The sequence below is a fragment of the Equus asinus genome, chromosome 10, assembly GCF_041296235.1.
Source record: "Equus asinus isolate D_3611 breed Donkey chromosome 10, EquAss-T2T_v2, whole genome shotgun sequence".
NCBI classification, from domain to species: domain Eukaryota; kingdom Metazoa; phylum Chordata; class Mammalia; order Perissodactyla; family Equidae; genus Equus; species Equus asinus.
This window is the reverse complement of record NC_091799.1, coordinates 52573189-52644642: the sequence shown is the minus strand read 5'-3', so window position 1 is coordinate 52644642 and position 71454 is coordinate 52573189. Positions and strand designations below refer to the sequence as shown.

Sequence of the window (71454 nt, the reverse complement as noted above, 5' to 3'; positions counted from 1 at the left end):
GAAGAGTCTCTACAACCCGTTTTTTGAGTTGACTTTTAAGACTCCTCCTCTTCATATTCTCCTGTTGCTGCTTGTATTTCAGATCTGATGCCCTTTGCTGAAAATGAGAGATGAGAGAAGAGGCATTGGGGTTAGCCGACTCCCTGTAGCCAATAAAACCTTTCTAGCATCTCCTACCTGTGATGGACCATGGACGAGTCCTTCCTCCATCAGGCAGAGGAGATCCAGGCCCAGTGAAAATGTTCTGATTTCTTCTAAATTCAGAAGAAAAGAGATGACTCTATGCAACCTGGAGTATGTGTCATTATACCAGAAACAAGCTATGAAATATATTTTAAAAAATATATATGTACATATAGTTTATAGAAGAAAGAGCCATAGAGGCAAAAGTTCCTCTGGTCCATCCAAGTTACCCTGCAATTCTGCCTTTTCATCTCTTTGCTAGTTTGCTAATCAAATAATGAGTCCTTGAGACCCAGTTCTCAGAGTTTTGCTCTTTTATTGTCTATTCTGCCCTCACTCGCAACCACAGAGCACCAAGTGCATAGCAAGGGCTCCATAAGCATCTTCTGTACGAAGAAAATCTGAAAGAGAAATGCTTAGTGTGATGACATGTCTAAGGTGACAGCGTGATTGACTGGCCAAGCTGGGAGTCAAACCCACCCTGACTGATTCCTAATCATGTGTGTTCTCTATTCTGCCAAGTGAATGGAGGGTTGGCTCCTTCTGCTCTGGCTCTCCAGGCTAGTCTGATTTGATCTCTGAAAACTGCTTCAGAGCATCAGATATCTAATCTGCCCCTGGAAGGAGAGCCGAAGGTGTGTCTGGGCTGTGCCAGGGAGCAGGTCCTAAGTCCAATCTCTCAGCGATGGCCACAGCTCCAGGTCTTCCTAGCTCAGCAGCTGCTATGGAAGTTCAAGCATGGACTTTAAAGTAGATGACATCCCCTGAGGGTCTGGCACGCTCAGGCTTGTGCGGGGCTGACCGACTGAGATAAAAGTAATGGTCAGATGCCCACCTCAGAGCTGGGGGAGATTAAGAGGCAAACACAATCTGTCTTTTCCTCCAAATGCCTTCATAGACTCAAACTCCACAGGATCATGAAAATGAATATAAAATCACCAACTCCGGGGGCTCTTTCTTGCCTTCAGTATCTCCTCTCTAATCATGCCTAGACCCCAGAAAGCCCCACCAGCAGGGGGTTCCAGACTCTCACCCCTACTTGTTCGGGTCTGAGAGACTCCCTCGTGGCCTTTACACACACTTCCATTCTCCTCCTCCTGGGACGCCTTCTCAGTAAAACCTCCCTGGAATCCAGCATCTTTGCCTAATGAATCTTGCTTGGCCTTTGGGATGACTGACAAAACTGTGTGAGGATAGAGGCTCTGGGGGACGGGGTTGCATCAGAAAGTCCCTTTTTGTCAGAGGGGAAATTAACAGCCATGGGAGCTAGAGCCCCGGGGACTGGAGTTATCCCTGGAGGAGTGTAGGATCTTATTCCAGGAAGGTGGAAAGTGCTGTGACCGGTGACTGAACTTTCCAGAGATTCCAAATCCAAACTGTTGTGTCAGGCAATTCAAGTCTTTATTTGTCCTCCTTTGGGAGAAGGGGGTGTGAGAATCTTGTTTTTCTTAGCATCGACACATATGTACACACACAAAATAACCTTTCTGATCTTCAGAGAATCTCTTATGAATGAAATAATGAAGCTGTGATGTTGGAAGGACTGCCAGGAAGTAGCCCAGCTTTCTTATTCCGCCTATTCTAGAGTAATTCTCTTCTCAAATCCATATTCTCTGAGAGTATTCACAGAACTCACAGACACAAAGGAAATCAGTAAACACTGGAGGTCTCGGTTTCCATGGGGACCTTGGCAACGTTGCTGAAGAAATGGGAAAGGGCTTAGTGTGTATGCAGTGATACCTTGACCCAAACCAGGTGATGAAGCAGAGAGTACACAGGAGTAATGAACCAAGATACAAAACTAGCTGGGTCCAGAACTGTAAGCTCATAACATCATAAATGCAGCCAAGACCAACGGCTACACATGAATCATAGTCAAGGAGTCAGTTGCTCATCCCACTAAAACCATGGCAAAGGATATCCAGCTGAGGCAATCTGTAAGAGTGATTGCTTTGTACCCTTCTGGATGTTCTCTGGCATTTTGGGGACCCTTGTGGAGTTAAAATGTCAGCAAAGGAGAAGTTGGAGGAGGGCCTACCCCATGGCTGAGTGGTTAAGGTCAAACCCTCTGCTTCAGCAGCCCAGGGCTCATGGGTTCAGATTCTGGGCGTGGATGTACACACCACTCATCAGCCATGCTGTGGCGGCATCCCACATAGAACTAGAAGGACTCACAACTAGGATGTACAACTATGTCCTGGGGCTGTGGGGGGAAAACAATGGTTAGGATGGCAAACACAAAAAACAGAAGTTGTAGGGGCTGGCCCCATGGCCGAGTGGTTGGGTTCGCGCGCTCCGCTGCAGGCAGCCCAGTGTTTCGTTGGTTCGAATCCTGGGCGCGGACATGACACTGCTCGTCAGACCACGCTGAGGCAGCGTCCCACATGCCACAACTAGAAGGACCCACAACGAAGAATAAACAACTATGTACCGGGGGGCTTTGGGGAGAAAAAGGAAATAATAAAATCTTTAAAAAAAAAAAAAAACAGAAGTTGGAGAAGACCAAGCCCAAGGGAGCATGGAGGTGGGAGTCAGAGATGATAATAAGGGAGTACTCAACCACAAAGACCAAGTTCAGCCCAAAGAGAAGCTCCTGATCCTTTGGCTCTTCCGGGAACCCCAGGAGTAATTCCTTAGTAGTTATTTGTTTTTATGGTTCCGTGAACCTGCCCATGCCTCATGGGAGAGACCACCAGGTCAGGGAATGAGACAGAGAGAGTCATTTATCCAGCAAGGCCATTTTCCAAAATGAAAGTGAAATAAACACATTCCACAATTAAACCTGGGACAATTTTTTTAGCAGAGGCCTTTTACAAGAAACTCTAAGGGAAGTTCTTCAAGCTGAAAGCAACTGACCCCAGATGGTAACGTAGATCTGTTACCGAAACCAAAGCGGACTCCCTCCTGGTGAGTTAAATCAGACTCTCCACCAGAGGGAGCTGTCTCAAAAGGGAAGCACACAGGAAACAGCAAATGGGAGAGCAGGAAGAGTCGTGTCCAGAGTCACAGCATCCCCAAACAGAGGGAAGCAGGGACTTTCATTTTGGACGGGAAAGGAATATTCAAAAGGGAGAGGTGGGTGTTCGCTTGTGCAAGCTCAGTGACAAACACGCTGCCACATACATTACAGGTTACAGCAAGAAGGCCTAAGCTCCTCTTGGAGAAATCCCAGCATTAAAAATAAGGAAAAGGTCATAGGTGAAACTCTTGTGGTGAGGCTCGGCCTCGGTCTGTGGTTGGTGATTGCATCTTCTTAACATAACAAAAGGGAAAAAAACAATTTGGAAAAATAGTTAAATGCTTCCAAACCCACCCTTGAGTTCCATGGGGCAATTAGTTGGCAACAAATCCACTGTAAAAAAAAAAAAAAATGAAAAGAAGTAAATATACACAAGCTAATTGTATAACTATAAAAGAGTATACAGTCATGTGTCCCTTAAAGATGGGGTACATTTTGAGAAATGCATCATTACGTGATTTTGTCATTGTGCAAACATCACAGAGGGTGCTTTCACAAACCTACATGGTATAGCCTACTACACACCTAGGCTCCATGGGCTAGCCTGTTGCTCCCAGGCTACAGACCTGTACAGCATGTTACTGTCATGAATACTGCAGGCAATTGTAACTCAGTGGTAAGTATTTGTGCATCTAAACATAGAAAAGGTACAGTAAAAATATGGTATAAAAGATAAAAATGGTACACCTCTATAGGACACTTACTGTGAATGGAGCTTGCAGGACTGGAAGTTGCTCTGGGTGAGTCAGTGAGTGAGTGGTGAGTGAATGTGATGGCCTAGGACATCACTGGACACTGCTGTCGACTTTATAACACTGCATGCTTAGGGTACACTAAATTTACAAAAAACGCTTTTCTTTCTTCAATAATAAATTAACTTTAGCTTACTGTAACTTTTTTAAAATAAACTTTTAATTTTTTTAAACTTTTTGACTCTTTTCTAATAACACTTAGCTTAAAACACAAACACATTGTACAGCTGTCCAAAAATATTTTCTTTCTTTATATCCTTATTCTATAAGGTTTCTTCTATTTGTAACATTTTTACTTTATAAATTTTTGTTAAAAACTAAGACACAAACACACACATTAGCTTAGGCCTCCACAGGGTCAGGATCATCATTATCACTGTCTTCCACCTCCACGTCTTGTGCCACTGGGAGGTTCTTCAGGGGCAAAACATCCATGAAGCTGTCATCTCCTATGATAACAATGGCTTCTTCTAGAATATCTTCTAAAGAACTGAAGGTTTCTTTACATCAGCATCACCCCAAACACGTCAGTAATGCGTTGTACAGTGATGATAAGATGTCCACGACACTAGGTGAAGAGGATTTCTCAGCTCCATTGTGCTCTTATGGGATCATCTTGTGCATGTGGTCCATCATTGAATAAAATGTCGTGATGTGGCACATGACTGTGTTTTCAACGATGCCCTGTGGCGTAAGTGGCTCTGCAGAGGTACACAATCAAATTTGGTGTTCTTTGAAAGAATAGTTCCTGAGAAGAGCATTAGAGATTTCTTCTGACCCCAGTAGGGCTCCTCTCAGCTGTCTTTTTCCTGCTTCTCTCGTGAAAACTAGTGGGCCTACACTTTCGCCTATATCCTCCAAGAACCTACCAATCTCCTCCCAACTGCCCTTCAACGCAACCTCCACTATTTATGAGACTGAACTTAGGCTTGAACTTCTCTGTGCCATGTTGCACATGAAGGCAGTTCCTCTGGGAAGAGATTAGGAGCTTCCCCACTGAGGTAAAGTATCCCAGCCAGCCATGGACCTGGGGATGGGAACAAGGGCACACTTATGTCTGAGTGACACTTCCACTCTAGAATTGCATGCTCAGTGGAGGTGGGGGGAGTAGCTGCAGGTCTCCGTGGCTTGCTTCTTCTGATGCGGATCTGTTTCCAAACCAAAGAGGGTCTGCTTCTTAGTGAATTGAAATCAGAGGCTTCACCAGATGTAGTTGTTACACAGAGTAAAATTTATCTGCTGCAAATAAGGCGACCACATGGAATCCTTTCCAAAGTCGTGGTCCCCCAAGCACAGGACAGCAAGGGCATTTTATTTTGGATGCGGAATGAACATTGAAAAGGGAGAGGTGGTTATTCACTTGCTCAGGCTCAGGAGGAAAACATGCTTCTGAAATCTCACTCGAGTTCCTCAAGGCAATTAGTCGGTGACAAGATCCCTCCTCTAGTTTGATCCTGCTCCTTCATTTCTGTAATGGCTTCCTGCTGGGTGTGAGTGTTGTCACAGGGACCACTAGAGGAGCAGAACTTTCCCCAGCTAATCTATGACAGGTTTGTGGGTCACCAGGCATAACCCCCCGTTGTTTGTATCCTTGTGTAACAACCAGGTGTAATTTCACAGCCTCAATAAGCTACCAGACAATTGAATATGCGGGGTCCAAAGAGCAGGAGAAGAAGGACAGTTGTTCAGGGGCTCAGGAGCAGGTGGTCTGACTGGCTTCTTCCTGTCAGCCAAGTGGCCTTTTACAGTGACCTGGTTGTACTCTCTTCCATAGTGCCACTAGTATTAACATAGAGACAGCAAGACATATCAGCTAAGACTCCTCCCGGGTCTGCCATGATGTGGGAGAAGACCACCAACGACTGTATGGCTATCTGTAACCTTCCACAGTAAGCTAATCGTTCTAACTTTTATGGTTCTTATTAGGGGTAGGAGTGAGTCATCGTAATCTCTTTATGAAGAGCAGACTAAAAGTTTAGGAAAATTATTCTTTTAAGAGAAGGAAAGAACCAAATTCTAATTTTGTACTGACCTGCTTTTGACATTAAAACTCACTCCCTTAATTAAATTCATTTTAATCTTAGCCAACTTGGCCGTTCACAAAACTCTCTCCTCAGGGTTCCTCTTCCACAAACCTTTTCTAAGTTTCTTTTTCCGTTCAGAATTTGTCCCATGCCCTCTTCTTCTCTTCTAGTATTTTAGGACAAATTTATCTTTCTTAACAAAACAACATAAATGTTTCCATTCTTTATACCTTCTTTACTGAAAACATATAGCTTACTTTTCTTGAATACAAAGATGTGTTTCTTATTAGTTTTTACTAGGTTTTTTTTTAAAAGATTTTATTTTTCCTTTTTCTCCTCAAAGCCCCCTGGTACATAGTTGTGTATTTTTTTCTTTTGTGGGTCCTTCTAATTGTGGCATGTGGGATGCCGCCTCAGCATGGCTTGATGAGCCATGCCATGATGCGCCCAGGATTGGAACTGGTGAAACCCTGGGCCGCCAAAGCAGAGCACACGAACTTAAACAGTCGGTCACAGGGCTGGCCCCTAATTTTTAGTAGTTTTAATCACTAACATTAATTAGAATTCTTAACCTTTATAGACCTTAGTTTTCAGTGAAAACTAAGAAGTAAGCTATTATAAATTGTCTTTTACATTAGCATTCTGTGGCTTGACAAACTTATAAATACTTTTCATAATTTCTAGGAACATGCTACTTCACAGTACAATCTTCTAATAAAAGTACAAGACATGTTTACCAACAGAGCCAAACATCTTGTAGTTTCTCTGTAATGAGAAGCCAAAAGTAGACAAACTTATATTTACTAATTAATGTCTAATGTTTTATCTAGTTTAGAGATGATTCAATGAATTTCCCATCACTTAGTTTAACATAGCAAAATTTCAAAGTTTCAAATTACCAAAGAGATTTTGGAAGTTATTTTAAAGACACATGCCATAAAATATAATTATTGCTAAACGTTTATCTATAAACTTTTATCTCACTTACATCTAAATCATTTCTTCTCAGCAATGATGTTTAGATTACCCACAAAACTTTATGAGACATCAGACAAAATTAACTATCACTTTAAATGATTGTTATTGCTAACCAGTTTTGTGACAGAGATAACCTGAGCTTATTTGACTAGTAAACCCAGGCTGCATGTCTGAATTATAACCAATGTTGATAACTGTGAGGACATGCCTATTTAATCAAACCAACAAAGTTTAACAAGCTTTTGTTTACCAAAGATTATTTCACATCATGTTAACCTGAAAGACATTTGGGTTAGTTCCTATTATATTTAGAAATAATCTATATAAGTGCTTACTTTAAGCCAATTAAACGGAGTTTTAAAAGAATTATACCATCTGGAGGTAAAACATCACACATATGTAACATAGATGTAGACACGCATCCACAAAGACTCCACAGCTATCGTTTTAACACTTTAGGACAGTGTGCCCCTCCTTTAAAAGTCTCCACGAAGTGTTAAACAAAGGCTCTCTTTCCAAGAGGTGTCCTTCAGTCTTTAGTCGGCTAGGGACTTAGTGGATGTGATCAAACCTCTTACCTCAGGTTCCCGTGCCTGATGTGCAGCAAGCCAAGCACTGAGACGTTGGTGCTAGGAGATGGAGAAGGGTTTACTCAGACTTGCCAAAACGAGAAGGTGGGAGCCTGGGTTTGCTCAAATCTGCCTCCCCAAGAACTGAAAGCAGGGGGTTTTATGGAGCTAAGGGTCTTGGCAGGAGGAGCTTTGGAGAAACAAAGGGGTCGCTCCTGATAAGCCCCTGGGCAATCTGACTTCTGGGCATCGGCACCTGCTGAGGGCCCGACATCCTCCCCAAAGGCATTATCTTTCTTCTGCAAAGCAAGCTCACAAATCCTCGAGACCTGAGTCACCTCACAAGCTAAACAAGAAAACAGCCAATCGACAAGATTCATCTAGGTCTGCATTGGGAACAAGGTCAAGGGCAATCATATTCTCAAGGAATATCTACAGTAACCCTCAGGTACCCAGCTTCAATCCCCACTGTCTTTTTTCCATCCTCATTCTTGCAGGAAGCAGGGCATTGATCATTCTTGCTACTTCCTGCTGGAAAGGGGGCAAAGATGGCTAAACTGAGGAAGGAAATTTTTAAAATGCTCTCGGGTACCGGGTTATATTTTGCATTACCATTACTTGAGTGCCTTTCTCTACAGTCTTAGAACAGCAGCTTATTCCATATTTGATTAACCCGAAATTCCAGAACCTGAAATGCTAGAACCTGACTCATTTTACTTATATGACTGTTTGGTGTCAGCTGTCTTAACCCAGAACAGCAGCTTAAGGTCTTTCAGCAGCTCAAAAGACCAGTTTTTTTTCTTTTCAGCATCTGAGTTCTCTGGTCATGGGGTGGGGAGCCAGGACTCACTCGGGTGTGGTGAGTCTGCAGCTTGACTCTGGCCAGTTTGGCTGATGGGTGGGTGGTCAGGAGGACTTCATAATGCGTGGTCCACTTGGGGGTAGTTGATCCTCTGGAAGTCTCCTTCCAAGACTTAAGGAGAACCTGGTCACCTGCCTTGGTGTGGTGGAGTGCAACATCTGATGGGAACACGGACCCGTGAGAGGCAAACTCATGAACAGAAGTTAGAATTTCATTTAAATTTTTAAGTGCTGCCTGATCACAATTTCCTTCTGTTGTATATAATCTCCCCCTTGGGTGAAGCCAAGAATCTTCTCCCATACATCATTTCAAAGAGGCTCAATTGAAGCCTCCTTCAGGGGCTACAGGGATCCTCAACAGGACAGGGACAACACCTTGTCCCAGGTTAAGTGTTTCTTGGTTCATCTTTTCAGTCTTTCCTGTGGACTGGGGCCAGCGTGAGGCATGAAGTTTCCCAGTGATGTCCAAGGCTCTTGATACTTCCTGGGTTCTAGGAGAGATAAATGCAGCTCCGTTGTCACTCTGGATTGACAGTGGGAGCCTGTACCTGGGAATGATCTTCCAAGATGTCAAGTCATGTGGGGAAGGGATGTGGAACTCCCAGGCTCCCTCTGAGTGTGCCACTCTCCCCAAATTTTCCATGTGTTCACCAACCTGGGAGCTCTCTGAACTCCATATTGATCTCAATCTTCAGCCCTTCTCCCCACCTTGGAGATGTGGTGAAGGTGATGGGGCTGAGAGTTCCAACCCACCTACCAGCCCCCACCCTTAAGGTTCTCCAGAAGTCACCCCATTAACATAAATTCAGGTGTGGTTGAAAAGGGCTTGTTACGAATAACAAAAGATATCTGTTTCACCTTTATTGCTCTGGAGTTATTTCTGGAACTGAGGACAAAAGTAATTAATTGTAACAAAAGATGCCCCTATAGCTCTCGTATCAGAAATTTTAAAAGAGTTTTAGGAGCTCTGCTCCAGAAATGAAGTGAAGGTATTTCTTATTATAAATCACAATATCTCACCAACCTAACAGGATTCCTGCTGAAGGCAGGGCAGGGTGATCAGACATCACCTGGGGGGACGGAGTGGGGCATGAGGATTCAAACGCACCTTGACAGCCCTGAGCTCTTGAACAAATCTATATTTCCCTGTTTCCAGCCTTTTAACTGGTAAAATGGGAGTGTTTCATGGGAATCTCCGTGGCCTGATCAATCCTTGTTCTAAAAGCCTATTGATCACAGGTAAGATTCCTCTTATGGCTTCTGGCTTCAAGGGTAGTATTTCACGCAGGGCCAGTGATCTATCTGCTTCGATTTTATCTTTACTGGCATGGCACTGGTGATACTGGCTCAACACAAGGTTGACATAAGGGAAGTCATAGTGTAGAAAAGAGACCGTATTGTAACTTTGAATGACCTTTGACTAATGAACCCGGCCGGATATGCACCCTCCAGGAGAGCCAACTGCTCTGCAGATTTTATGACCCCTCCTTGTCTATTTACCTCCCAGCTGTGATAAGACAATAACTTTGTTCTTTTGAGTTCCTTAGAAACCTGATGACCTATGAACAGAGAGTCTAAGCTGACAGCCATCATCAATGACAACTGAAAGATCTGGTGTGGGGACTCCCAGTCTGTAACACCAGAGGGTCAACATTGTTAACCCCTTCCCCTGTATCCCACCGGCCTATATGACTGCTTCAAGATTCTGTGCCCCCTTAAGATGGTTCTTTTGGACATTAAGTTTGCATCTTCGCCTTTGCTAGCAAGCTATAATAAAATGTGCTTTCTCTGCCACCATCTTGCCTCTTGACAATTGGCTTTTGCCTGACAGCAAGCCGATTGTGCCCTTTGTGCAGTAACACTGGCTGCTCTTCCCACCTGTCCTTGTGCCCATACTTCCAACTTAATTAGGCTCAATACATTTAGGAGAATCTCTTCCTTCTCAGATGCTGGTGTATCTTGCAAGAGGGCCATGAGCTCAATTCTCCGACCTTTAGGAAATTGGATCTCTATTTTGTCTTGTTCACAGCTTATTGAGGCCACTAACTTAGATAGCATGCCCCTCCCTAGAAGGGGAACAGGGCATTCTGATACATATAGGGAAGAATGCTTCAGCGTTTTCATTCTGTTTCACAGGTCAAGGGCTCTGGAAATCTTTTTGTCTCTTTTTCCTGATACCTTTTCATGTCACACTTTCCTTTAATGTGGCTCCAGTATTGAGCAAAAATTCAACATGCTCTCCTCCCACTGCCAAGGTAACCGGAGGCTCCTGGAGCCAGCTGGGGAGCTCTGTGGCCCCATCATATCTCATCTGTAGTCAAGGGATGTTGGCATGACCCCCTCCTGTTCAATGCCCTCCCTCTCTGGGGACGGTTCAGACAATCCCACCCCCAATGCTGATACTGGGCAGTGGGCTCACTCTGCTCACTTTGATCTGAGCCAGTGAATCACAATGAGCTAGGGATCGAGAAAGGCAGCTGTAATTCAATTAGCTGGCGTAATTAGGAGGACGGCAGACTAATGTCTCTGAAATAGCATCTTCAAGAATTATGGGATCTTAAGGCAGTTATAGAGGGAAAATGGGCAGTAAGAGAGGTTTAGAAATGCTGGCCTTCAGGTATGACACATTCCAGGGTCTTTCATTGTTCTTTTCTTCTGTCAGTGATGATGAGTGTCTGGTAGGTGTGTTTCCTGCCTGTGGTCAGCCTCTTCCTAGAGAGAAACTCACAGAAATGAGATTTAATTTATCAAGCTATAGGGGAGCACATACATAAGTGGAGGCCATACATCAGGAGAGCATGTGAATTATTTTGGAGTACATGCAGAGCAGTGAGTGGTCACACAGAGGAGGGGCTGGGGTCATATAGTGTAACATTGTGGCCTCATTTATGTTCACTTACAATGCCCTTCCTGCCAGCAGTATGCACATGGATTAGCCTCAACTTTGTTGCTGGCCTTGTGGTCCCTTGGTGGGGGCCGGGGTCACTCACCCATGGCGTCTTCCTTTCCCTCAGGTCACCTTGAGCAGTCTTGAGGGCCACAGCTAACAGGATGGCATGACTTCTCATCTTCTTGCCTTCTTTGTCATCCTAAGTTACATCCCAATGTTGAACACCCCAAAGGAGCCTCTGCTGGCTGGGCAGAATCAGTCTCAGGACCTGTGGCCAACTTGTGGAGTTTCCTAAGGACGTCTGGAGCACTTCGAGATGTGAAATAGGTATTAAGAACCACTGTACCACCCTGGGTCTCAGGGTGTATCCCCTGAGGCAGCCTCCAGCCTCTGGAAAGAAAGGTGGAGGAGTTTTCCTCAGGTCCTTGTTGGACCTCTCTTAATTTAGACCAGTTAAGGGAAGGCTAGCTTACTGTTTGCATGGCTTTCAAAAGCAGACCCTGAGATGTCCCAGGTTTAACAGCACAGCTGACTTTCCCTTGAGTTGAGGAGGATGGATAACAGCCTTTGACTATCCGCCCAGGTGGAAGGGTGTGTGGAAAGCTTTGCTTTGTCAAGCGTATGAATTCCCATGGGTCAGCCCTACATCTAGTGTGTGCTTCCCACTGTAAATATAAGGGCTGGCAGCACCCCTGGCTTTAGAAGCCTGCATGTACTGCACAGTGCTGACAGCTCTTCCAGCTCCAGCCTGATCTCGGTGTCCAGCCTGCAGAGAAGTGACTGGACGCCGAGCCTCCTCCACTGCCACTCTTGCTGCTCATGTCACCAGGGCTGAGCTGGGCCAGGGGGAGTGCAGAGCCCCTGCAGCAGGGCACCTGCCTGGCCTCAGGCTGCCCCTCCCACTGCTGCCGCCCCACTATTACTGCAGCTGGGACCCCCATTCCCAGCCCTGGCATGATCTGTGCTTCCACCCTGGCTGCAGCAATGGGGCAAGGGGGCACCAGGCCACCCTGTGCTGCATCCTGGATGCTTTCCCTCTGCGCCACCACCTACGAGGGCTGTGTCTGGAGATTGTCTGTAGAAGGGCGGAAAGAGCTAGGAAGAGCCCCCACCCCTCATATGCTGGGGTCTTTTCTTATGGTCTTGTTCCAACCTCCTAGGAGTAGCTTATAATGGTTAGTGGTGATGGAAATGCCACAAAATTTTGCTCACAGGAGGTTTAGCACCATAGTATCCTGAAAGCAGACCCAAGCCAAGTGAAAAAATCCTTAAATGGAAAAGAAAAGTATAGAAGGTGGGTTTTACCCAGGGACTGCCGAAAAAGAGGGCAAGGAAAAGAGGGGAATGTAGGAGTCTGGAAAGCCAGACATGGAAAAACTAGATCAACGTCAGGCATCCCCGACCACAAAGACAGACTCAACCACTCCAGAGGGAGTTTAACCCCACCTAAGAGGACCCCTCCTTCTGTCACTCACGTAACGCAAGAGGGGCTTGTCCTCATGCTCTGCGACTACACAAACTCAGCAGTTCCAGAGGGGCCTCAAGCCCACATAAGACAGACTTGGTGACTCCAGGGGCACCTCGAATCCACACCTCATCACTCCAGAGGGGACTCAACCTCTAGAGGGGACTCAAACCCCACTAATGACTCGTCAAGGGTCAGATTGCTCCCATTTTGCCAGATCCCAAGTACCGGGCCTCTTCAATGGCCGGGTCGTTCAATCCCTCAATTACTTCAGAGGAGACTCGAACCCTGAAAAGACAGCCAGAGTGGACTTGAACCCCCAAAAGACAGAGCCAGTATTAGTAACGCCCATAACAGAACACCTAGGGATAAATTCCCTTTCCTGGACATCAGCGTCATGTAGACCTGCTAATTTGCAACTGAAAATCTACTTGAAACTTTGATGAATATGTATTCTGGGCATGTTTCATGTATGTTCTTTGTTCTAAAAAGGTATAAAACTACACTGAAAACCATGTTTCTCTGGAACACTTTCTTCCTTTATGGAGACTACCTGCCTGGATTATAGTCCTCAGCCTGGGTCAAGTAAATGTCACCTTACCTCTCTTATCTGTAGAATGGTCATTGGCTATTTGCGGTGACACCAGGCTGTAGCAGATTTTCTGGAACAATGTTTCATTTGTCTCTAGGACCATTTCCAGAGATCTAAAATGGATGTGCATTTATAATTTTCACTCTGCTCACAAGAGAATAGATACACAGAGTTCTTCATGCTCTCATGCCAGAGATCAACCTTTACGTTTTATATTTTTAAAACCAGGTTTCATATATTGCTAAATTACAGTGAATATGAAATCTAAGATTATGGAAAAGAGGAAGGAGGTCAATTAAAACAGAAAATGTGAAAAGAAAACCAACCCAGAAAGGTGGTAGATCAAGTTATCTCCCAATGAAACGAAATTGAGTAACACCTGCAGTGTGTCGTAATAGGACATCTAGCATTTGCACCCCAGAGAGAAGGCAGAGGGCAGCAGGGTCTCGATCAGCCCAGTAAAGGCTGCTATGGGACTTCTCCTATGCGAATTCCAACAGGAAACTCAGACTCAATATGTCTAAACTGAACTCCTAATTTCCACCCAAGACTTGCCCCTCTGCTGGTTCCAAAATGATTCCATTGGCCTATTTTCCAGTCATGCATATTTTTGAAGTTTGTTATTTTTCAATATACTTCATTGCAGTCAGACTATAGGTACTATGGTATGGATCCTTTGGGATCTGTTGAGTGATTCTTTGGCCTCATACAGGAATACTATTTTCAAAGAGTCAATATATATTAAATATGAATAAACATTTATGAAATACTCATAATTAAAAAATTTAAAATAAATATATATTATAGTGATATAAAATTTATATGCGTTATAAAATTTATACAGTTTTATTAAAACTATATACATTTAGTATAAAAATATACTTTTTAAATGTTTCTATTTTTTTAAAAATTATTTTATCGAGGTCATATTGGTTCATAATATTGTGCACATTTCAGGTACACATTATTATATTTCAGTTTCCGTATAGACTGCATTGTGTTCACCACCAAGAGTCTAGTTTTTACCCATCATCCAGCGTGTGTGTCCCTTTACCCCTTTCATCCTCCCCCTCCCCCTTCCGCTCTGGTAACCACTAACCTGTTCTCATCTATGTGTTTGTTTATCTTCTAATATATGAGTGAATTCATACCGTATTTGTCTTTCTCTGTCTGACTTATTTCACTTAGCATAATACCTTCAAGGTCCATCGATATTGTCATAAACAGCACAATTTTGCCTTTTATGGCTAGTAGTACAGCATTGTGTGTATACACGTATACACACCTTCTTTATCCATTCATACATTGATGGGAGATTGGGTCGCTTCCACATCTTGACTATTGTGAATAACACTGTGATGAACATAGGGGTGTGTAAATATTCTTGAATTATTGATTTTGTGTTCTTTGGTTACTCAGTAGTGGAATAGTTGGATCATATGGTATTTTTATTTTTAATTTTTTGATAAATTTCCATACTGTTTTCCATAGTGGCTGCACCAGTTTGCATTCCCACCAGCAGTGTATGAGAGCTGCCTTTTCTCCACATCCTCTCCAACACTTGTTATTTCTTGTCTTGTTAATTATAGCCATTCTGACAGTTGTGAGGTGACGTCTCATTTGTAGTTTTGAATTGCATTTCCCTAATAATTATTGATGTTGAATATCTTTTCACTTGTTTGTTGGCCATCTGTATATCTTCTTAGAGAACTGTTCATATCCTCCACCCTTTTTTTGATTGAGTTCTTTTTTTGTGAGATGTGTATGTATTGGAGATTATGTATTTTGAAAATTAATCCCTTGTCTGATATAAGATTTGCAAATACTCTCTCCCATTTGGTGAGTTTTCTTTTTATTCTGCTAGTCATTTCCTTTGCCTTGCAGAAGCTTTTTAATCTGATATAGTCCCATTTGTTTATTATTCTTTGGTTTCCCTTGCCTGAGTAGACATGCTATTTGAAAAGTTACTGCTAATTCTGACAGCAAAGAGTGAACTGCCTATGTTTTCTTTCTTTCTCTTTTTCTTATGTTTTCAGGTCTTACATTCAAGTCTTTAATTCATTTTGAGTTAATTTTTGTGTATGGTGTAAGATAATGGTCTGCTTTCATTATTTTGCACGTGGCTGTCCAGTTTTCTCAACAACATATTGAAGAGACTTTCCTTTCTCCATTATTTGTCCTCGGTTCCTTTGTCAAGGATGAACTGACTATAGATGTGTGATTTTATTTCTGGGTTCTCAATTCTTCCATTGATCTGCATGTCTGTTTTTCTGCCAGTACCATGATGTTTTTTGACTACCATAGCTTTGCAGCATATTTTGAATTCAGGAAGTGTGATATCTCCAACATTGTTCTTTTTTCTCAGGATTACTTTGTCTATTCAGGGTCTTTTGCTGTTCCATTAGAATTTTAAGATTCTTTGTTCTATTTCTGTGAAGGAGGTCATTGGGATTCTGACTGGAATTGCACTGAATCTGTAGTTTGCTTTAGGTAATAGGGACATTTTAACTTATGTTTGCTCTTCCAGTCCATGAGCATGGAACATCCTTCCGTTTCTTGATGTCTTCTTTGATTTCTTTCTATCGTATCTTATAGTTTTCAATGTATAGGTCTTTCACCTCCTTGGTTAAACTTATTCCTAGGGATTTTATTCTTTTTGTTATGATCGTAAATGGGATTGTATTCTTGAGTTCCCTTTCTACAAGTCTGTCATTAGTGTATAGAAACGGAACTGATTTTTGTATGTTGATTTTGTACCCAGCAACTTTACTGTATTCATTGATTATTTCTAAAAGTTTTTTGGTGAATTCTAATGGAGTTTCTATATAGAGAATTCTGTCATCCATAAATAGTGACAGTTTTCCTTCTACTTTTCCAATTTGGATCTCTTTTATTTCTTTTTCTTGCCTAATTGCTCTGGCTAGGATTTCTATTACTTGTTAAATAAATGTGGCAAGAGTGGACATGCTTACCTTTTCCCTCATTTAAAGGAACAGCTTTCACTTTTTCACCATGGAGTATGATGTTGGCTGTGAGTTTTTCATATATGGCCTTTATTATGTTCAGGCATTTTCCTTCTATACCCAGTTTATCAAGAGTTTGTATCATAAATGGATATTGGATCCTGTCAAATGCTTTCTCTACATCTGTTGAGATGATCATGTGATTTTTATTCATCGTTTTGTTAATGTGGTGTATCACATAGATTGATTTGCAGATGTTGAACCCTTGCTGCATCCCTGGAATAAATCCCAGTTGATTGTGGTGTATGATCCTTTTAATGTATGGTTGTATTCAGTTTGGTATTTTGTTGAGGCTTTTTGCATGTATGTCCATCAGCTATACTGGCCTGTAATTTTCCTTCTTTGTGTTGTCCTTGTCTGGTATCCAGGTAATGTTGGCCTTATAAAATGAGGTAGGAAGCATCCTCTCCTCTTTAGTTTTTTGAATGGTTTGAGTAGAACAGATATGAAACCTTATTTAAATGTTTGGTGGAATTCACTAGAGAAGCCGTCTGTCCCCGGACTTTTATTTTTTTTGGAGGTTTTTGATGACTGTTTCAGTCTCTTTACTTGTGATTGGTCTATTCAGAGTCTCTATTTCTTCTTGATTTAGTTTTGGGAGATTGTATGATGATAAGAATTTATCCAATTCTTTTAGGTTATCCAATTTGTTGGCAAATAGGTTTTCATAGTATTTTCTTTCATAATCCTTTGTATTTCTGTGGTGTCCATTGTGATTTCTCCTCTTCATTTCTGATTTTATTTATTCGAGTCTTCTCTCTTTGTTTCTTAGGGAGTCTTGCTAAAGGTTTGTCAATTTTGTTTATCATCTCAAAGAACCAGCTCTTAGTTTCATTGATCCTTTCTATTGTATTTTTGGTCAGTATTTCATTAATTTCTGCTCATATTTTTAGTATTTCCTTCCTTCTACTGAGTTTGGGCTTCATTTGTTCTTCTTTTTCTAGTTCTTTTAGGTACAGTGTAAGATTATTTATTTGCAATTTTTCTTGTTTCTTGATGGAGGCCTGTATTGGTATAAACTTCCCTCTTAGAACCACCTTTGCTGCATCTCTTAAGTTTTGGCATGCTGTGTTTTCATCTTCATAGATCCAGCAGTTGTTAAGTAGCATGTTGCTTAGTCTCCACGTATTTGTGACTTTTTAGCTTTTTTCTTGTCATTGATTTCTACTTTCATAGCATTGTGGTTGGAAAAGATGCTTTATATGGTTTCAATCTTCTTAAATTTATTGAGGCTTGGCTTGTTTCCCAACATATGGTCTATCTTTGAGAATGTTCCATGTGCACTTGAGAAGAATGTGTATTCTGCTCTTTTTGGATGGAATGTTTTATGTGTATATCTATTAAGTCTTTCTGGTCTAGTGTTTCATTTAAGGCCACTGTTTCCTTGTTGACTTTCTGTCTGGATGATCTATCCATTGACATGAGTGGGGTCTTAGGATCCCCTACTGCTATTGTGTTGCTGTCAACTTCTCCCTTTAGGTCTGTTAATATTTGCTTTATACTTTGGTGCTCCCGTGTTAGGTACATATATATTAATAAGTGTTATGTCTTCTTTGTGGAATGTCCCTTTTATAATTGTATAATGCTCAACTTTGTCTCTTGTCATCTTTTTTATCTTAAAGTTTGCTTTGTCTGATGTAAATGTGGCAACATTTGCTTTCTTTTGCTTGCCGTTTGCCGTGAGTAGCATCTTCCATCCCTTCACTTTGAGCCTGTGTTTGTCTTTAGAGTTGAGATGTGTTTACCAGATGCAGCATGTTGTTGGTTCTTGTTTTTCAGTCCATCTAACTCCTCTGTGTTGTTTAATTGGTGAATTCAACCTTTTTACATTTAGAATGATTATTGATTTGTGCAGGCTTAATATTGCTATTTTATCGTTTATTTTCTGGTTGTTCTATATTTCCACTGTTTGTTTTCCCTTGTATTTCAGTTTTGTGTTTTTTTGTGATGTTTTTCTCAGTTTCCTCTTTACTTATGATTTGTGACTCTGCTCTGATTTTTTGTTTTCTGGTTACCATGAAGATCGTATACAGATCTCATAGATGGGATAGTCCATTTTCTGACAGCTTCTTATCTCCATCAGCCTAGCTGGTTCCTTTACATTCCTCTTCACCTTCTTTGTTTTTGTTGTCACAAATCATTCTTTTTGTGTTGATGCTTTGTGACCAAATTGAGGTGGCTATGTTTATTTTTGATGCTTTCTTTCCCTTTATCCTCTATTTTATAATTAAATCTTTGCTAACCTATTCTGACATACAGCTGCACTTTTCTGATTTTTTGTGTCTATTCATCTCCTTGCTCAATGCTTTGTAAACCTCTGCCTTTCTGTTTCAGGTGGGAGGGCATCCTTCATCATTTCTTTTAAAGCAGGTCTAATGGCAATTAACTCCCTCAGCTTTTGTTTGTCTGTGAAAGATTTTATTTCTCTGTCATATTTGGAGGATAATTTCACTGGATAGATTATTCTTGGCTGATAGTTTCCGTCTTTGAGTATTTTGAATATATCATTCCACTGTCTTCTCACCTTTAAGGTTTCTGCTGAGAAATCTACAGAGAGCCTGATAGGTGTTCCTTGGTAGGTTATTTTCTTCTCTCTTGCTGCCCTCAATATTTTTTCTTTGTCATTGACTTTTGGCAGTTTTAAAATTAAGTGCCTTGGAGAAGGCCTATTTGCATTGATTTAATTAGGAGTTCTATTGGCTTTGTGTACTTGTAATTTCACCCCAGGTGTGGGAAGTTCTCAGCTTTTATTTTCTTGAATACACTCTCTGCTCCTTTCTCCTTCTCGTCTTCTTATCTTCTTCTAGGATGCCTATAATCCTTATGTCATGTTTCCTAATTGGGTTGATATTTCTCAAAGAATTTCTTCCTTTTTTAAAAGTCTTAGTTCTCTCTCCCTTTCCACTTGGATCATTCGTAGGTTTCCATCCTCTATCTCACTGATTCTCTCCTCCATAATGTCTGCATCATTGTTTATGCCTTCTACATCATTTTTTCCCCTCATAATCGTCTTCTTCATCTCCAGAATTTCTGTTGGCTTCTTTTTAGAGTTTCAAACTCTTTGTTGAAGTGTTCCTTCTGTTCACTAATTTTATTCCTGAGCTCATTGAAGTGTCTATCTGACTTTTCTTGTAACTCATCGAGTTTCTTTATGACAGCTATTTTGAATTCTCTTGAGGTAGATTATAATCGTCTTTGACTTCAATTTTATTTTTTGAGGAGCTGTTCTTCTTCTTTCTGTGGTTTTACGCAGTTTCTTCATGGTGTTGATGAATAGGTCCTCTGCCTGTGCATTTGTCCTGGTAACCGTCTTTCTTATTTGGGCCTGGCTGTGGTTGCTTTGGATCTAAGCTGTTCTGGTTGTATTTCAGAGTCTGCACTTTCCACCTTCCACTCTCTCTACTAGAATGCTGGTGGTGGCCACCATTCCTGCTCTAGGCTGCCTGCATATTCCTGGCACACCGTAGGTCCACAGTGAGCTGAAGACGTCTGGGCACTGGGGGCTCTTTCTGCTGTGTGTCCCAGGACTCTGCCTGGTTTATCATTGTCTGACCTTGTCCCCCTGATCCTGACATGGATGGACCTGCCAGCAGGTGGTCTGCCCCAGTAGGGGGAGGAGATTCTGGGGGGATGGCACACCCCACTGCACTGAGGGCTCTAGGACCTGAATCCCCCAGCCAGTGGGAGGGGAAGAAGGAGGTTTGGGGTCTCCCCAACATGCCACCAGTGTCAGGAGGACTGTCTTTCCCCCACTCTCCTGCTCAATAGCTATGCCAGGAGCCCCATCCTTCGAGCTCCTCACCTGAGACCATCCCACAGGGCCGCCCTGGACAGGATCGGGCAGGCCCAAGAGGGGAGAACTAGATCCTTTGGGTGGTGCCTCCTGGATGTGGGAGGGTGATCCGGGGGGTGACACAAGGTCCTCAAGATGTCACCTCTGGGGTCACCACATTGCCTGAGATTCCACCATCACAAATGTCCCTTGGTTAACAGGGCATTGTCCCTTGTGAGTGGGAGTGGAGCAGCACGGCAGAGGGAAAGGTTTGGACTTGGGGGCATGACCAGCCATGCAACTTGGGCTTGAGGCTTGCCCCCTCTGTGCCTCCAGTCACTCTTCAGTTAAATAGGCATCTTCACTCCTGCAGATGCATCGCCTGGGTCTCTCTGCCTGATCCCAGGGGGCTGGCCCAGAGATTGAGGGGAGGGTGATGCTTTATCCTGCTGGCAGGACATCTGGCACACAGTAGGTTTACCTTATGTAGATCACCTGAAACACAGGAGGAGCATTTCACATATAGTACCCTGCACACAGTAGGCATGCTTTATGTAGAGTACCAGGCACACAGTAGGCACACAATGTAGTATACCTGGTCCTCAATAGGCATGCTATATGTAGAACACCTGGCATGCAGTAGACAGGATTTATGTAGAGTACTTGGCACATAGTTGGTACACTTTTCGAAGAGTACCTGACACACAGTAGGCATGCTTTACGTAATTTGCACAGAGTAGGTTTACTTTCTGTAGAGTACCTGACACAGATAATAGGCATACTTTACATAGAGCATGCAACACCCAGTGGGGATGCTTTATGTTGAACACCTGGAATACAGTTGGCAGGATTTATGTAGTGCACTTGGCACACAGTAGACACACTTTTTGGAGAGTACTTGGCACACAGTACATGCACTTTATATAGTATACCTGCCACACAGTAGGCATGCCTTGTGTAGAGCTCCTGACTGGCTGTGGGGATGCTTTTTGAGGTACCCAGCACATGGTAGGCATCCTTTACATACTGTCCTCTGCACAGAGCAGGTCTACTTTATGTGGAGTATTGGCACACAGCAGCACAAGACTAGTTACTGGCCCTTTCCCTTCATTCTGTCTTTTTGGGGCCCCTGATCCTTCTCACCTTCCTGTGGAACCCTCCTCTGCCTCCCTCAGGCACTCATCTGACATCCCATTTTGCAGATGGAACCCTGAGCCCAGAGAGGGCCGGCACAGCCCACGGTCAGAGTGAGGACGAGCAGGACCCCACCCAGGCTCTCTCAGCTCTGCCCTCTGCTGTCTGCACCCAGTGCTTTCACGGCCCCCTGCAGCCTCACCTCCCACTCCTCCATGTGACCTCGCCTGATGGGACTCCTTACCCCAGAGTCTGGTGTGGGTGATCCCCACGAGGCTGGTGTCTTCGTTCCTGCTCCCAGCACTCATGTCTCAACCCAGGCCCTGGGCTGCCTGGAGGCAGGTCTTGAACTCCTGCCAGGCTGTGCTGTCCTGGGGCCAGAGACTCCCTGTCTCTGAGCTTCCTGATTCTGCTCCAAGAAACGGTGCATGACACCCACCTGGCCCCTCACGTGGACAAGAGCCCAGGAGATGTGTGAGGACAAGGCTTGGCCTGGCCTTGCTCACCTGGCACCTGAACTCTCAATTGCAACCTTTCACCTCCCACACCCTGGACTGGGAAGGGCAGAGGCAGCTGTAAACTTGGGGCCCAGAGTCACCTTTGGCCGCCCTGCAACTTGCCCACTCCACCCCACAAGGAAGGTACTCAGTCCTGAGGATCCAGCATCCACACTGTGTGACCCTGAGCTGGTTCATAGGCCTCTCTTGACAACACTGGCTCCCCTCCCCCACCTCCCTCTGGGCCTCCTGCCAGGTGGGGAGGAGGTAAGCAGACAGGTGGAGATAGGCTGGCCCAGCCTGGCTCTGCCAGCCTCCCCAGGTCAGGGCCCAGGGGCTGAGACTTCCCAGGAGCAGGGGAGAGAAGGCTGTGTGCAGCTGCAGACAGGAGGTGCTGGCTGGGGTCCAGGGAAGGAGGCGCCGACTTGGAGTGGGGAGGGCACTGCCCATGGCAGGCATGGCTCCAGGGAGCAAGCAGACCTGGACTTCCTGTAACTGGAGCCTCTGGCGGCCTCCCACTGATTCCCTTTGGGCCTTTCCTCCTTTGTCTCTCTTCCTCTTTATCTCTTCTCCTCTGTCTGTCTCTGTGTCTCTGTCTGTCTGTCTTTCTGTCTCTTTCTTCCTTCCCTCTGGATTTCCATGGACCCCCTCCCCTCTCTGAGCCCTTCTCTGAGCCCTCCCTGCCCTGGCCCCAGCCCTCACCATTCCTGCCCCTCCCTGTCCTGTCCCTCACACCCTTGGTCCTTGCCCTCTTTGTCAGCTGTCTGTCTCTGCCTCGAGCTCACCAATACTCGCTTTTCCTGGGCCCCAGGAGCTCGCCCTCCACCCCGTGTGCCCTGCAGGATGCTGCAGCTGAGCCTGTCCTGGCTGGGGCTCGGGCCCCTGGCAGCCTCCCCGTGGCTGCTCCTGCTGCTGGTCGGGGCCTCCTGGCTCCTGGCCCGCGTCCTGGCCTGGACCTACACCTTCTATGACATTGTTCACCGCCTGCGATGCTTCCCGCAGCCCCCAAAACGGAACTGGTTGTGGGGTCACCTGGGCCTGGTGAGTGTGGCAGCAGGAGAGGTCTTGGGCATCAGGGTGGGTGGACTTCCTGAGGGTTTGGGAATGGGGCTCGGAGTTGGGCTGGGATCTAGGAGAGAGGAAGTGAGAGGGAAGCTCAGGCGGCCCCTCCTTGCTCACTCACTCGTTCCTCTGCTCTGCCATCCCACGCCTTTGCCACGTCCTTGTGCCCCACCCCAAGCCTGCTCTGGATCCATTAGCGCAGCTCTGAGGGGCTCCCACGTCCTTGTCCCCACCCCAAACCTGCTCTGGATCCATTAGTGCTGCTCTGAGGGGCTCCCAGGGCGGGCTGCACAGAGCGAGACCCCCTGGCATCCCCAGTCTGCACCGCTGAGCTTGAGATGGCCTCGGGGGCACTGTCCAGGGTCCGCTCTGCCTGGCCCGTTTCCTTGAGTCTGCTCACGCTGGGCTGCAGTTTCCCCACAGGAATTAGCTATGGCCTCCCCACCCCCACCCACCGGGCACAGCTCCCCACCCATTCCTGCGAGCCCTTCCTCTCATCTGACTCTTCCCCCCAAGATGTCCCAATGGGCCCCGTTGTCCAACCTGGAGGATCTAGGCCACTCACTTCCCTTTCAGAGGCCTGTTCCACTGCCTGCCCACACCCAGGCCTTGAAGTTTACTTGGCCCTGCTCATGCTTAATTAAACGTTAATTGTCCAAGTATTTATTATCTATCTCTCCACCTCAATGGCAGCTCTGAGAGCAGACACTGCAGGGCCAGCCCAAGGGTGGGAGGACAGGGGGCACTCACAACAAGCATTGACCACGCGGGTGGAGAACGTGCCTTCGCCCCTCTCTGTCACGGCCACAGAGCTGACCGCCTACTCCTCCTGTCCTCTGGACCAGCTGAGGGATGAGCACAGCTTTCCTTCCCTCCCGGGGCGAGAGCTGCAGCTCAGGGGAGCACTTCCTGTGATTTCACTGTTCTTGTGACACAGTTCAGAACGGGGATGTTCCAAAGCTCATCGTGAGGCATTCCTGGGATTCTGGGTCTTGGGATGTTCTCTGGGCCCTGGGGGCAGTGGGAATGCCGTGGTTCCTGCAGGTCTGCCTCCTGCTCTGAGGGCTCAGCTGTGAGGGCTCGTCATGGACAGTCTTCCCACTTCCAGCCCCTCTCGCTGTGTTACCTTGGCTGAGTGACTATTCCTCTCTGGTTCCATTCGTTGAAATGCTTTGAGTCTTTGTCTCAGCATCCTTGGGAGCAGGGAGGGGTCACAGGTGAAAAGTTCAACTGCCTGGAGCACCGGGGGTATTTGTCAGGCTTGGGAATCCTGAAGGACTGGAGAGGACACTTTACCAGGAGCCAACTCTCCACTAGTTTGCATTTTAGAGGACATAGTCTCAGTTTTTTCACTTGTAAAGGGCACTATTTATGTGTGTGTCTACTGTTGAAAAGAGACAGTCAGGAGGCAAGGTGAGAAACAGAGACAGACAGGACCCACTGTGAGAGACAGAGAGAGAGACAGGACCTACTGTGAGAGATAGAGAGACAGACAGGATGCACTGTGAGAGACAGAGAGACAGACAGGATGCACTGTGAGAGATGGAGAGACAGGACGATCTGTGAGAGACAGAGAGACAGGCGCGAAGCTGTATGCAAAGAGCCTGGCCATCAGAAGGGGTGGGAGATGCCCTCTGATTGATGGGCAGGTCTCAAGTGTGTTCCCTGGGGTCTGCCTGGCCTGGTACGTCCTTTGTCTGCAAACCCATCACCACTGGGGCAACCAGAGACTCCCTAGACATGTCAGGACTTGGAAAGGATGTGAGAATGAGGCCCTGGGTCTAGTCCTGAGTCCACTCTCCTGCCCACAAACCTCCCCCTTAAGCACCTCCCGCTGTGGCTGCCCTGGGGCTGCAACCCCTCCCAGGATGAGGGAAATCCAGCTTCTGGAGCCAAGGTTGGCCTCTGTGTGCAGAGCGTGTCTTCTCCCTGTGCTCTGGTTGCTCCATGGGACTTGGAGAGGCCTCAGGGACCCTCCTGCCCTGAGAGGAAAGGAGCAGGAAGAAGCAGGGATTCCTCCATCCCTGCAGAATCTGGACACAGCAGAGGCGGCAGGGGGACAGGCTATGGCTGCTTCTGGGAAGTGACGGCCCCTCCTTGCTTGCAGGTCACCTCCACTGAGCAAGGCATGAGAGTCGTAACTCAGCTGGTGGCCAACTACCCCCAGGGATTTGTGACCTGGATGGGCCCCGTCATGCCTGCTGTCTTTCTCTGCCACCCCGACATGGTCCGGACTGTCCTCAGTGCCTCAGGTACCCATGCAGAGCTTGTGGTGGTGGCGCCGTGGCGCATTCGAGGGCTTCTAGCTGCTCCCTGCAAGCTTCTGTGCAGACCCTACAGGACCCCTGCCCTCTGCCCCTCTCCTCTCAGTTGTCTTCCTCTTTCCTTCCTGTTTTCACCAACCCCCATCTCACCAATCCTCCCTCCACTGCTGTTTGCCCCCTGCCCTGCTGTTCTGGTCACCCCTGGGGCCCCAAGAGGCCTGAATCCAAGGCCTTCTTCTAGGGGAATCCCCACTTGTAGAAGACAGGTCTAGGCAGAGAGATCCCCGACCTCGAGTGGTGAGGAATGGGCTGGAAGGAGAGGAGTGAGGCAGCCCAGAGGAGAAGCAAGGTCTCTGCTGGGCCAGGCTGGAAGGTTTCCTGGAGGAGGGGTTTCTGGAACTGGGTCTGAAACAATGAGCAGAAATTTTCTAAAGCAGAGGGCAGAGGGATGCAGTGGGCAAGATAGCATCTGAGGCCCCCTGCCAGGCCTGGCCTCAGCCCCACCCACCCCCAGGCCAGAGCTTGAGGGCTTGAGGCTGGAGTGGGATCTGGGCTGCTATTTTCATGACGTCCACCTTTGATGGGTTGATTCCTTCTATTCCCTCCTGTGGCTTGTCATCTTCAAGCTCATGGCCCTCCTGCTCTAGGCCGCAGGAATCACCCCAAGCAGACCCCACCCCAGCCAGGCCCCCTTCTGCTGCCCCTCTGCCTTTCTCACTTCCAGACAGGCCAGGCTGAACAGGGGAACAGGCAGCAGCCGACAGGGACCTTGGCTCCAACACCGAAATACTGGGCGACTCTGGGCAGGTTCCCGGCTCTCTGGCTGCCAGGGTCTCTTTCAGCTGTGAGTGGTGGAATGTCTACCCTGTATGGTCTAAGCAAAGAAAGGGAATCGACTGACTGTTCAGGCCAAGGATCTTGTCTTCAGGCGTGGCTGGATCCAGGTCTCAGACAGTGTCATCAGGAGTTGGTCTTTGTCTGTTAGTTCTGTGTCCCTCTGTGATGGCTTCACCCTCACGCTGGTCAAGATGAGTCCCAGAAGCTCAGCTCCCATGGAAACAAGAGCTCGTTCCCAACAGTTCCAGGAAGAGCTGCAGGACTCACTTTAGTTTGCCTGCTTAGGTCACAGGACCAGTTCCTCATGCAGTCACTGTGACTCCGATTGCCCGGATAGGCAGGCATAGCGTTCTCAGAGCTATTGTTAGGGGTTCAAGGCAGTTTGATGGGTAAGAACTCAGGCCCTGGATTCAGACAGACCTGGGCTCAGGTCTCAGGCACACCACTTACGACCTGGAAGGCTGTGGGCAAGTGACTTCATATTGTTCAGAGCCTCAGTGTCCTTATCCGGAAAATGGGGATAGGAAACAAGTCAGGTGAACACAGATTCGGGATTCAAATGGGGAAGGACCCTTTCTGTCCCTGTAACTGAGGGACCTCAGTTGTCATGTATGGAAGGTGTGGGGAGGGACCCCCGGAGGAGGATGAGCCACTGGGTGGGATTCACGGGGCTCAGGTCTGGGTCTGCCCTGCAGGTCCTTCCCTCTGGCCACCTGGAAGGGTGGTTCTGTTCCTCTTTGCTCCTCTCCAGATTCGGAGCTCGGAGGAAGGTCTCCTGTACACAGGGCCTGGCGACGACTTATGGGGACGTGTGCTGCTGGTGGGTGGGACCCTGGCATGCGGTCATCTGCATCTTTCACCCCACCTGCATCAAGCCAGTGCTCTTTGTTCCCGGTAAACACCCTGCTGACCACAGCTTGCCTGCTGCTGAGGTCTCTGTGCCGCCCCCAGCTGGGCAGGTGACCTGGTGTAGACAGGAGGGGCTGTGGTGCAGAGGACACTACCTCTGTCTTACCTGCATCCCCACTTGCCTGACACCTGGTTGTGTCTGCTCACGCCGAGGCTGTGTCTGTGTGATGTCTGCTGTATGGCCATGTCTGATCACATTTGTGTTTCCACCTGGGTCCTAGTTACAGCTGGTATATGTTACACTTATTACAGCTGGTGCATGTTACACTTGATTATGGCTGGTATATGTTACACTTGGTTACGGCTGGTGTGTGTTACACTCAGTTAGGGCTGGTGCGTGTTACACTTGGTTGCAGCTGGTGCATGTTACACTTGGTTACGGCTGGTGCATGTTACACTTGGTTATAGCTGGTGCATGTTGCATTTGGTTACGGCTGGTGCACCTTACACTTTGTTACAGCTGGTGTATGTTACACTTAGTTACACCGTTACAGCTGGTGCATGTTACAATTTGTTAAGGCTTGTATATGTTTCACTTGGTTACACAGTTACAGATGTATATGTTACGCTTGGTTACAGCTGGTGTATGTTACACTTGGTTACACCTGGTATGTGTTACACTTGGTTACAGCTGGTCTATGTTACCCTTGGTTACACCTGGTATATGTTACACTTGGTTACACAGTTACAGCTGGTATATGTTACACTTGGTTACACAGTTACAGCTGGTGTATGTCACACTTGGTTACACCTGGTATGTGTTACACTTGGTCACAGCTGATCTATGCTACCCTTGGTTACACCTCGTGTATGTTACACTTTGTTATGGCTGATATATGTTACACTTGGTTACAGCGGGTATATGTTTACTCCTCGGATCAAATGGTGATGGTCTGAGTCACGACTGGGGCTTGGCTGTAGCCAAGGACATTCGAGGCATATTGGAGTCTGTCTGGGTCTTGTCTGATGTCACCCGAGATTGTCTGGTTCTCCTGCTGGTCATGTCTGGGCCACATTTGGGGTTTGTCTGATCTCTGCGACCCGGGTCCTTCTGAGAAATGCCTGAGACCTTATGTGAGTCTTGTCTGAGGCAGGTCTTAGCATATTTCTGGGTCATGTCTGGTCCATGTCTGTAACATTAATGGGACTGCATTTCAGTCCTATCTGTGAGACACGCTGAGGTTATCTTCAGGTCCATGTCAGAGCATGTTGTGTGATGTGAGGGTGTGTCATGAATGTTGTTTCATGTCAGGACATGTTAGTGCATGGTGGGGCCATGTCAGATGTCCCAGGAGATCTGAGAGAGTGTTGGGCAGACACAGTGTCCTAGGTCCCTGTGAAGGCGTTTTGTAGAGTGCTGGGCTGTGCTCGGGTGTTTAGAACATGTTGGACCCTGTAGGAGCCATTCTGAGCCATGCTGGGGCGTGTTGTGCCATGTTGGGGTGCATCTAAGCATGTAGGGGTGTGTCTGTGGGCTCTGCCTCTGCTCTACTCTGTGCTTCTGCCTAGTCTTGGCCCCCTTTGCCTCGCCGCTCCTCCCAGCTTTGTCTGCCCTTGCCCCACTCCTGCTATGCTGCTCCTGGAGGGGGAGTGCAGACCCCTGGCTGAGGCTCCACCTTGCCTCAAAAGTGCCTCCCCTCCCCCTCTCCATGGCCCCTGATGGCTTATCTCTCATGTCAGCTGCCATTGCACCCAAGGACATGATCTTCTCCAGATTCCTGAAGCCCTGGCTGGGTGAGTAACTGCGTGTGAGGGGATTGGGGACAACCTTGGGGGCCAGCGGAAGGCCTCCCTTGCTCACTCTCTGTGGCTGCCCCTACCAGGGGATGGGCTCCTGCTGAGTGGCGGTGACAAGTGGAGCAGGCACCGCCGCATGCTGACACCCGCCTTCCACTTCAACATCCTGAAGTCCTACGTGAGGATTTTCAATGACAGTGTGAACATCATGCATGTGAGTCTTGAACCCAAGGTCCAACCCAGAGCCTTGGGGGCAATGGATGCTCAGAGGCATGTTGTCTGGAGTTCTGGCTCTTCTGGGTAGCTTTGGGGCCATTGCTTCTCCTTTCTCAGCCTCAGTTTCCTCAGCTGTAAACTGGGGATAATGAGCCTCACTTTGCAGGGTGATCAAGATGATGTAATGGACTCACGTCCCTGGCACATAGTAGGTGCTCATGTGCTAGTTTCTATGTTTCCCTCTCAGAAGCCTTGGAATCCTGAGACACTGTTGACGATAGTGATGAATGTTGCATGTTGAATACTGAATATGGAGTAACAAACCACTTTTCAATTTATAAGGTTTTATTATTGCTAACAAGTCTACGAGTCAGTGAGCTGCTTCTTCTGGACGTGGATGGGGTCACTCATGCATCTGTGATCAGCTGTGGGTCAGGTACTTTGCTGTTCTGGGCTCAGTCCTCTCACGTGTTTGGGGCCTGGTTGGCTGCAGGCTGGTTTAGGATGCTCTCAGCTGGGACAATCCTCTCGTGTGGTTCCCTCCCTCCAGAAAGGCATTTCAGGCTGTTCACACGGCAGAGGCCACGTTCCAAGAGGCTGAGAGGAAGCTGCAATGCCTCTTGAGCTCTAGGTTTAGGATGATCACTCGTCATTTTTACCGCATTGGCCAAAGCAAGTCCAAAGGCCAGCCCAGAATGAAAGAGTGATGAAATAGGCTCCTCCTGCTCATGGAAGTTCACAGGCTCCTTGCAAAGGGTGAATGTAGGGAGGTGAAGCATTGGAGGTGGGGGTTTTGTGAAGTGCCTGGGACTTTTCCACACTTGCAAGCTGACAAGTAAGCTCATTACTGTTTTGTGGATCCTGCCAGAAGGCAAGAGACTCCCGAACCAGAGACAAAGGACAGTTTATTACTCATGGCTCGGCAAGCGGCACGTGCCCATTGTTGGTTTGCATTCTTTCTCCAAGTCACCAAATCCCATGAGGATGAAACAGGTGGGCTTCCACGGATGCCTGCTCATGCAGTATGTTGCAATGCACAGGAGGAGCACTAGGTGTAGGGAGTGTGTGAGTTTCATAGCCATTGGAAGCAAGCCTGATATCTGTCCAGAGGGAGACATGTCCTCTTCCCTCAATGTTGTTTGCTGCAAACACAACTCTGAGAAATGGCCCAGGTAAAGAACATCAGGGCCTTGTGTTTTTGGCATACCCAGCAAGAATGTGCAGGGTGCTCATGGCCCATGGAGGACTACCACTACCAACATAGGAGACAGTATCCTAGCCAATTTACAACAATAGGATGATGAAAGCTGGCATTTATTGAGCACTTTCTATATGCCAGAAGTTACATGGCAATTCCATGACGTGTGTTGTCTAATTTAATTTTCATGTCCTTATAAGGTGGATATCCTTTTTCCCCATTACAGATGGTGAAACTGAGGCTGAGAGAGGTTAGGGAGTTGCTCGAGTTCACACAGACGGCAAGTGAGCTAACAAGTGGAGCTGGGATTCCAACCTGGTTTGTCTGACACCAAAGCAGGTCATCTGACCTGTCACTGAGGATTTGACAAGTGGAGCCCAGAGGAAGGCAATGAGCTGGCCAAGGGCACACAGAGTGTAGCAGGCAGAGCCAGGACTGGAATGCAGGTCTCCTGACTCCCAGCCGTGGGGTCTTCATGTCCTCACAGTAACAGTGTCCACTCCTGCTCATGCCTGGTCCTCCACAGAGGTCTCGGGTTCAAGAGGCCGGGTCTGGGGAGCCCTCCTAGTGTTGGCTTGGGGTGGGGCTGAGGGGAGGCCAGTCCCAGCCCCGGCTCTGCTGCTTCTCTGTCCAGGCCAAGTGGAAGCGCCTGGTCTCGGAGGGCAGTGCCCATCTAGACATGTTTGAGCACATCAGCCTCATGACCCTCGACAGTCTGCAAAAATGTGTCTTCAGTTTCGACAGCAACTGCCAGGAGTGAGTCCTTGCCCGGGGGCTCGGAACAAGGGCCATAGATGCAAGGGAATAGACAGAGGGAGGACTGACCAGGGCAATCAGAAGGGCCTTCCTGGAGGAGAAGGGTCCGAGCTGGACACCAAAGTGCAGGGTAGGGGAAAGAGAGAGAGAAATCTTTTCAGGTAGGTAGAAATGTTTGATAGAGGACAGGAGGCTAGGATGAGAAGAGCGTGTGCAGCAATGAGGAGACGCCTGGGAAGTGAGGTTGGAGGTGTAGGTGGGGGTAGATCTTAATGACATTCAAAACCCAGGCAAAGGGCTATGACCTTGACCCTCAGATTTCCAGAGAGCCATGGAAGGTCTTTGAACAGATGATGCTTGTGGTCAAAGCTGAGCTTGGACATCTGACTCTAGAGAAGATCAACTGTCATGTAGACACATGTGGTGTTGACACTGGATGCAAGGAGACTCAGGAGGGGCTAGGTCCATTGTCAGTTGGGAGAGGACAAGGTCTGAGCTGTGTGGATGGTTTTGGAAGGAGAAGGGCAGATACTGGTAGGAGAGAGAGGAGAGAAGCGTGATGTCTCAGCTGTGCCTTGGGCACCTGGCGCATGGAGGCAGCTCACAGAGACAGGATAGGAAGCAGGGAGAGAAGAAAGTCTGGAGAGTCATGTCTCCTGGATCATCCCCACCATCCATCTGTGGGGCCATCTGTTCCTGGAGACTCAGTTTCTCCATGGGAGGTAGGGCCTGGCTTCTGGTGGGAGGTGCTTCCTGGGCTTCAGGTGAGCTAAGTTGTTGCCTCCCTTCATGCGTGCATTCTGCAGGAAGCCTAGTGAATACATTTCTGCCGTCTTGGAACTCAGTGCCCTTGTGACAAAGCGGAGTGAGCAGCTCTTCCTGTACATGGACTCCCTGTACCACCTCACCCCTGACGGACGGCGCTTCCGTAGGATCTGCCGCCTGGTGCACGACTTCACAGATGCCATCATCCAGGAGCGGCGCCGCACCCTCCCCGATCAGGGTCTTGATGACCTCCTCAAGACCAAAGCTAAGGTCAAGACTTTGGACTTCATCGATGTGCTCCTGCTGGCCAAGGTGGGCTTCTCTGGGACCTGAATTCAAGAGGGACGATGGACCCTGATTTCAAATGTCAGATAGGAGAACTTGGACTTGATCCAGAGGGCAGTGAGGAGGCATGGAAGGTGCTCGAGGAAGGGAGGGATGGGTCAGGGGTATGTTTTAGAGATGACTGTGTGGAATGCAGGCTCCGGGGACTGCTAAGTCTGAAACTGATGCTGGGCAGGGCCTGGGACTTTACTTAATAAGTTAGTCATATATAGATAGACATATGACTAACTTATTAAGTCTCATATATGTATATATTAGACTACACCTATATATACCTCAGAACCCTGGATCAGAGTGGCCCACTTATTGCTCACAGCAGTAACAGTAGGCAGAGCAGAAGTGTGGCTCTGGTTCCCCATTCCCAAGTTCCTCTGAGGGTGACGTGATGCTTTTGCCTGTGCGTGCTGCCATGCTTGCATCACGAGAGAGGCGTCCCCACAGTATGAACCTTGGAACTTACGAGCGCTGACTCATCTGTCCTTTCTTCCTTATGGTGAGAGAGAGGGAGAGGAGGAGAGGGAGGATGTTCTGGAATAGAAGCAGATCTTCAGTGAGAAGGCAAAGTCTGTAGGGTTATCTCCAGGGGAGATAAGGAATCTCTGGATCTACCATCCAAGAATGTGAGCAAATGGCTCTGGAGCGATGCTCAATCTCTAACTTCCAAGGCAAGTTGCCAGTCAATCATCCTGCAGCCTGGGTTGCTAATATATTTTTCTCAGAAAGCCCTCATCATGTAGGACAATGGAAATGTTCATGGATCATTGATTCCTCCCACCAGGGACATGGGAGGAGGCGAGGATGCCAAGGAGGAGGCCTGCAGGGTGGGGCCTCTGGGGATAGGGACCAAGGGAGGTCCAGGAGTGCAGGGTTGGCTTGGGGTCCTGGGTGGATGTTGGAGCTTCAGAGATTGCCTCAGGGCCCCTAGGAACTGGTGATTTTGGGGGTCTTGCTTTCTCTCCAGGATGAAGATGGGAAGGAACTGTCAGATGAGGACATCCGAGCTGAAGCTGACACCTTTATGTTTGGGGGTGAGGCTACAGAAGGGGCAGGGGCATCTCTATTCCAGGGACTTGGCTGGTGGTCCCTGGACAACCTCATCGCCCCCCCATCCTCCCCGTCCTCCCTGGGGCCTTAGTGTCAGGGCATGGTGCACCTTCTGGTGCTGAAGCTGCCCAGAGACCCAAAGCTGTCTGGCTGCCTCTCAGGACATGACACCACAGCCAGCGGCCTCTCCTGGGTCCTGTACAACCTCGCAAGGCACCCGGAGCACCAGGAGCGGTGCCGGCAGGAGGTGCGAGAGCTCCTGAGGGACCGCGAGCCTAAAGAGATTGAGTGGTGAGTGCAGGTGCACATGGTCTGTTCCTGAAACCCTCTGCTGGCTCTGCTCCCCAGCTGGGAGTGGGAAGGTCGCTTCATGGATTCTGTCATTTTTGCTTAGTGGGAATAGGAGCAGAGCCCAGAGGTGGGGTCAGGTACCTAGCCGGGATCACAGGGGAAATGTTACAGCCTTCTGGCTTGGAGATCTGGGCGGCTGAGAGAATTAGTGCAATGTGTGAGGGCAGATCATGCCCCTCAGGACATGTTCAGAGAGTGAACCTCCCTTCTGCTCCCTTACTTTTCTCTCTGAAATCACATTCTTTCAAACATCTTCACCGCCTGGATGTTTGCTGGGCTCCTAACTCCTATCATATTGTTCAGTCCTGGGTTCACAGGGGACACCTGGGGATTGAAGTCCCTCAACTCTTGTCCATGAACACCTCCACCTTCATCCGTCCAGTCCCCATTCAGCAAACACTGCCACACTGCCTGCCCATCCCCAATTCTGTGCCGTCCCCAACTCTTCCCAGCCCTATCCTGTGTCCTGGAGACCTGGGAAGTACCCAGACCTGGCCTGTGCCTTCCGGGAGCTCCCAGCCTGGTGGGGGATCGTCTCAGGTCAGGACACTCCCTGTCCATGTGCGCAGAACCTGGGTTCAGAGCAGGATAGGCAAGACTGAGGGTGGAGAGAGTTCTCAGCTGAGACCTTGAATGCTGATCAGTAGACATTTGGGTGTAGTTGTGTGCGGTTCTGTCAAGAAGATAGTGTGGGCAAAAGTGAAGGGGAGGGAAGGGCACAGGGAGAGGGAGGGGGGAGGGAAGGTAGCAGAGAGGGAGAGATAGGGAGGGAGAAACAGTGGGAGAGACGAATAGAATGGAGGAGGGGGAAGGAGAGAGAGAGAAAGGAGAGGGAAGGAGGGAGCAAGAGAGGGAGAGAGAGTGAGGGATGGAGAGACAAAGGAAGGGAAGGAGAGAGGAAGGGCGGGAGAATGAGAGAGAGAGAGTGACTCATGGTGAGATGATGAGGCTGGGAGATGGCAGGAGAGGCTGGTTGTCGAAGACTTTAGTGAAATGTTAAGGGCTCCATTTTTAAGTCAAAGGCAATGGGGAACCAAGGAAGGTGTTTGAGCAGGAGGAGGACAGGTGAGATCTGGGTAGCAGAGAGAGATTTCTAGGGCTGGGGGGCCTACTGGAGAGGACAAGCTGTAGGATCGGGCCCAGGGAGGAGATCTGAGGCCTGAGCCAGGCCAGGGGCTGGGGGCTGGTGAGGAGGCGTTGGACTGGACAGGCATTTTGGAGGAAGTGGTCACTCCAAGTCCTGCTCAGCACAGCGGTCCTCTGAGATGGAGAAACACTTTTATTCTTTTTAATCCAAGATTTAAACACAATTATGCACTTAGTAAAAATAAAGAGTGCAAAAGAGTTTATAATAAAAATGAACTTCCTTCTTAATCCACACCCTAAGGGTAATTCCTGTCAAGGATTTCCTGTACCTCCTTTTAGAAGACATCTATCCTTATATCCACATTTATATGATTCCTCTCTTTCTGTCTCTGTCCAGGTGGGAGTTCCAGTCTGCACATTAAAAGTGTAACTTTGAACTCTCTACGTTTTTACAAAAAATGAGTTTTGGAAAAGTAGTTTTTAATGAGATAAACGATGATGAGAACAAGTTCTTATTGCACTAAATGAGACATTACAGAGAAGACTAGGGTTATCCTTGACGCCGTAAGTTTGGTTAACATCCATCACCACACACAGTTACAAACTTTCCTTTCTTGTGATGAGAACTTTTAAGATCTACTCTCTCAGTAGCTTTCAAATATATAATACACTATTGTTACCTAAACTCACCATGCTGTACCTTACATCTGTTTGATTACTTTTGGCTAATTTTCATAAAGTCAAATTTGTCAGAACTTTCTTTTGCGGCCGTTCCCTCCATCCATACCCTAGGGTTCTGTGGGTTTCCTTTACCAGATGTTAAGTTGTTACTTATTCACGTGTCTATCTCTGAGCTCTCTATTCTGTTCCATGGGTCTATTTTCCTGTCCTTGAAGAGCTGCCACGCTGGTTTTTTTCATTACTGCCTGTTTGTGATAGGTCTTAATATCTGGTAGAGTTCCTTCTCTTTAATCTTTCAATTTTAAATTGACCCAGCTCTTCATGACCTTTTATTCTTCCAGAAAACACTTTTAGAGTAAGTTTACCAAGTTTCTGAAAAGGTCAGGTGGATTTTCATTTGAATTGGATATATTCTACTGGTTGAGTTGAATATATGATTGACCTGTGTAAAATGGATTATTGCACAATATTAACACACACTATCCCAGAGTGTGGAATGGATATCCATTTCTGGATATTCAAAATATCTTTAGTCACCTAATAGAGTCTAACATTTTTGCAGAGATTTTTTGCATACTTTGTTAATTTAACCCTCAGAATCTTTTGTTGCTACAGTGAATCATATCTTCTATGTGGACTGAGAGAAGTTTATAAGTTCATTTGGAATATACAGATTTCACTTTCATCGCTAAGTTTAATCCAGATTTTATATTATTATTATTATCATCTTTTCTTTTATTATCTTTTCTAACTGGTTGTTATTTCTACATAGAAAAGCCAATCATTTATGTATATAAATTTTGTGCCTACTGAACAGAGTAAATGCCAAAGAGGGAGTCTTGTATCAGTAGGAAAAATCAAGATCATTTAATTAAAGCTCTTGGAGCAACTGGGAAGCTACCTGGAAAACAGTTAATTCAATCTGCTTCTCACATCTCATAACAAGATAAGATACGGATGAATCAAAGATTGAAAATTAACAATAAAAGAGTCTAAAAGCTCTAGAGGAAACCATGGAAAATTATTTTACAGTTCCAGGGTGGGGCAGACACTATTTTTTATTTCTGATGAGTGAGATTCGCTCTGAGCTAGCATCTCTTGCCAATCTTCCTCTTTTTTTGCTTGAGGAAGATTAGCCCTGAGATAACCTCTGTGCCAGTCTTCATCTATTTTGTATGTGGCGTGCTGCCGCAGCATGGCTTGACAAGTAGCGTAGGTCCCCACCAGAGATCCTGGCCTCCATCCCGGAGCTGCCAAAGTAGAGGAGGCTGGACTTAACCACTATGCCCCGGGGCTGGCCCAGGGAGGTGGTATTTTTGACACAAATCCCAGGAGACAGACACGAAGAGATTGATATATTGTTAAATGAAAAAGATACAGAGCAGTGTGTAATCTATAGTAAGCTACTATATAATTATTTTAAACTTTTTATTGAGATTATGATAGTTTACAACCTGACTATGGAATTTTTTAAGATGCAAAAATCATAACTCTGGAAGGATACATAAAAAAATAACCTCAGCAAACTGTGAGAAGGGTAATGAGTGGTGTTGGGCCATAGGGACGGTATGTCATAGTTTTCCAATGCAGAAGCAGTTAACTGTATCAGCTATTAAAAATTCAAATCACTACCCAACAAAAAAGGGGTTAAAGAAATAGAATTCAGCCCCCTTACCAGGTTTTCATTGTTTATAAAAGTTTTCCAGTGGATTCTCTTCTGTTTTCTAAGCATAAAATCACTCTCTGCCAAAAATGACACAATTACCCCCACATTTCAAACCGCATTACATCCGTTTCTTCCCTTGTCTAATTGCATTAGCTCGTATCTCTAGTACGATGATAAATAAGAGGAAAACATTAGCTCTGTTTCTTTTGCTTGTTTTCTCACTTATCTACCTTTGATTTTGGTCTCTTGCCATAGAGAATATTTTATTTTTATGCCAATTTGTAAACTTTTTTATGGTTGGCATTTGGGTGTTGTGTTTTGCTCAGAAAAGCTTTTAAAAGTATCTGACTAAATTTTCTATGTCTGGCACTGTGTAATATTGCTTTTCTTTCTTTTTTTTTGTCAAACCACTGTACTGAGGTATGATTAATATACAAAAAGCTCTACACATTTAATGTACACAACTTAATGAGTTTGGAGATGTGTGATCCATCTGGAATTTTTTTTTGTTGTAGGGAGAGAGGGTCTAACCGGGCAGGAGGAGGGCTGAGGGGTCTCTGTTTTGGCTCTCTGGATAATTGTTGGGGGGTTTCCTTAGGGACGACCTGGCCCAGTTGCCCTTCCTGACCATGTGCATCAAGGAGAGTCTGCGGTTGCATCCCCCTGCTGTGGGCATTTCCCGATGCTGCACCCAGGACATTGTGCTCCCAGATGGTCGGGTCATCCCCAAAGGTGCCCTCAATGTCAAGGGGAGGAGCATCCTGAGTAGAAAGAGGGGCCCATCCTGCATGGGGGGACCTCTTCCTGACCGGCCCCTCCTCTCCCACAGGTGTTATCTGCCTCATCAGTATTTTCGGGACCCACCACAACCCATCCGTGTGGCCAGACCCTGAGGTGCTGCCTCCCCCCACCCTCATCCTCGTCTGCTCCCCTAAGGGGACCCAGGGGAGGGTGCAGGGTTCTGACCTGGCAAATCAGACATCACCTCCCCCCATCATACACACGTCTGACTCTCCAAGGCTGGCGGTCCCGGGAGACCCCACCCAGCAGTCCTATCTTGGCCTGGCCCACAGGTCTATGATCCCTTTCGCTTCGACCCAGAAAACATCAAGGAGAAGTCACCTCTGGCCTTTATTCCCTTCTCAGCAGGGCCCAGGTGAGGTCGGAAGGCATCTGAGGTGGGGATGTGGTGATGGGGGCGGGGGTCTGGGACTGAGATCCCAACATGACTGTGAGGGCGGGAAAAGGGGAAAACTGAAGATGGGCAGAGTTCCAGCTCTCCTTCCCCCCTCCCCCCACACTCCACCACCCCAGAGGTTATGGGTAATGGTCTGGGGCCTGGGGTCCGCGGTGTGCTCAGAGCCCCTGCCCCCTGTCTGCTGGTTTGAGCTCGGGCTGCAGTCTGGGCCAGGCTCAGGGGATGTGCAAGCCCTCGTGGGGGTCCAGGCTTCTCTCTGCCTGCGGGCAGGGATGGGGGTCCCGGGACAGGTTCTGGCGCGATGGTGCGGGGATGAGGGTCCTGGGCGCCTTCGAGCCCCCACTCCCGCCGCAGGAACTGCATCGGGCAGACGTTCGCCATGACGGAGATGAAGGTGGTCCTGGCGCTCACGCTGCTGCGCTTCCGCGTCCTGCCGGCTGGGGAGGAGCCGCGCCGGAAGCCGGAGCTGATCCTGCGCGCCGAGGGCGGACTGTGGCTGCGGGTGGAGCCGCTGAGCGCGGGCCCCCAGTGACCCACGGCCTCCCGAGCCGGGATCCACCCTGACCCCACACCTCACTGTGCAGATTCCCAGGAATAAATCTGTGCTGTCACCTCTGCCCCAGCCTATCGGGAGCCAGCAGGGGGCGGTGGTGGCTGCGGAGGATGGGGAGGGGACGTGGAGGGTGGAGGCGGGGCCGGTGTCTCTGAGTCCGACACCCTGCCTGCCTCTCCCGCTGACCACAGGGCCCCACGCCACTCGAGGGTTCTTCTAGAAACCAACGAGGGACTGCATCCTGTGGGCAGTAGGGAGCTGTGGGAGGTGTCTGAGCAGGAGGGCGCCAGGGTGAAGGACGGACGTAAGGGGCACATTTGAGGCTCTGAGCCAGGGTGGAGACCCCATCATGGCAGATTCATTCCTCCGGGCTGCAAGTGCTTCTCAGGACAGAGATCCGCAGCCAACCTAGGACACAGGGGAGTAGGGCCCGTAGGCCGTACCCCGGCAGCCTCCCCAGGTCTCTGAGGTCCCTTTCTGTTCTTGCCAACAGCGCCACTCCTGTGTCTGCCCCTCCCAGTCGGGCCCAATGGTGACCCCCTGTCCCACCTTGTGGAAGCCCCTTCTCTTTCCCTCTCTGGGACCCCTGATGCCACCCAGGCAGCCTGGCCAGCAGATACTGGCTGAGACCCACCGTGTGCCTGGTGCTCTCACAGTGTCAGGGGAGGGCTCATGCCCACCCTTTTCTCCCCAGGTTCCTCTTTCATTCCCATCACAGACCACCCTGTCCCAGCTTGAGGCATCCCATGACTTGAAATTCAAAGCTGGACCACTGGAAACAAAAATCATCTCCCAAGATCTCGTGCTGTGGAGAAGGTTGCTTGGGCTCAAGTCTTGGCTCTGCTGTGTGACTTGGGCACATCAACTCCCCTCTCTGCGCCTCAGTTTCCTCAACTATATAATGCAGACAACAGCAGTCCCTACCTCAGGGTTGTCTTAAGGACTCCACACGAAGGACTTAGAGCTGTGCCTGGTGCACAGTAAGCACTCAATAAGTGTGGCCATTACTACTGTTCCTCTCGGAAAGCCTGGCTCTTAAAGAATGTTGTCTTTCAAGACTGCGGTTTCTGAGATGAGTTGGAAGAGTGTGTGTGGAGCTCAACGGCGAGAATTCTAGTATTTGTGCTCACTGCATCAGCTCCCCCTCGCTGTGTGGGCCACGCCTACAGGAGCAACTGCTTCTGAGGTCTTGGAGCGCCTGGGAGTGCAAGGAGGCAGGAGAACGAGAGGAACCTCAGGCTGCATCTTGAAGTGACGTCCTGCTATGAAGGGACGTTGATCTCCTTGCACAGCCAAAGAGACTCTGCATTGCTGAGCCCCTGCTGTGCCCTCGAACCTCCTCTCCAGCTTATCTCGCCCCTCCCTGCACTTGGTCACCCTGGCCTCCACTCTGACCTTCCATTGTACCCAGTCTTTCCTCTCCTTAGGGTTTTTGCATGGCTGTTCCCTCTGTTGGGATGCTCTTCTCTCAGATCTTCTGTGACTGGGCCTCAACATTCAGGCTCGACTGAAATGTCACCTCCTCATAGAGGTTCTTCCTTCACTGCTGCAGGACATTTAAAATTCTGATGTGGCTGAGAGTTTGGAAAAAGGGACCAAGTATGGACGATTTTGCAAATAGGGCGGGTAAAGCAAGATGATGAATATTTACTAAGTCTACTATGCAGCAGCCGTACAACGTTTTCAGAATAATCCTCTTAAAGAAATTCAGTGAACTACAAGAAAACAGATAGACAAGTAAATTAAATTAGGAAAATAATGCATGAAAAAATGAGAAGTTTAATAAAAAAATAGAAACCATTCAAAAAATCCAAACAGAAATCCCAAAGTTGAGAAATACAATGACTGAACTGAAGAAGTCAGCAGAGTGCTTCAACAGTAGACTCAGCCGAGCAGAAGAAAGAAGTAGTGAATCATTCTTGAAAAGAAACGATCTAGGCATCATTGGAGTCCTAGAAGGAGAAGAGAGGGAGAAAGGAGCAGAAAGCTTATTTAAGGAAATAATGCCTGAACTTCTCAAATCTGGGGAAAGATTTGGACATGCAAGTTCATGAAACTAAAGAGTCACTCCCAAATTTTGACGCAAACCACCTTCTGTTATTCTCTCCATATCACGTTATAATAAAACTGTCTAAGATCAAGGACAAAGAGAGAGTCGAGAAAGCAGAAAGAGAAAAATATTTCTCTCATTTGAGAGAAACCCCACAAGGCTATCAGCAGACTTCTGAGCAGAAGCCTTGCAGGTCAGGTTAAGTGGGGTGATGTAGTTGAAGTCCTGAAAGAAAAAAACTGCCAACCAAGAATACTTTATCTGGCAAAATTGTTTTCCAGTTATGAAAGAGAAATAAAAACTGCTCCAGACAAACACATCTGAAGTAGTCCATCACAGCTAGACCCGCCTTACAAGACATGCTGAAAGGAGTTCTTCAAGGTGAAATGAAAGGACACTAATTAGTATCATGAAAATGTGAAGATATAAAGGTCACTGGTAAAGGTGAGTATATAATCAAATTCAACATATGCTAATACTGTAAGTTGGTGTTATGTTAATCACTTAACTCTGGTATAAACGTTTAAAGAACAAAAGTATTAAGAATAACTATAGCTACAATAATTTTTGAATGGATTCACAATATAAAAAGGTAAATTGTGATATCAAAAACATAAAATATGAAGAGGGAGTGAAAGGGTAGAGATTTTGTGTGTGATTGAGTTAAGTTGCTCAGCTTAAAATAGACTGTTACATCTATAATATGTTTTATGGAAGCCTCAGATTAACCACAAAATAAAAACCTACACTAAATACAGAAAAGCTATTGAGAAGGGAATTAAAGCATGCCACTATGGAAAATAATCAATTCACAAAAAAAGACAATCAAAGAAGAAGAAAGGAACAAGAAGAGCAGAAAACAGTGAACAAGATAGCATTCGTCAGTTCCTAGCAATAATTACTTTTTTTTTATTAATGTTATGATAGATTACAACCTTGTGAGATTTCAGTTGTACATTTTTGTTAGTCATGTTGTGGGTACACCACCTCCCCCTCTGTGCCCTCCCCCCACCCCCCCTTTTCCCTGGTAACCACCGATCAGATCTCCTTATCAATATACTAATTTCCACCTATGAGTGGAGTCATATAGAGTTCGTCTTTCTCTGACTGGCTTATTTCACTTAACATAATACCCTCGAGGTCCATTCACGTTGTTGTGAATGGGCCAATTTTGTCTTTTTTTATGGCTGAGTAGTATTCCATTGTGTATATATACCACATCTTCTTTATCCAATCATCAGTTTCTGGGCATGTAGGCTGGTTCCACGTCTTGGCTATTGTAAATAATGCTGCGATGAACATAGGGGTGCAACGGACTCTTGAGATTTCTGATATCAGGTTCTTAGGATAGATACCCAGTAATGGGATGGCTGGGTCATAGGGTACTTCTATTTTTAAGTTTTTGAGAAATCTCCATACTGTTTTCCATAGTGGCTGTACCAGTTTGCATTCCCACCAACAGTGTATGAGGGTTCCTTTTTCTCCACCGCCTCTCCAACATTTGTCACTCTTGGTTTTGGATGTTTTTGCCAATCTAACGGGTGTAAGGTGATATCTTAGTGTAGTTTTGATTTGCATTTCCCGGATGATTAGCGATGATGAACATCTTTTCATGTGTCTATTGGCCATTTTCATATCTTCTTTTGAGAAATGTCTGTTCATGTCCTCTGCCCATTTTTTGATCGGGTTGTTTGTTTTTTTGTTGTTAAGCCGTGTGAGTTCTTTGTATATTATGGAGATTAACCCTTTGTCGGATAAGTGGCTTATAAATATTTTTTCCCAATTAGTGAGCTGTTTTTTTGTTTCAATCCTGTTTTCCCTTGCCTTGAAGAAGCTCTTTAGTCTGATGAAGTCCCATTTGTTTATTCTTTCTATTGTTTCTCTCAACTGAGGAGTTACAGTGTCCGAAAAGATTCTTTTGAAACTGATGTCAAAGAGTGTACTGCCTATATTCTCTTCCAAAAGACTTATTGTCTCAGGCCTAATCTTTAGGTCTTTGATCCATTTTGAGTTTATTTTGGTGTGTGGTGAAAAAGAATGGTCAATTTTCAATCTTTTGCATGTGGCTGTCCAGTTTTCCCAGCACCATTTGTTAAAGAGACTTTCTTGTCTCCATTGTAGGCCCTCTGCTCCTTTGTCAAAGATTAGCTGTCCATAGATGTGTGGTTTTATCTCTGGGCTTTCAATTCTGTTCCATTGATCTGTGGACCTGTTTTTGTACCAGTACCATGCTGTTTTGATCACTGTAGCTTTGTAGTTTGTTTTGAAATCGGGGATTGTGATTCCGCCGGCTTTGTTTTCCTTGCTCAGGATTGCTTTAGCAATTCGCAGTCTTTTGTTGCCCCTTATGAATTTTAGGATTGTTTGTTCAATTTCTGTGAAGAATGTTCTTGGGATTCTGATTGGGATAGCATTGAATCTGTATATTGCTTTAGGTAGTATGGACATTTTAACTATGTTTATTCTTCCAATCCATGTGCAAGGAATGTCTTTCCATCTCTTTATGTCATCGTCAATTTCTTTCAAGAAAGTCTTGTAGTTTTCATTGTATAGATCCTTCACTTCCTTGGTTAAGTTTATCCCAAGGTATTTTATTCTTTTCGTTGCGATTGTGAATGGGATTGAGTTCTTGAGTTCTTTTTCTGTTAGTTCATTGTTAGTGTATAGAAATGCTACTGATTTATGCACGTTAATTTTATACCCTGCTACTTTGCTGTAGTTGTTGATTATTTCTAATAGTTTTTCTGAGGATTCTTTGGGGTTTTCTATATATAAGATCATGTCGTCGTCTGCAAACGAGACTTTTACTTCTTCGTTACCTATTTGGATTCCTTTTATTTCTTTTTCATGCCGAATTGCTCTGGCCAGCACCTCCAGTACTATGTTGAATAGGAGTGGTGAAAGTGGGCACCCTTGTCTTGTTCCTGTCCTCAGAGGGATGGCTTTCAGTTTTTGTCCATTGAGTATGATGTTGGCTGTGGGTCTATCATAGATGGCCTTTATTATGTTGAGGTACTTTCCTTCTATACCCATTTTACTGAGGGTTTTTATCATAAATGGGTGTTGGATCTTCTCGAATGCTTTCTCTGCATCTATTGAGATGATCATGTGGTTTTTGTTTTTCATTTTGTTGATGTAGTGTATCACGTTGATTGACTTGAGGATGTTGAACCATCCCTGTGTCCCTGGTATAAATCCCACTTGATCATGGTGTATAATCTTTTTGATGTATTGCTGTAATCGGTTTGCCAAAATTTTGTTGAGCATTTTGGCATCTATGTTCATCAGTGATATCGGCCTGTAGTTCTCCTTCTTTGTGTTGTCCTTGTCAGGTTTGGGGATCAGAGTGATGTTGGCTTCATAGAATGTGTTAGGGAGTTCTCCATCTTTCTCAATTTTCTGGAACAGTTTGAGGAGAATAGGTATTAAATCTTCTTTGAATGTTTGGTAGAATTCTCCAGAGAAGCCGTCTGGTCCTGGACTCTTATTTTTGGGGAGGTTTTTGATTACCGTTTCTATTTCCTTACTTGTGATTGGTCTATTCAGATTCTCCATTTCTTCCTGATTCAGTTTGGGGAGATTGTAGGAGTCTAGGAATTTGTCCATTTCTTCCAGGTTGTTGAATTTGTTGGCATATAGTTTTTCATAGTATTCTCTTATGATCTCTTGTATTTCATTGGTATCTGTTGTGATTTCTCCTTGTCATTCCTAATTTTATTAATTTGCGATTTCTCTCTTCTTTTCTTGGTGAGTCTGGCTAGGGGTTTGTCAATTTTGTTAATTCTTTCAAAGAACCAACTCTTTGTTTCATTGATCCTTTCTATTGTCTTTTTTGTTTCAATATCGTTTATTTCTGCTCTTATTTTTATTATTTCCCTCCTTCTACTGACTCTGGGCTTTGTTTGTTCTTCTTTTTCTAGTTCTGTTAGGTGTCGTTTGAGGTTGCTTACGTGAGCTTTTTCTTGTTTAGTGAGGTGAGCCTGTATTGAGATGAATTTCCCTCTTAGGACTGCTTTTGCTGCATCCCAAATGATTTGGTATGTCGTGTTCTCATTTTCATTAGTCTCCAGATAAAATTTGATTTCTTCTTTAATTTCTTCAATGATCCATTGTTTGTTGAGAAGCATGTTGTTTAGTCTCCACATTTTTGCACCTTTCTCTGCTTTTTTCTTGTAGTTGATTTCTAGTTTAATAGCATTATGATCAGAAAAGATGCTTGATATTATTTCAACTCTCTTGTATTTATTGATGTTTGCTTTGGTTCCCAAAATATGGTCAATCCTTGAGAATGTTCCATGTGCACTTGAGAAGAATGTGTAACCTGCTGTTTTTGGATGAAGTGTTCTATATATATCTATTAAGTCCATCTGGTCTAATTTTTCATTTAATTCTATTATTTCCTTGTTGATTTTCCGTCTGGATGTTCTGTCCGTTGGTGTTAATGGTGTGTTGAGGTCCCCTACTATTATTGTATTGTTGTTGATGTCTTCTTTTAGTTCTATTAAGAGTTGCTTTACAAATTTTGGTGCTCCTGTGTTGGGTGCGTATATATTTATAAGTGTTATGTCTTCTTGGTGGAGAGTCCCTGTTATCATTATATACTGTCCCTCTTTATCTTTCTTTATCTGTTTTGCTTTGAAATCTACCTTGTCTGATATAAGTATAGCGACACCTGCTTTCTTTTGTTCATTATTAGCTTGGAGTATTGTTCTCCATCCCTTCACTCTGAGTCTGTGTTTGTCTTTGGGGCTGAGGTGTGTTTCCTGGAGGCAGCATATTGTTGGATCTTGTTCTTTGATCCATCCTGCCACTCTCTGTCTTTTGATTGGGGGGTTCAATCCATTTACATTTAGAGTGATTATTGAGATGTGGGGGCCTCCCACTACCATTTTGTGTCTTGTTTTCTGGTTTTCTTCAGTTTCCTTTGTTTCTCGTCCCATGGTTTAATCTGTTCTGATGTAGAGCTGCTACTCTCTGTTGTTGTCCTTCTACTTATCTCCTCTGCTCTTGGTTTTGTAGCCCCTTTCCTTTTTTGGATTTTTCAGGAATGAGGGTTTTCCTGAGGATTTCCTGAAGAGGAGGTTTTGTGGCAATGAACTCCCTTAATTTTCGTTTATCTGGGAAAGTTTTCATTTCTCCATCGTATTTGAAGGATATTTTCGCTGGGTAGAGAATTCTTGGCTGTAGATTTTTGTCCTTCAGATTTTTGAATATATCATTCCACTCTCTTCTAGCCTGTAAAGTTTCTGCTGATAGCCTGATGGGGGTTCCTTTTGCCTGGCTGTCCTTAGTATTTTCTCCTTGTCATTGACTTTTGCTAGCTTCACTACTATATGCCGTGCAGTTGGTCTTCTTGCATTGATAAAGTTTGGAGATCTATTGGCTTCTGTCACCTGAAGATCCATCTCCCTCACCAGATTTGGGAAGTTCTCAGCCATTATTTCTTTGAATAGGCTTTCTGCCCCTTTCTCCTTCTCTTCTCCCTCTGGTATACCTATCATCCTTACGTTGCATCTCCTAATTGTGTCTGATAATTCTCGGAGAGTTTCTTCATTTCTTTTTAGTCTTGCTTCTCTCTCCTCCTCTGCCTGCAGCAATTATATATTGCCATCTTCCAAATTGCTAATTCTTTCCTCCATATTATCGGCCCTACTGTTCAGAGCATCTAGATTTTTCTTAATCTCCTCTATTGTGTTCTTCATTTCCAATATTTCTGTTTGGTTCTTCTTTATCGTATCAAACTCTTTTGTGACATAGCTCCTGAACTCGTTGAGTTGTCGGTCAGAATTCTCTCTTAACTCATTGAGAATTTTAATGATGGCTGTTTTGAAGTCATCATCATGTAGGTTATATATCTCATTTTCTTTGCGATTGTTTTCTGTGTATTTGTTTCTTTCTGTTCTGGAGATTTAATGTATTTTTTCATATTGCTTGATGTTGTTGATTTGTGCCTCCACATGGAGATAGAGTTTAGTTGCTCCTTTCACTTGTTTCAGCTGCTGCGGTGGGGGAGCAGCTGTTTATACTGCACCAACCAGGAACCCTGTCCGCAGTTGCTAACTGCGCCTGGGCCCCTCCTCGTAGCCACAGTGGCCCTTTGGATTCCCTCCTCAGCCGTGGGGGCCGTCACAGGGGGGCTTCAGGCTGCTGGTGCCTACTGTTGCAGCCCACCTAGATGTGCTCTCTCCTTGGGGTCTGCAACGGTGTTATGGGCTTTTCCAGCGGCCAGGGGTGGGATCACTTATATTTGTCGCTCCGTTGCTGTCGGCACCCACAAAATCTCACTTGTCCTCTATGGGTAGCAGGAGAGCTATTGGCATCTTCTACAGTCTGTGGTTAGTTCACCTAGCTATGCTGCTTTTGCCCTGGGGTCTTCCAGCCTTGTGGCTGGTGGCTGGGTGCCTTCTACTGGTGCTGTGCAGAGGCTTTCCCTAAGGCTGCTGTGAGCCTGTAGGGTTTCCCCCTAGGCTACGAAGCTGGGTCTCTGGAACTCCCCCCAGCCCCAGTCCTCTCCGAGATCTCCGGCTATCCCTAGTCCCACGGGGCGGGCAACAGCAGCTGGGGGTCGCTTCGCCCTCTGGGATTCTCCCCGGGCCTCTCCCGGAGCCGTGAATGCTGGGCATAGCCCCTCTGCTAATGGCAGACAGAGAGTTTTGTCTGCTGCCCGGGCAGAACTCCGGAGCTTCCCCTCCGGGTCGCAGAGCCGGCCTTTGAAAGTTCCCCCAGCCCCGGTCCTCTCCGAGATCTCCGGCAATCCCTACTCCCACAGGGTGGCCAATGGCAGCTGGGAGACCTCTGTACCCTCAGCGACTCTCTCTGGGACCCTCCGGGCTCCGCGAACACCAGGCGGGGTCTCCCCGCCAATGGCAGCGAGAGACTCTCCCCGCGGGCTCAGGTGTGCAACTCCAAAGTTTCCCTCTGTGTTTAGGAGTAATTGCGGGGGGTTTAGGTAGGGTTCTGGTCACCTGTTTCCACCGTCGCTCCTCTGTTGTGTGCTCGCTCCTGCCCTAGATGTGTGTAGATCCTCTGGGGGCATCCGTTGGAAGAAAGCCGCTTGTGGGTACTAGGCTGCTTGGTCGGGGTCGGAGAGTTTTCACCTATTTCCACATCCTCCCGGAGGAAAGTCCGTCCGCCTTCTGATGTATAGTCGCGTGGGTATCTCAGACGTCCTGAGATGCTGTCTGGATATCCTTTGTCAAGCGATAAGTGTCCAAATAATTGTAGACTCGAAGGGGGAGAGACAAAGAGGACTACTCACGGCGCCATCTTGGATCTCCTTCCTAGCAATAATTACTTTAAATGTAAATGGACTGAATTCTCCAATCAAAAGGCATCGAGTGGCTGAATGGATTCAAAAACAAGACCTAACTATATGCTGCCCACAAGAGACTCACTTTGGCTTTGAGGACACACCTAAGCTCAAAGTGAAGGGATGGAAAAAGACATTCGACACAAATGGAACCAAATAGAGCAGGGGTAGCATTACAGACAAATATACCAGGTAAGAAGTTGTAACAAGAGACAAAGAAGGTCATTATATAATGATAAAGGGGTCAATTCATCAAAAGGATATAACAACTGTGAGTATATATGAGCCCAACATCAGATCACCTAAATAAATTAAGCAAACACTAAGAAACCTGAAGGGAGAAATGCACGACAGTACAATAATAGTAGGAGACTTTTATCCCTACTTTCCACAATGGATAGATCAATAAGGAAACACTGCACTTGAATTGTCCCTTAACCAACTTGTCCTGACAGGCATACACAGACCATTCCACCCAACAGCAGAATAACGTTCTTCTCATAACCAACTGGACCTAACAGGCATACACAGACCATTCCATCCACCAGCAGAATAACATTCTTCTCATACCCAACTGGACCTAACAGGCACACACAGACCATTCCATCCATCAGCAGAATAACATTCTTCTCATAACCAACTGACCTAACAGGCATACACAGACCATTCCACCCAACAGCAGCAGAATAACATTCTTCTCATACCCAACTGGACCTAACAGGCATACACAGACCATTCCATCCAATAGCTGCAGAATAACATTCTTCTCAAGCACACACAGAAAATTCTGTAGCATACATCATATGTGCAGCTACAAAACAAGCCTTAACAAATGTATGAAGATTGAAGTTACCAAGTGTCTTTTCAGACCATAATGGTATGAAACTAGAAATCAATAACAAGAGGAAAACTGGAAAATTCACAAATGTGTGGAAACTAAACAACACACTTCTGAGCTAGCAATGGGTCAAAGAAGATGTCCAAAGGGAAATAAAAAAAATCTTGAAACAAAAGAAAATGGAAACATAAAATACCAAAACTTGGGATGCAGCAAAAGTGGTTCTAAGAGGGAAGTTTACTGTGATAAACACCTACATTAAGAAAAAAGAAAGATCCCAAATAAACAACCTAGCTTTACATCTCAAGGAATTAGAAAAACAAGAACAAACAAAGCCCAAAGTTAGTAGAAGGAAGGAAATAAAAAAGATCAAAGCAGAAATAATTGAAATATAGACTAGAAAAACAATAGAAAAGATCAACAAAATTAAGAGTTGGCCTTTTGAAAAGATAAACAAAATTGACAAAACTAACTAGGAAAAAAAGAAAACTCAAATAAATAAAATCAGAAGTGAAAGAGGAGACACTAGAACTGATACCACAGAAATAGAAAGGATCATAAGAGACTACTATGAATAACTATACGTCAAAATATTGGACAACTTAACAGAAATGACTAATTCCTAGAAATGTAAAATTTACCAAGACTGAGTCATGAAGAAATAGAAAATCTGAAGAGACCAATAACAACTAAGAAAATTGAACCAGTAATCAAAAGCCTCACAATGTGGCCCGGCCCAGTGACATAGTGTTAGGTTTGTGTGCTCTGCTTCGGTAGCCCAGGGTTCGCTGGTTTGGATCCTGGGTGTGGACCTAGCACTGCTCGTCAAGCCATGCTGAGGTGGCGACCCACATAGAAGAGCTACAAGGATATACAACTAGGATATACAACTACGTACTGGGGCTTTGGGGAGAAAAAAAAAAGAGGAAGATTGGCAACAGATCTTAGCTCAGGGCTAATCTTCCTCACCAAGAAAAAGCACACCAAGAAGAATAAAAAGCCCAGTAATCACTCCAGACTATCCAAAAAAAAAAAAAAAAACCCAAATCAACAAACCAAACAAACAAAATCCTCACAATGAAGAAAGCCCAGAATCAGATGGTTTCCTGGGTGAATTCTACCAAACATTTAAAGAATTAATGCCAATGTTTCTCAAACTCTTGCAAAATATTGAAGAGGAGGGAACACTCCCAAACTGATTTTATAAGGCCAGGATTTTCCTGATACCAAAGTCAGATAATGACATCACAAGAAAAGAAAAGTACAGCTCAATATCCTTGATGAATATAGATGAAAAAATTCTCAACAAAATATAGGAAAGCAAATGTAAAAGTACACTAAAAGGATCATACACCACGTTCGAGTAGGATTTATTCCTGTCATGCAAAGATGGTTCCACACATGAAAACCAATAAATATGATACACAACATTAATAGAATGAAAGATAAAGTCATACGATCATCACAAAAGATGAAGAAAAACATTTGACAAAATTCAGTATCCTTTCGGGATAAAAATTCTCAGCAAATTGGACATAGAAGGAACATATCTCAACATATATAACAAGCCCACAGCTAACATCACACTCAACAGTGAAAGGCTGAAAGATTTTCCTTTAAGATCAGGAACAAGACAAGGATGCCCACTCTCACCACTTCTATTCCACATATTACTGGAAGTCCCAGCCAGAGAAATTAGGCAAGAAAAAGTAGTAAAAGGCATTAAATCAGAAAGGAAGAAGTAAAATGGTCTCTGTTTGCAGGTGATTTGATCTTATAGATAGAAATTCCTAAGTTCTCCACCAGAGACCTGTTAGAACTAATAAACAGAGTCAGATCAGTTCCAGGATACAAAACCATTAAAAAAATCAGTTCCTTTTCTATATGCTAACAATTAAGTATCTGAAAAAGAAAAAAGAAAACATTCCCAGTCACGATAGCACCAAAAACAATAAAATCCTTAGAAATAAATTCAACCAAGTAAGTGAAAGATCTGTAGACTGAAAACTCTGTGTTATTGATGAAGGAAATTGAAGCAGACACAAACAAATGGAAAGTTTCCATGTTCATGGATTGGAAGAACTAATGCTGTTAAAATGTCCATATTACCCAAAGTCACCTATGGAGTCAATGCAATCCCCAGCAAAATTCCTATGGTGTTTCTCTCAGAAATGGAAAAACAATCCTAATATTCATACAGAACCATAAAAGAACCAAACAGCCAAAGCAATCCCAAGAAAGCACACAGCCAGAGGCATCACACGTCCCGATTTCAAACTAAAATACAAAGCGATAGTAATCACAGCAGTCTGGTACTCACATAAAAACAGACACATAGACCAACGTAAGAGAGTCAAGAACCCAGAAATAAACCCACACACATACACTCAACTAATATTTGCCAAGGGAGACAAGAATACTCAATGGAGAAAGGACTGTCTCTCCAAAAAATGGTGGCGTGAAAACTGGCTATTAACATGGAAAAGAATGAAATTAGACCCCTATCTTACACCAGTCACAAAAATTAACTTGAAGTGGATTACAGACTTAAATTAAGACCTGAAACCATAAAACTCCTAGAAGAAAACATAGAGACAAAGTTCCTTGATATGATCTTGGCAATGATTTTTTGGATATGACACCAAAAGCACAGGTAACAAAAACAAAAATTAACAAGTGCGACAACATTCTTTTGCTTCTGTAAAGCAAAAGAAACAACTGACAAAGTGAAAAGACAACCTATGAATGGGGGGAAATATTTGCAAACCATATGTTGATAAGGGATTAATATCCAAAATATGTAAGGAACCTAGACAAATCAATAAAAAATCAAATAATCTGATTGCAAAATGGGCAAAGGACCTGAGTAGACATTTTTTCAAAGAAGACACAGAATTGGTCAATAGGTTCATGAAAAGATCCTCAACATCACTAATCATCAGGAAATGCAAACCAAAGCCCCACTGAGATATCACCTCACACCTGTTAGAAAGGCTGTCATTAAAAAGACAAGATATAACAATTGCTCCCAAAAGTGTGGAGAAAAAGGAACCTTTGTGTATTGTTGGTGGGAATGTAAATGGTACAGACACTTCGGAAAACAGTATGGAGTTTCCTCAAAAGAGTAAAAACAGAACTACCATGTGACCTAGCCATGTCACTTCTGGGTATTTATCCAAAGGACCGGAAATCACTATCTCACAGAGATGTCTGCACCCCCATGTTCATTGCAGCACTGTTCGCAATAGCCAAGACACGGAAACAACCTAAACGTCCATCAACGGATGAACGGATAGAGAACATTTGGTGTATACACACCATGGAATATTATTCACCCACAAAAAGGACATTCTGCCTTTGTGACAACATAGATGGACCTGCAGGGCATTGTACTAAGTGAGATAAGTCAGACAGAGAAAGACAAACACTGTATGATATCACTTACATGTGGAATCTAAAAAAGCCAAAATCATGCAAAGAGTAGATTTGTGGGTTCCAGGGGCTAGGGGGTGCGGGAAATGAGGAGATGTTGGTCAAAGGTTACAAACTTCCAGTTAGAAGAGGAATCAATTCTGGGATCTACTGTACAGCATGGTGATTACAGCCGACAATACTGTATTGAATACTTGAAAGTGGATGAGAGAGTAGATCTCAAATGTTCTCCCCATAACAACAACAAATGGTAATTCTGTGGGGTGAAAGGAGTGCTAACTAACTTCATTGCGGTGATCACTTTGCATGTCTAAAATCATCACATCGTATACCTTAAACTTACTCAATGTTATGTGTCAATCACAGGTCAGTAAGTCCAGAAGAAAGATCGTCTATTTTGTCATAACATGAGCCTAAGCGACCCTGCTGCCTTGGGTTACTATTTGCTTGGTCTATTTTGTCATAACATGAGCCTAATCGACCCTGCTGCCTTGGGTTACTATTTGCTTGGAACATCTTTTTCGATCCTTTCACTTTCGACCTATTTGTGTCTTTGGTTCTAAAGTCGGTCTTTCATTTATTTATAATTGAGGTCATATTGGCGTATAACATAGTGTAAATTTCAGGTGCACATTGTTACACATCAGTGTCTGTGTAGATGGCATCATGTCCACCAATAGTCTAGCTTTTATCGGTCACCATACATGTGCGCCCCTTTACCCCTCTCGCCCCACCCCCCTTCTCCTCTGGTGACCACTAATCTGTTCTCTTTATCTATGTGTCTCTTTGTTCATCTTCCACACATGAGTGAAATCATATGGTGTTTGTCTCTGTCTGGCTTATTTTGCTTAACATAATACCCTCAAGGTCCGTCCACGTGGTTGCAAATGGCAGGATTTCGTCTTTTTTATGGCTGAGTACTATTCCATTGTATACGTATACCGCATCTTTATCCCTTCATCGTTGAAGGCCCTTGGGTTGCTCCTGTCTCTGGTTACTCGGGTCTGCTCAGCTGGCTCTCGGGCTCCTCCACTGGCTCTCCACAGGCTCGGAAGCTGCCGGCCCGGCACCACCTGCACTGCTGCTCCCGGGATGTCCTGGGGTGCTGGCTGCGTCGCTGCCAGCGGAGCTGGTTCACAGGTGTCACTGTCACTGTCAGCGGGGACGGCGGACTTACAGCCCCTGCTGCTGGTGGAGCTGGCGTGGGGTTGCCGCCACTGGGGGCTGGGTTTCCAGCTGTGCTGAAGTCCCTGTTGCTCCTGGGTGCGGATGCCGCCTTCCACCGCTGGGGGCGGCGCGGGGGCTGTTTCTCCTGTTCCAGCTCCTCCTGCTCGTGTTGGCGCGCGGGGTCAGGCCGCTGGGCGGTCCGCCCCGCTGCCGCCTCTCCTGGTCGCGCTGGGCGGGGCGCGGTCCCGCGGCAGGGCCGCCGCCAGTGGGCGCTCCCGCGGCCGCCCCGCCCCCCGAGCTCTGCCCGCCTGCCCTGCGCGAGTCCGCGCCCCCCACTCCTGCAGGAGGGCCGGCTCCCTGGCTCCCGCCCGCGCGCCGCCCTGGGAGGTGCACCTGCGGGGTCCGTCAGGGTTCCCCGCGCGGTGTCGGACGCCTGCTGCTCCACGGGCGTCTGTTTACTTGTCACTTCGAGGGGAGGGACGGGCGACAACTGCGTCCACCGTGACGCTCTCGTGACTCCTAAACTAGGGCTCTGGGGAGCAGTATACCCTTGAATCACTTTCCCCATTCTGCCAACGTCTGTCTTCTGATTGGAGCGTTTAAATCGTTATTGTTGGAGGCCTCGCGCTCACGGGGTTACCTGTCCTTACAGGCTTCGTTCCGAAGACTTAACCCCTGAAAGCACTAACGTGTCTCCGACCGATGCCGGAGCCTGTCACTTACACTCCTTGCCGCTTTCGCCGCAGCTGTCTACAGTATTTGAATTACTGTCTTCTTCGCATTTCTGGTTACTAGTCAACAACTGTTTAATTTCTATCCAAGGATGATTAAATCGACGTACACTGAAACAAGAAATGTGCACTCACAATACTAAAGGATGACCTGGTCCGTGATACTTTGGTCGCTTCCTCTGCTTATTGGTTCGACAAGCCTCCTAGGTCTGGTACGCTGCTCGCTCACACCTACTACTCAACCCTCGACGATTTAGGTGTGGTTGTTCCTCTCTGGGCAGGAGCAGTAATTGCCCGTTTTTGCCATAAATCTAAAGCGTGTGGATGGTGGGAGAGAGAAGCTGCCTTTTCCTCTGTGGGGCCAACCATCTGGAGACATTGGGACGAGACTTGTCTGCACAAAGAGAGAATGACATCAAACTACACCAAACATTTGGAAATTTCAGGGCGAGAGACTTGAGGACGTGATTCGAATCCTGAGGTCGCCTCCCCCTGATGCGGGGCCGGTGAGCCGAGGAGTCGAAAGAAAGATTTCTTGGGGTCTCAAGGTCTGGCAGTAGTGCTCTTTTATTTAGAGAATAGTGTGGAATAGCATGGGGACAGGACCCATGGGCAGTCAGAGCTGCTGCTGCAAACATGGGTGGAGAGTAAGGCTAAATTTAAGGCATAGGTATGTGAGTTATCTCTTTACAAGACAAAGGAAAGAATATGTAAAAAAAGTTGTTAAAATGGTATCAGTGCTGGTAGGGTCTCGTTATTGGGTGGTCCTATAACTATTAGATAAGAATCAAACAGGATTAAGTAAATGGCAGAAGCCACAGCTTAAATATTATCTATAGCTAAAAACAAAGGAGGATTTTGGGGGTGGGGTCAGTTACATGAGGCTACCAGACAGTAAACAACTTAAATCTTTGCTGTCCCTATTAAGAGTTTCCAGAGGTAAGGCCATCCTGCCTTCCTCCTGGTGCAGAGAGGGACACCCCCCCCCCCCCCCCCCCACACACACACAGAGACTTCCTTCACAGATGCAAATGTCTCTCATCAAAGGGCAAGCAAATTCCACTCCTCAGAGCCCCCTTCTCATCTGCAGTTTTAAAAGTAACCAGCCTAAAATCCTGATCACCCCAATCCCTGCATGTCTTAGAACAGGAGCCAGTGAATTCCTAGTTTTTGCCTAAAACTTACACTTCTGTCCCTGACAAGGGAAACAGTCCCCACTGATGCGGGATCGGTGAGCCGAGGAGTCGAAAGAAAGATTTCTTAGACTCTCAAGATCTGGCAGTAGTGCTCTTTTATTTAGAGAATAGTGTGGAATAGCATGGGGACAGGACCCATGGGCAGTCGGAGCTTCTGCTGCCGCCGCTTCTGCTGCCCCCGCTGGCATGGGGACAGAGCCCATGGGCAGGCAGAGCTGCTGCTGCTGCCCCCGCTGGCATGGGGACAGAGCCCATGGGCAGGCAGAGCTCCTGCTGCTGCCCCGAGTTGAGGGTTAGGGCTAAATTTAAGGCATAGGTATATGATTCATCTCTTTACAAGACAAAGGAAAGAACATGAAAAAAAGTTAAAATGGTATCAGTGCAGGTGGGGTCTGGTCATTGGGTGATCCCATGACTTTTAGACAAGAATCAAATCGGATTAAGTAAAGGTTAGAAAGGTTAGACGCCACCACCCTAAACCAGTTACATGAGATTGCCAGACAGCAACCAACTTAAGTTCTTGCCTCTGGCATTGATTAAGAGCTTCTAGAGATTAAGACCATCCCCCCTTCTTCCTGGCACAGAGAGGGAGGCATCTTCACAGATAGAGGTTTCCCTTAGAAATGTAAATGTTTCCCAACAAAGGGGCAAACAAATTCCATGCCTTGGAGCCTGAATCTCATCTGTAGTTTTAAAACTAACCAGCCTAAAAATCCTCATCATAAGCCATTTTAAAATTAAGCAGCCTAAAAATCCTCATCACCCACCAAGTCAGAAAGGAGCTTGGGAGTCCGTCACCCCTCCACATCCCATGGGGGTGGCCTCCCTCTCCCGTGGTGTGACAGCCTCCGTCTGAGCCTCCCGTCCTCCCTGGGGCTCACTTCCTCTTTGGACGCCTCTGATCCTGAGACAACTCCTCTGCTGGTGGAGCCTTTACGTCTGTAATGATCACTCCCCCAGCTGTGGAGGGCGACAGTCTCACACACGTGGGAGGCATTCCGTCCGGTGCCTAGAACACACTATTTTAAAAATCACAGTATGCTTTTCATTTCCTGTAAGACCCTAAAACAAATGTGTAACTCTTGGATCCATTTACTCATATTCCTGTGAATCATTTTGTCTCCACTGTGAGACAAACACCCAGAGGGCAGGGGACCTCATCTTGTTTGCTCTGTGCTTGAATTCCCAGAGCCTGTGCAATAAGTGAAATCAAGAAATTAAAAAAAAAAAAAAAAAGAAAGAAAACAGCAAGTCTCCAGAGAATTCAGCTGCCCTGCTGTCATGGGGTCTCCTTAGCAGGCAATGAGCGGAATTTGTCTGAACCCGCCCCCTCCAGCCCCACCCCAGCGCTCTCAGCGCTCATCAGTCAGGCCCCAAGCATCCCTGCCTGAGAACACAGATCGATTAAAGGTGTTATAGTCCTGACTGTCAGTCAAGAGCCCAGGGGACACCCACCCTGTGCAACCTTCCTAACTCTGTTGGCATGATAACCCCTAGAAGCCAGTGCCGAGTTTCACTACAGAACAAGACTCGGGATTTTCAGGATTTTCAGGGACAGCTGGGACCTCGTCAAAAGTTGACTCACAGTTCCCCTCCTCCACTTCATCAGTGCAAATTAAAGAGCTCTAAGGGTCAGCCACAGAGCAGCAGGCAGATGGGGACTGATGACACCTCTGGGCTGAGGTGCAGGCAGAGCCTCAGGGTCACCCCCTCTAGAAGCTGGTCCCGGAAAGGTTTCCCGCTTAGGCTCAAGCCCAAACTTGGGCATCTGAGCAGCATCCAGAGAGCTAAGTGGGAACTGGAGGAGGTGTTCTCTTCTCCCAAGCCACAAGATTCCCAGAGCTCCAAATAGCCAGCCGCTGCAGAGCCACTGTGGTGCCCTGGGCAGGGGAACGCACAGCATGCAGCACACCTGGCAGGGAGCACAGCCGCTGTGCGCTCCCTGCCACAGGCGGGCAAAGAGGTGGAGGACTCTGGCCCAAGCGTCTGCTTCCCCATAATGCTCCCTGCGCTGCCTTATGGAAATTTCTTGTTCAGCACTCCCTCCTCCCCAACTAGGCTGACAGCCCTTGGGGTAGGCCCGCTGGACCTGCTCACCATTGTGTTTCCTGGCAACTAGAGGGGCTCAATAAATACTTACTGAGGAAACAGACAAATGACTCTCTTGTTTCCCCAGGGAAAGTCTGTGAGCTGCAAAATCCTTCAGAAATGTCCAGGGCTATTCCCTAATGTGCCTGAAATTCACTTTTCAGCTGTGGTTGACGTCACAGGAAACCCCCTGCCCTTGTGTGTGTGTCATAGCCATTGTCCTCTGTGTCATCACATGCTCCTTGGGATTCTGGGGCAATGTCCTTTGTATCTTGATCCTTCTCTATTATTTAAGGCCAATTTAAGCTACTGCCCTCCTTGCTGCCCAAGTGCCTGTCATAGTGACTGTTTTCTGTTCCTTGAATGGGCAATCATCTTCCCACACAGGTCTCTTACCCATGCTGCCCCTTCTGCCTGGTGCACACTCTCCTCTCCCTCTGCCCCTGGAGAGGAATGCCTCAGCTGAAGTGCCACCTTCTCTGTGAACTGCCAGCCTGCCCTACTCGCTGTGGGTTGGGCTGTCGGGCTCTCACAGCCAACGGCCTTCCCGTCCTCACTCTTCCCCGTCTCAACTAGTTCAGTTCTTCATCACCTGCCTTCTCCCCTCACGGCAGTGACTAGAGGGCAGGTTCATGTCAGTCCTGGTCACTGTGGTCTCCCCGGAGATGGACTCAGATGTTCCTGACACGTCTGTCGAGTGATGGTCGCGGGGGCTGGACTTCCTCCGAGCTGGAAGGAAGAGTTATCTCATGCACGGTCTTCAGTGCTGAGGCTGGTCACGCTTATCAAACTGACCAGCTAGTGTGGCCAGTTCTGACTTTACCCACTTGCCAAAGAGCAGATCAAGCATGGGGTTTCCTTCCTGTACTTACCATCAGACAGCAGCTTATCTCAGAAAAGAGGGGACCTCTTGAGCAAAACGTTGACCAAAGATTTATGGAACCCTTCAACTTGATTCACTGCCCAATTCTTAGTGGGAATTTTATCCTATAAATATTTATACATTTATGATATAGCTAGTTTTTGCTGGAGACAGGAGATGACAGGGACCAGAATTTCACTTCTAAGAGCTCCTGGACGAAGGAGGGAGACAGACTAGTGCACACGGCGTTCAGATACTGGAGGATGAATGCAGGGAAGACGCGGCAGACTCCTGAGAAGGGTACAGCCCCTTCAGCTTAGAAAGATCCAAAAAGGAAATCCAGTGACAAGAAATTTACCATGAGACTAAGGAGTATCTGCCAGATACATATATTTGGGATCAGACTGAAGACACGTGGGAAGTTGCCCACACTCCCCAAGTCGAGGGCGCGGGGTGGTGGTGGGAAGTGGGTACAGAGCACTTTCCCTGATGGAGGGATGGGGTCTGACCCGTCTCTTCATCTGGAGCTGGGAGCACAGGTTCTGGCACAAGCAGGGGCTGAGGAAGGTTTGGGGAGTGAAACGACTTGAGCTGATATTCGCTGATCATCCCCTGGGTTAAACCCAATGGAGATACCCAGAAATTTGTGGATTCTGCCTGAGAAAAAGCTACAAGCAGAGCTACAAGGTTGTGGTTCAAAGGGACTCTGGTTGTTCTCATTGTTTCTCCGCTGGCCACACAGGGCTCCTCACGTAGTAGGTGCTCAGCAACTATCTGTGAGACGAATGAAAGAATAACGTCCATAGTTGAGAAAACATTTGAAACGGGGCTTGGGGAGGGAGTCCATCTCGACCAAGCAGCTACTCTGTGCCAGGTCTTTGCACTCATTGTGTCTGTGATCTGTGTAACTCAGCCCCATTTTACAAAGGAGAAAACAAGGCCCAGAGAGGCCATGTCACTCGTCCAAGGGCACAGGACCCTCCAGGCGAGGCTGCAAGATGCAGCTGCACTGTGACCTTGTGACCTTGGTCTCCTCCACCCCATCCCCTGGCTTAGCACCAACTCCCTTCTGTGACCCTAGCCTTGGTTCCTGACTGCTCTGGGCATCCATAAACAGCAACAAAAGATCTTCCTCCTTAGTCTGGGATGCTTTTCTTGGTTGAACATCTGTCCCTCTGACAATTAGACTTGTGCCAAGGAAATCTCACCAAGATTTCCCCCACATTCTGGGTCTTCCACTGTCCCGGTGGGGTAGAGCTCAGAGAAAAGTGTTGGCTGGAGCCTCAGTCCAGGTTGGCATTGACCTGGCCAAGCCGGCTGCCCCAGCCCCTCATGGCCTCTCCTTCCAGCCCACTCTCCCCCTGGGCTGGAAAGATGGTTTTAAGGTGTCTGCCGTTCCCTTCACATTTTGGCCCCGTTCTGACCTCCCAGCCTGTCCTAACCCCGTTCCGGGCTCTTCCCCACGCCTCTGCTCATGCCAGTGCCTCTGCCTGCGATTCCCTCCCTGGCTGTGTGCCAGGGACTGTTGTTCATGCTTCAAAGTTCAGCTCAGATGGTGCCTCCCCCGCTCCCTGCCTGCACTGCAGGGTCTCACCGTAGGGTGCATGGATCATCCATTATTTTCTTCAATGTACACAGTCAGCCCCAAATCCTCGGGTTCTGTGTCCACAGATTCAACCACTGCGGATGGAAAATATTCGAAAAAAATTCCCCAGCCCTAAGCGATACAGTGTAGCAACTATTTACACAGCATTTTCATTGTACTAGTGACTACGAGTGACCAAGAGATTATTTCACGTACACGGGAGGATGTGTGCAGGTTACATGCAGACACTACATCATTTTCTGTAAGGGACTTGAGCCTCTGTGAGTTTTGGTATCCGCAGGGGTCTTGGAACAGATCCCTGTGGATACCGAGGGACGACTGTGTATTTATGAAATATTTTCTGCTCTATTTGATATTTACCATTCTAGGTGCTGAGAACACATCATGCAACCGGCAAGAGGCCATCTCTGCCCTCAGGAGGTCTTGGAGAAGCCTGGTGGGAGACACAGCTACATAACCAGGAGACAGCAACACCGGGTGATGAGGACTTCAGGGGAAGCTAGGAGTCGGAGAGGCAGCTACCTCGTCAGGGGTGTGGGAGGCAGGGTGGGCTTCCTGGAGGAGGTGACTTGTGGCCTGAAACCTGTTGACTGAGGAAGATGTGAGTGAGGCGTGAGGGATGTGGTGGGACCTGGGATGAGAGAGAGGCCAGCTCATTCCGGAAACCAGAAATGCTCCCGTCTCATTTTAGCCTAGAGATACAAAAAGGGGGGCAGGTGTTGGAATTGGAGGAGACGTCTTCAGTCCTCAGCCCTAGCCGAGCCTGCCTCTTCCCCCAACTCCACCTGTGAGCCCTGCTCGATGCCTGGCAGCTGTTTGGGGCCCTTGTTACTACTTGTCCACAGACATCTCTCCTGGAACCAGGCCAAGGCTTCCTTGTCCAGCACGGGGCCCACCTCGTCACCACCAGCAGTCGAACAGATCAGGTGAGGGCAGGAGGGACCTTTAGGGCCCTTCGTCAAGTCAGTACGTGGTCGTGTCCCCATCCCTGCAGGGTCCGCTCCAAACCCCGGAGCCCAGCCTTCAGGCCCACGGCTGCTCTCTCCACACACCCAGTGCCCCAGCATGTGGATGTGCCCCGATCGTGCATTTTCTCACTCTGCTTTTGTTGACGTCAGCCCTGTGGCAGGCTCTCCCTTCCCCTGCGATCAGCCGAGAGAACTCCTCTTCATCCTTTAAGTCCCAGAGGAAACATTCCCTCCTCCGCATTTCCCCCAGTGACCAGCAGACGTCTCCCTCACAGGCCTGCACGTTGGGCTGTGGCTGTGGGTCGAGGGTCTGGGACTGGGTCTGCTGTATCTCTGTGTCCCCAGGGCCTGGACAGCGCTGGACACACAGTAGGGACTCAGCCTACGCCTCTTGTGTGGAGTCCAATGGCAGAGGCTCTCCTGTTGCCCAGAGTCCAAACTCTCAAGCCTGGGGTTGAGCGTCCTGTAATAAATCTCAGACATATGGGTTTTCTGACAGCAAAGTGAGTGCACACTGTGTGTTCACGTGAATGTGACCAGCCGTCAGATCCTCTCTGGCAGGAAAGTGCTGTTTTTACTCCCAGTTTGCAGATGGGGAGGCTGACGTCAGAGGTTTGTGTTAATGTTTTCTGCGGTCCAATGGCATGTTAGCGATGGAGCTGAGGACCAAACCCTGGGGCCTGAAGACGACGTCGATTGGAAGGGACCATTGGGGCTGCAGAGCGACAGCATCAGAGACACTTGGAGGAGAGAAGTGTGGCCATGCTTGGTGGGCAGCTGGGGATGTGGCGCAGGGCCTGTAGCTGACTTGTGGGAGCCACACTGAGGCCAGCAGCACAGGATGCACAGGGACGGGACTCCCACCAGCATCCCTGCCCTGTGTGGAAACTATAGGCCAGAGACGGCACCAGGAAATGAGCACACAAAAGCAGATGCAAAGGGCCACGCACAACTCAGGCTCTGGGGTTGGTGTTGAGCCATCTGCAGCCCAGACCCCAGAACTCATCCTAGGTCCATGGCAAATGTCCCCCAAGTCAGTGAGTTACCAACATCAGGCTGCCGCAGCCCAGTCTTATCTACAAAAGAAAGTTCATGCCACCAAACATAGGTGCAAACCTTAGAGCTTCTTGAGCCTTCTGGTCAACCCTATGTGCGGGTTCGAGGGTTCAGAGCTCCCCAGTGGAGAGATGTCGGAACCAGGGCTGATCCTGGCAGGTGACAGTCACCAGAGGGGAGTGAAAAAATGGAGACTATTTGTTCCTGTGACGGAGACCACTTGAACTCTGTTCACTTGAACTGGTCCTGGGGGCCTGGACTGCTCCTCCTGGGAGCCACTGACAATCCTGTCTGGCCCCAGATGGCAGAGGAGGACTTCCCTCGAGGAAAGCCCTTGAAACTGAAGGTCTCTAGATGTTCAGGACCCGGGTAGGCATCCTGCTTGGCCAAGTCTAAGAGTACTGCCATGGCTTTAAAAAGACCCATAGCTGCATTTATTGAGGGCTTATCAACCACCAGACCCACGTTCTCAATGCAGAGAGCATCCTTGGGAGGCAGGTGTTATACTTATTTCCATTTTACAAATAGGGAAACTGAGGTTGACAGGTTAGGTGGCATATCTCAGGTGACAGTAAATGAGTAGGAGATCTGGGGCTCAGAATTCTGAGAATTTTATAAAATCATGAAAGATAATCAAAACACAGATTGAGGGAACTCAGAGAACCCCTGACCGGGTAAATTCCAGAAAGCATATGCATGCACACACACACACACACACACACAGAGGAACATCCCAGTCAACCTGCTGAGAATCAAAGGAAAAGAGAAAAACCATAATGGCATTCAGAGGGAAAAGACCATTAAACGACACCACGTGTGAAAGCTCCCCAACAGTGGGTGTGATGACTAGAGGCCTCTCCGTCTTGTTTCTCCTCCTCCCTGCGTCACCATCTCCAGTTAAAATGTACAGTGTGAACCAAGGTGTGAGGGGTGACTGGCCACACGCTCTGAGATGGGAGTCATCAACATAACTCCAGTGTCGAGATCACCCCAATTTCGTCTTTGGGAAAGTGCAAGATCTTTTGAAACTAATGTTGCCAGATGCTTGAGAGCACAGATGCACCAGGGACCTCGAGGCAGACTTCTGGGGCAGCTGCTGTCCCCACCAACTGTGAGAGGAATGAAAGTTGCAGAGAGTACTAGGAGCAGAGTACCTTCCCCCGGATGCCAGGGTCGTCTCCCCATGACGTGAACTGACGATAAGCCATCTGGGGCTCCTGGGAGCCTTGCTGAGGCAGGAAGGAAAGGTTTGATGGTTTACATGTAGGTGGCACTTCCTAGCACAGGACTGTGCATCTTCACTAACCACCAGAAGGGCTGGGCAGCCAGAGCAGACTGAGCTGCAGCCACAGCTGAACGCAGGTACAAGAGCAGCAGGCTATGGGACCGCACACCCACGGGGGAAAAACCTCCACCTGTGCCCGGGGACCCAGGTGGACCAAGAGCCCAGGGTAGGAGTAGACGCCCTCCTCAATACCACTGATCACTCGCCGCCTCCCACCCCAGTGAGGAGTGGGTCAGCCCCGTCCCTCCATGGCCCTAGCACCATCTCAACACTGTTACGAGTCTGTGCGTTCTGACTCACTCTTGCTGCATTCCCCACAGCACAGCAGGATCAAAGATGCCCCAGGATGACCCCTGGAAGCTTTTCCTCCTGGCAATGACCCTGGTGCTGCTTCTGTTGGTCCTCACCCTTGGTGTGGTGCTGGCTGAGGCAAGGTGGCTGGGCCAGTGGGAGCGGGTGCTCAGATGGGGCCAGGGCCCCAAATCTGCAGCCTTGAGAAGATGGTCTTACGGGGCTGCAGCAGAGATGGAACAGTAAGCGGTGGCTGGACTGTCTTCCTGGACATAATGATTTTACAAAGCAACAGCCCTCCCCATCTTAGCCTGGAGAATTTTGGGGGTGGGGAAAAAACCCTGTGGTCTAAGGGTCTAGAGCAAATTGTTCTGCCTTTCTCCTAGTCTTGCAGTTCACAGACCAGATGCAGGAGGAACCGAAGCACCTGTCAGTCAAATGTGAGAGCTGGGTGAAATGGTGGGCTTCCTCCCCACGCGTACCACCAGGTCCTGATCAGCTTTCCTCTGTGAGTGTCTTGGTTCTACAGGGTCTGGCAGATGCTGGACACAAGCAGGACATTACACGGGAGAAATGTTCTGGCCAGTGCAGGCCATGCGGGCAGGCAACAGCAAGTCGACAGGGGCAGGTTTGGGTGGTGCCAAGTGGGAGTCGGGAGAGGGAGACTGTTCTTTTCAGCCCTGTTGATGGTGGCAGGTCTCATGGTGCAGGAGTGTGTCGGGGTTATTTTAATCAAGCCCCTGTCAAAGTTGATGCTGACACACCGTCTGAGGCCCCTGCCCTGCGTGACCCTGCCTTCTGCTGACGTCCATCCCTTGAACGGACAAATGGGAAGCTGCTGTGCTCACTTTGGCAAAGTGTCGGGGAGGCACAGCTGATCCAGTTCCAGTCTTGCACTGGAGTCTCCATTCAGCGGCCTGTGCAGCTCCCAGCCCAGCAGAGCTGAGCTCTGCCCTCCTCCCCAGAACCCGCTGTGAGCCCTACCCAAGGACCTGGGCTGCATTTCAGGGCTCCTCCTGCAATTTTTCCACGACGAATTCACCTGCTTCAAAGGCGAGGATCACCGTGTGAGGAGGGTGCTCGTCTGGTCATCATCACTGCCAAGCAGAGCAGGTGGGATGGGCGAGGGGCACTGTCTCTCCCCTCAAGTCATTGCAAGCTCCTGTCCTTGTCCCCTGTAGAATCTGGTGCAAATCCTTCATTCTGCCCTCTTAATACACATCAACTATCTTGGCAGGTAGAGTTGGGCAGCGTTCATTTGTGTCCAGCTTCTGAGCAATTCTTCCTGCTGCCCCTCTTCCTGGAATGCCCCCGCCTCCTTTTATCTACAGGGACAGCTCCTCCATCAGATCAGTTTCACATCAGATCAAGCATTGCCCTCAATATCCTTCCCCCTGCCTCTTCCTTAATGCTGGACTGTGCTGCCAGATCATGGGTCCATCTGCCCACACGAGGGACCCCAAGGCAACGGGTGGATCTGACTTACCTTTGAGTCCATGGTGCCTGGAACCACATTGGACACACAGCAGGACCCAATATTTGTCAGTGGATCTGATTGATTGCCAGAACCATTTCTATAGGGTAGTGCCCAAATTCCTCGCCCTGTCAATCACGCCCTTGAATAATATTCCTCACTGCCTCCTATCCAGTGCTCAACTAGGAACCCTACTGGGCTCTTTTCCCTCACTGAATCTTCAGAGAAATCCTGGAAGCACCTGCCATAGCCATCTCCATTTTACCAACGAGGAGCCTGAGGATCGTAAGTGTCCGCAACTTGCTGACCACATTGTCCACAGCAGTGGTGGAAATGGAGGTCTATCCAGAGCTTTTGGCCAGTGTGTTCAACTGCTACATTGGACCGCATCCCTGCCCATGGGGTCCTCTAGGTCTTAGACCCTTTCACGGGCTGCATCCACCACACGCCCACCTCTGGCTGTAGTATTAATTGACCTAATCTGCCTTCTCCCCATGCAGAAATTCCCGAGTTCAGCGGAAGATGTTGTGTCCTGGACCAGCCTTTGGAAACAGTACCCAAAGGGCATCTATCAGTGGAGAGGTGGCTCAGCCCCACCTTCATGTGAGTGTTTCTGTTGGAATACCTGAGCCCTAGCTAGTCTGTCCCATTGGATCTTGGAGACATCTTCCCATAGATTCTTGACTGCCTCAAGGTTCTAATTTTGGCCTGAACAAACAGCCTGTCATGTTTCCTGTTGTTATGCTTAGTTGCAGGTGTGTGTGTGTGTAAACCACAATTCAACAACATCAAACAACAAGTTCTTTATTGTAGGAACTCACGTTCCTTTAATACACTAAAGAGAACCTTGCCCTTTAAGGAGTGGAAGAGGATGTGTGATGGGCAAGCGTATTAAGCTGCAGAGCTCATCTGGGCATATCTGGAGTCTCTCGTGTCCTACAGAACATGCTTGCAGGATCACTGCCTGGTGGATGTAGTCCTAACCCCTCAGCATATAAGTCAATGACCACACATTCTGGTCACCATCTGTCTTTGAACTTTCCTTCATGTCCACAGCTTTACCAGAACTTCACCCTAAGCCTCTTGGGCCATCTTGAGCATATCTGCTTTCCTTCATCCCCTCTGCTTCTCCCTCAGGTCTCAGGAAAATGGCTCTATATCCTGTGTTTAGTCTTCCTCTCATCGACCCATGTTCTAGTCAAGCCCATGTTGCCATCTTTAAAAATATGTCCGATATGGCTTTAGAAATCATACAGCTTCTCAATGACACACGGACAAGTCCAGACTCTTTCAGATGGCACCTTTCAATGCCCATGCAGCGGGTACCATTGATCTTCACGTTCTCGTCTCCTACACTCCCAAGTGCTCCCTCCACCTCCTTGCCACAGTTATGTGCCAGATGACTCGTCTTTTTGGACCTTGTCTTGCAGCTTATCTTCCTGCTTTTGCTCCTGCTGTGTCACCCGTCTCGAACACATTTTATTGGTTTGGTAACCTGCAATATGTGCATCGAGCCCAAGATGCTGTGCCTGCCAGAGGAATCCATCCTGTGCCCAGCCCGAGTTAACCCAACTCCCTTAATATCCCAGCCACGCACTCTGTGGAGGTTTGTGGTTGTGTTTATTAAGATCTTCCTTTGTCTAAACACATTTTATCCACCAGATGAGCTGCTGCTTTAGGGCGGAGAAGGTGTCCTTCACATCTACGTGTCTCCAGTACCCCGTACAAGGCTTGAACATGACAGGTGCACAACAAACTCTTTCGGAATGAATGGAGGAGTGTTGTGAACATTTTAAGAAGTGTTTAGGAAAGAGGGCATGGGATCGTTTGACAGACTTAGCCCCTATAATATGCCAGACACTCAAATGTCCTCAACTTAATCTCAGAGATCCAGAGATGTGAAGTCACTTGTCCTCTTGGGCCTCATTTATTTCATTTATGAGGCAAGAAGTTGCACCAGAAGATTGTCCTAGGACAGTGGTGCTCAAAAGGAGGTGGTTTTCCCCACTCGAGATGCTTGGCACTGTCTGCAATATTTTTGGCCTTCACAACAGAGAATGGGTACTCCTGGCATCTAGTGGGGAGACACCAGGAACGCTGCTCAATATCCCACAATGCACAGGACAGCCCCTCACAACAAATAATGATATGGCACCAAATGTCAATAGCCCCTAGTATATAAACCCTGCTGAAAGGTATGGCTAGGATTTTTTATTTCTTGGGATTTCTCCATATCCCCAAGACTGGCCCCTCAGCTGGTGGCCTGATCCTCTTCTGGGACCTTGTCAGCAAGAACCCCAGCTGAGCCTCGCTGAGAGCGCCTTGCGCCAGCACTGTGGTTAAGGGACGTGGCTGATGTTGGTGTGTTTTCACAGCAGCTGGCCTCATGCTGAATCTTACTGCCAGGATTGTGTCTACATGAGGAAGGCTGGCTACTGGTCCTCTGATGCGTGCTGTGTATATCAGTGCTGTAGTTGGATCTGCGAGAAGCCACGGGTCTGCTGAGCCTGCTCCCTTTCCTCTGTCTCCAGGCTCAGGAGAGATTGTCTTGATCTGTGACCCCATAACAATGCCCTGACTTCTCTGCAGAAAGGACGTCTCCTGCAGGCCCCAGTCCTCGTGGGAGCATCTTCCTCCTCTCTTGCTTCTGCTTCTCAGTTCTGCAGAGGAACATGTAAAGTGACACCACGATGAAACAATGCGCAAAATATATCATGTAGGACTTTCTACAAGACCAGTAATCCAGTTTTTCAAAAAAATAAAGAAATGACATGAATAATGGAGAACGTAGGATTGTTGGCAAATAAAAGTCTAAAGACATAACTAAATTAAGATGTGTACTCTGGATTTTGATTTGAACAAGTAATTTTTGAGGAAATCACAATATTTGAGTATCTGAGGAAATATTAAGGCATTTACATTTATTTGTTACATGTACTAGAGGCATGATAACCTATATCTATAGCTATATCTATAGATACCTATAGGGATACAGATATAGCATTATATGTTAGCAATACATATCAAGTAATAATGTGTAAAGTTATGTACTTTGTGGGATTTTCTTTAAAATAATAAACCAAATAAGTGGTAGGTTTGTATATAAGAAACTCAATTGGTCAAGTTTTTACAAGTATTGAAGCTGAGATGTAAGAATTCATTATATATTTCTTCTAATTTTTGTGTAGAGGAGCATTCTACAATAAAAAAGTAATCAGGAATTCATTATAACTCATAAAAAGATAAACATGATTTAAGAAGAAACTTAGCAAACTTGTAGAAAAAGGGACGTACCTTCACCGTAAAGAGGTATCTACACAGAATCCTACTGAACACTGGGGTGTTGAGAACATTCCATTTTAGCTTAGGAACAACATGTGGGTTTCCATCATTGTGACTTCTCTTCAATATTATACTGGGGTTCCAGAAGAGACAGTAAAAGAAAAGAAAACAAAAACCCACCAAGAAACGAAAGTATTAAAATTTGGAAAGGAAGATACAAAACCATCATCTTTTACAGGTGACAATATTGTGTTCACAGAGACACTAAAGCTTCTACGCTCACCTTTAGAGTTTATACGTGTCCACCAAGTTTTCTGCATTCGCCGTCAGTATAGAGATTAATCGTAGTTTTATAAACCAAGAGCAAACTGATAGACAAAGAAGTATTTAGAAAAGATCACATTTACTGCTGCACAAAAACATTTCATGACTTTAATGACTGCAGATGTTTCAACGTCTTTCAGTGAAAGATTGAAAAGCTATGTGTGAAGATATATAAGCGTGGATTAGGTTGCAGGCACTATCTTCCTCTTCTCACATCCTCACACTTGTCTGGATTCAGTTATTCATCATCTGCCTTCTCCCCTCCATGGTCATATGCACGAGAACAGGCGTCACGTCTGCCCTGGTCACTGGTGCATCCCCAGTGAGGGGCTCAGGGGCAGGTCCACATGTCTGGGACACATCTGTGGCATGCACGGCAGCTGGGGCCTGACTTCGTCTGAGCTGGAGGTAAGAGTTGTGTCGTGCAGTGTCTCTAGGTGCCGAGGCTGGTCATGCTTATCACACTAACCAGCTAGTGTGGCTGTTCTGACCGCTCCACGTTATCAAAGAGCAGATCAAGTGATGAGGGTTCCTTCCTCTTATGGCAGGCAAACAGTAATCTCAGAAAGGGGGAATCTCTTCAGCAAGACAGTGACCAAGGAGTGGAAGAGCTCTTCATCTGGACTTAACCTTCCATTCTCTGGTTGGAAATGTATCCTGAAAATATTTATGGCACCTATTTTTTAAAGATTGACACCTGAGCTGACAACTGTTACCAATCTTTTTTGTTTTTTTTCCCCTGCTTTTTCTCCCTAAATCCCCCCTGTACATAGATGTATATTTTAGTTGTGGGTCCTTCTAGTTGTGGCATGTGGGATGCCACCTCAGCGTGGTCTGATGAGCAGTGCCATGTCCGCACCCAGGATCTTAACCAGCTAAAGCCTGGGCCACCAAAGTGGAGCACAACAGCACTTCTACTCTATACCAAAGAGGAAAGACAACTGGGACCTGCATTCCACCTCTATTGGCTCCTGGACAAGGGAGAGTCGAGCACACTGGTCGTCCAGATACTGGGAGGTAAATGCAACCAAGGTGCGACCGACTCCTGGGGTGGTTACAGCCTCTTTCTCTTCCTTGAAACCCTTCGAGGTAAACAGATTCAAAAAGGAAATCCACTTACAGTGAAATGACCATAAAAACTAAAGAGTATGTGCCAGATTTCATATATTTGATATCAAATTGAAGGAACAAGGAAAGTTGCCACACGCTCCCTAACTCAAGGGCATGTGCAGCAGGGGGTATTGGGTGAAGAACATTACTTTGAGGGAGCAGTGGGGTCTGACCCATCTCCTAGTCTGCAGTCATGAGCACAGGTTCTGGCACACAGCAGGGGCTGACGAATGTTTGGGGAATGAAACGACTTGAATTAATATTTGTTGATCATCCCCTCAGTCAAATACAATGTAAAGACCCAGAAATGCACGCGTCTTGCTTGGCAGAAAAGCTGAGCAAAGCTACAGGGCTGTGGTTCAGAGGAACTTTGTTTCTTCATCCTTGTTTCTCCAGGGGCCACGCGCTGCTGGCTACGCAGTAGGTGCCTCCTTACCAACTTGCATCATGGACACATCTGAGCTGATGCTCAGGGCAGCTCCAGGAAGAGCAGGAAAGGAGAGTTGGGGTCAGCACTTGCCCTGGTTCCCACGGAGGCACTGGGGATCCTAAACCCTCTTGACTCATCTTGCCTAGGGGTTTGCCTTGGGAGATGCACAGCAAGAGGGGGCACTTATTTTAAAAATATGAGTACACTCTAGAATATATAAAGGACTCTTACAACTCAAGAAGAGGACAAACAACCCAATTTAAAAAGTGGGCAAAGAGTTGGATCAAGGTTTCTCCAAAGGAGACATACAAAGGATCATGAAAAGATGCTCAGCACCATTAGTCATCAGGAAAGTGCAAATGAAAACCACAGTGAGTCACCACTTCAAACCCACCAGGATAGTGTAATGAAAATGGAAAGAAAAGTTGGTGAGGATTGGAGAAAGTGGATCCTTGTACATAGTAGCGGGATGTAAAATTGTTCAGCATTCAGGAAAACAGTTTGACAGTTCCTCAAAAGGTTAAACATAGAATTAGCAAGGGACCCAGAAACTCCACTTTTAGGTATATATGCCAAAAGACTGACAACAGAGACTCAAACAAAGCCGTGACCGTCATGTTCACAGCAGCGTTGTGTTCAGTAGCCAAAAGGCCACATTGAGAAACAACCCAAATGTCCATCAAAGGTTGACAAAGTGTGGCAGATCCACACAGTGGAATATGCATCAACCTGGTAAATGGATGAAGCTGTGATGCCTGCTACAATGGGAACGAATCTGGAAAACGCTATGAGACAGAAGTCAGACACAGCAGGCCACATCACGGCATGATTCCATCTACATGAATGTCCAGACTGGGTGAATGCAGAGAGGAAGACAACAGATTAGCGGTTCCACAGTTTCGAAGTACAGGGAGCGGAGGTGACTGCTTACTGGGAACAGGGGCTCGTTTTGAGGTGACGGAAAGGTTCTGGAAGTTGATAGAGGTGATGTTGGACAAAACTGTGAATGTACTAAATGCCAGCAAACTTGTTCACTTTAAAGTGGTTAATTTTATGTTCTATTAATTTCGCCTCAGTTAAAAAAATTGTATGTTTAAGAAGGAAATATTTGAACCAATTTGTGTCCCAGAGAGAGTACAGAACAGGGCAGAGAGGGCAGCCAGGCCCCCAGATGCAGGTATCTCGGCTGGGAAATGGGAACCACAGCAGTGTGGGGACTCAGGGGCACTGAAACGGGTGGGCAGGGGATTCAGAACAACGTTGCGGGATCGCCGTGTGACGGGGACCAGGGAAGAAGGGCTCAGTCGGGTGGTGTGAGACAGTGACTCTATAGCAGTTCCTTGGTGCCTCTTTTGTGAAGTACGAATTCGGCAGGCAACGACAGCAACAATAATCATAAACATCATCTGCCAAGCACTTTTCTAACTGTATCTCCTACTTCCTATCAGCCAAGCTTCACTACAACCCTGGGAGATAGGGACACAAATCATCCTGTTTCACCAAAGATAAACAAGGCTCAACAAAGAGA

General features: G+C 46.9%; 1 protein-coding gene across 2 annotated transcripts; it reads left to right on the top strand.

Annotated features, from left to right (window-relative positions):
- Positions 1-22101: 22101 nt before the first annotated feature.
- LOC106846853 (cytochrome P450 4F2-like) lies at positions 22102-63235 on the top strand. 2 transcript variants are annotated; one of them, XR_011506387.1, is made up of 13 exons: positions 22102-22800; positions 24929-25073; positions 28512-28565; positions 28655-28782; positions 30617-30738; positions 31545-31815; positions 32810-32876; positions 33054-33183; positions 37275-37408; positions 37506-37570; positions 37750-37832; positions 39122-40921; positions 60075-63235. XR_011506387.1 is itself a non-coding variant. In XM_014865877.3 (12 exons), the coding sequence occupies exons 1-12, from the start codon at positions 22399-22401 to the stop codon at positions 38404-38406; spliced, it is 1779 nt and encodes a 592-aa protein (XP_014721363.3). In that variant the 5' UTR covers positions 22104-22398; the 3' UTR covers positions 38407-38485. The 2 variants fall into 2 exon arrangements, 1 of the variants encoding a protein (XP_014721363.3); XM_014865877.3 differs by lacking the exons at positions 39122-40921; positions 60075-63235 and adding an exon at positions 38229-38485 and having other exon boundaries at positions 22104-22800.
- Positions 63236-71454: the final 8219 nt, after the last annotated feature.

Bases quoted from the DNA above. Each gene is read 5' to 3' on its own strand.
- LOC106846853 (XM_014865877.3), top strand. From the start codon at position 22,399: ATGGACCCCCTCCCCTCTCTGAGCCCTTCTCTGAGCCCTCCCTGCCCT. The intron at 25,074-28,511 runs GTACCCATGCAG...CTCTCATGTCAG, and splicing joins GACTGTCCTCAGTGCCTCAG to CTGCCATTGCACCCAAGGAC. The intron at 37,833-38,228 runs GTGAGGTCGGAA...CTCCCGCCGCAG, and splicing joins CCCTTCTCAGCAGGGCCCAG to GAACTGCATCGGGCAGACGT.